Source organism: Danio rerio, chromosome 23 (genome assembly GCF_052040795.2).
Source record: "Danio rerio strain M-AB ecotype USA chromosome 23, GRCz13ab, whole genome shotgun sequence".
In the NCBI taxonomy this organism is placed as follows: Eukaryota; Metazoa; Chordata; class Actinopteri; order Cypriniformes; family Danionidae; genus Danio; species Danio rerio.
The window spans coordinates 9,032,501-9,092,500 of NC_141043.1; the positions used below are offsets into that span (position 1 = coordinate 9,032,501).

The 60,000-nt window shown below is 36.5% G+C and overlaps 1 protein-coding gene and 1 non-coding gene across 5 annotated transcripts; both read left to right on the forward strand.

The window, feature by feature from the left end:
• The first annotated feature begins 19,031 nt into the window (after positions 1-19,031).
• LOC141380641 (uncharacterized) lies at positions 19,032-43,910 on the forward strand. Of its 4 annotated transcripts, XR_015523201.1 has the most exons (7): positions 19,032-20,166; positions 20,236-20,445; positions 26,316-26,469; positions 38,444-38,541; positions 39,490-39,531; positions 41,731-41,790; positions 42,204-43,753. It is a non-coding gene; the product is annotated as an uncharacterized LOC141380641 (transcript). The 4 variants fall into 4 exon arrangements; XR_015523199.1 differs by lacking the exon at positions 39,490-39,531 and having other exon boundaries at positions 42,204-43,754; XR_015523200.1 differs by lacking the exons at positions 39,490-39,531; positions 41,731-41,790 and having other exon boundaries at positions 42,224-43,753.
• On the forward strand, positions 29,323-32,949 carry sox18 (SRY-box transcription factor 18). Its single transcript, XM_087306586.1, has 2 exons — positions 29,323-29,958; positions 31,165-32,949. The coding sequence occupies exons 1-2, from the start codon at positions 29,574-29,576 to the stop codon at positions 32,073-32,075; spliced, it is 1,296 nt and encodes a 431-aa protein (XP_087162712.1). The 5' UTR covers positions 29,323-29,573; the 3' UTR covers positions 32,076-32,949.
• Positions 43,911-60,000: the final 16,090 nt, after the last annotated feature.

Sequence of the window (60,000 nt, forward strand, 5' to 3'; positions counted from 1 at the left end):
CATCACATAAAGGCTCTTAAATACTGTTTATAAACCGTTACGACCAGGACTTGACATTAATACCCGCTAATACGCCAAATGCAGGTAGATTTCAGTTGTGGTGGGTTAGACAGCCGCTCCCACTAGCCTAGTTGGCTGGTTTGAAATCATTTTAAATTGTAGTTTGCTTAAAAGCAGGGTTCGACAATAAAGATGGCCCAATATTCATGCAAATGTAATCTTAGAATCGAGAAAGCCCCATGACTGACATAAATAACTGTGTTCGCGCAAGCAAAAGAAAGCAGGTAAATACCGAATGAGAGGATGAACGCCCGCGCTAGAAGAAACGTAACTGGTGCGATCTCTTTGAAATAAACTAAACAAACAGCAAAAATTGTACAGCCACAGCCCTGCAACTTTCAAGAGCTCAAGATATTAAAATGTCTAGCCTAAATGTATCCTTTTATAAGCAGCAGCGGTCACTGCTTTCATTTTAATTATTCTTTAAACAGATTATTAACAGACCTAACATTAACCGTGTGTGCGTGATCATCCTTACATTACTGTATCACACACTATATGTTTTTTACCTGCTTTCTTTTCCTTAAAGTTATTTTTGTTATAATAGTTTCATTTTATATTTTTTATCAATAACATTGCTTTAATATGAGATTACCTCCCTGTTTATGTGTAGTTAACTGGTGATCTCTATATTTTAGACAGTAGTTAGTTTTTAAATGTCAGTTTTTTATAGAAAAGTTTTGTTAAATTAAAAAATGCACATGTACAGGTATATTTTGGTTGTTTTGACACATTTAAAAGAAACATTTTTATTTTTTTATTTTTGGTGTGGTCAGAAATAAATTTTGTAAATCCTTAATTTTGAGCCCTGAAAGTCATGTGAATTAAAAACTAATTGCAACGCAACAACTACTTTACTCATGAACATTGAGCAAGCAAAAAACACACAAAAAGTGAAATGACTGAGGAGGCATGTGGACATAACACAACATCTATAGCAAGTAATTTTATCATGTCAAAACCTAATTTATGCATATGAAATATATTTTCCCAAAAACAAAATTGTGGCTAGTTAAAATGGCGAGTGGCTAGTAATGTTGGAAATCTACTAGCCACAGTGGTTGGTGATCAAAAAAGTTAATGTCAAGCCCTGGTTACGACCATATTTATGCTGATTCATTTTAAAGCTTAAGGTCTCACTCACTTCTGTTAACTTACAATAAGGGGCCAGAAAATAGTTCCAAAATTAATTTTTGTGCTCTTTAGCAGAAAGTCCTGCAGGTTTGGATTAACACGAGGGTGTCCAAACCATGACTGAATATTCAGAGCGGTGTGAGTTATTCCTTTCATGCACAGACAACAAACATTATCTCATAAGATGAAGGAGTTTGCTTGCATCCAATCCTCAGCAACATTCATCACTCATATCCACACACTCCCGAGTCAAGTTGAGAAATCCCCTCCCTCACGTATTTAACATTTTCCAAATAGCTGTGCAAACCACAGAATAGTTCCCCTCGTTTTGTGGCAAACATAAACATTGGAGACTCTCTCCCCTCGAAGATGGCCGCCGCATCACATAAAGAGTTTCCAGCGGCCAAGTGCAGCTCTACTTTCTCATTTTGGGGGACTGACAATTATATAGCATGGACACCGCATCGTCTAACAAAGTATTATCTAGAAGTCGCAGAGTCTAGTATGTCTCACTTCAGAATGTAATATCATTAAGTCTAGAAACTTAAATCAAAGCTCGTTCTTCCCAAAGATAAACAGCACTCAAAATAACAGCAACCGAAAAAGCCACAGTCGTCTCAGTGAAAACTGACCCACACTGCCAAATTCTATATGTCTGTCTGATGCATGTAAAGAATCTTAAAAGACAAAGATGTTGGTGGAATGATTGAATGGTCCAAAATACATCACATTTTTTTTAAAGCCATGCCTGCTTGTGGATACATTTTGTTGGCATTATTGGAAAATGTTATTCTAATACTAACATCTAACATACAGTGTTATGCTACTCTGACTAACAGCTTATTAGTGTATGCTGAATTTTTTTTATTTATTTTATTTATTTGTTTATTTTTTGTGGAGAGGAGCATGTCAGACATTTTGGTAACACTTTATAATAACTACACACTATAAATCATTTATTAAGCATTAGCAAATATTCCCTATTGCATTATTTACAAACCAGCTGTATTTAAGAGTAGTTGAGGGTTTTTAGGATCATCAGTTAGTAAATGATTAATTAACTATTGAAATTAACGTTTATATGTCTTATTATTCAGGCATATATTAATGGTAACTATGTATGTTAATAAATGCTTTATTAACTCAGCTTCACCTTGTTTTGTGACCTAATCTAAAGTGAGGACTATTCATGCTTTATAAATCCTTTATAAATGACAAATAAAGGCTTAGTTAAATTCTAAACAGGAAAATTGACATTATTCATTCCTATTCAATTAAAGATACACAAATGAAACTGTACTTCAAATAAAAAATAAATTTTTGCAACCTGATCTAAAATAAAATCACTTTAGAGTTTAAACATTACATTTTATTACGTTGTTTAATTATTATATTGTTGTTTTATCCAGTTTTGTTGTATTATGACGCTCCAGTTATTCAGCAATGTTTAAACTTTACAGTAATTTTACATTTTAGAAAAGATTGCAAATATTATAGTTCATTTTGAGCCTTTATTTGTCATTTATAAGGGATTTATAAAGCATAAATAGTCCTCACTTTAGATTAGGTCACAAAACTGCATGAAGTTGAGCTAATAAAGCATTTATTAACATATTAGTTGACTATTAGTATATGCCTGAATAATAAAGATATATAAACGTTGATTTCAATAGTTAATTATTAATTATTTACTAACTCATTCTGAATGATCCTAAAAACCCTCAACTACTCTTAAATACAACTGGTTTGTAAATAATGCGATACTTAGTCTCCACTACACTTCCTAATCTGCAATTGCCTCTCTGAATATCACACTAACTGTACCAAAAAAAAAATATATATATATACTAATACTACTAATACTTCCCTTCTTAGACTTTACAGACCTGAAACTTGCCTATAGCACTTATTCATTGTTGCTCTTGGTTGGGTAAATTGCTTCCTTGTCCTCATTTGTAAGTCGCTTTGGATAAAAGCGTCTGCTAAATGACTAAATGTAAATGTAAATGTACTTAATTTAGTAATGAAAAATAAATAATTTAAAATACAATTATTAAGCACATTTTAAATGTGGTTATGTCAAGAGAACAGCATTTGTAGCTGCAGTTATAAACTGCTTACTAACGTTTATTAATGTAGAGTTAATGCTTAACGGATAATGAATTCACTATTTGCTAATGCTTAATAAATGAATCATAGTGTGTATGAAAAGAAGTATAAAATGACTTTAAAATGACTTTTAAAGTTAGGTCACACTTTTTAATTTAATGCACAATTCACAATATTAACTAATATATATATATATATATATATATATATATATATATATATATATATATATATATATATATATATATATATATATATATATATATATATATAATATTAACTAATAATACAGTATATAAACTAACAATTAAAATTTTAGCTCAATAAGCCAGTGGTTCCCAAAGTGGTGGTCGGCACCTCCTTTGGGCTCGCCGGACAATAAGGGGGAGTGGGGGGGGGATGGGGGGGAGCAGCTTATTATTTTATCCATAAGCTGCAGAAGAAAAAAAATAGTAGTTAGTAGGAACATAAAAAAAAAAACATACAAATAAAAAGCCATCAACCTTTCGATTTCTTTTTGTGACCCCTGGGGTGATTACATCATATTAAAAACACAGCAATAGCGTCAAATGCAGCACATTTATAGAACCAAGTTAAAGTTTCTGACACCTTTATGGCTCTCACATACATTAAAAATAAATACAGGCCACAACTGATCATGGATGTTCCCTCAGTGGCGTTCTTTAAAATCAAACGATGACTTGTGTGTGTGCTGTTGTGTGCAACGTTTATAGGTGTATAACTATCTCAGATAATAAGTCACTGGCATTGTTGTTTTGGGGGTCGCGGGCTGAAAAGTTAGGGACCTTTGCAATAAGTTATTATTGGCTGGTTATTAATAGTTAAGGCAGTAGTTGGATTTAGGTTTTGGGTAGGTGAATAGATGTAAAATAAGACCATACTTTATAAGCTCTATTAAACCGTTAATATCTTAATAATAGGCATGTAATAAGTCAGTAATAAAAAGTGTGAAATGTTACTTAAACTAAAGTGTCACCAAAAATTTATATAGCCTGTTATTCTTTGGTTGATTTGTTACCAAGGTATGAGGAAATTTGGTCACGCTTTACGCTATTAACAAACCTGTAACTAAGACTATTAGTTAAAAATAAGCTGCTTATTAGTTAGTAAACTTGTAGTTGGATTTAGCAATTGGGTAGGATTATGGAGGTAGAATAAGGCCCAATCCCAATCCTATTTTTGTGTCCCCCTACCTCTTCCTCTTCCCCTTGGCCCTTGAAACAGAGTGTGAAGGGGAAGGGCTTTAAAATTTACTCCTAAGAATTGGGACACCATTACATCTTCTGCACACGTCATCATATGTCATCGCAATTTCTTGCTTTATTTGAGATCAGATGATCGCGACTGCTGTAGTTATTTCAGTTGCGTTATGTTTTGGTATTTATCATCAGAGAATCACCGAAGGCAACAATAAATTTTATCAAACCGATATAATGTGGCAATAAGTTCGTAACTGTACTGTGCATTTACATCCTGGTCATATTCATCTATGCAAACAAACAAAAAACAACATTAACATTATAACAGACACTGTAAAAAGCTCATTCCCAGCCACTAGACTTTTCTGACAAGATATTTGAGTGTCATTGCGTGAGAGAATGTTGTGGGACTGCTATACAGGAGTTATTATTATAGATATATAGATAGCAAAATTTTGCGGTTTTTATTTTAGCTTTCTTTTTTTTTTTTTTTTTTAAAGCATGACAGTAAAACACGGAGGCCTGCTTGTTGTAAAAATTTGTAATAGTGACAAAAAAATTCTAATTAATATGCAACCATGCTGCCATTTGCTGGTGTATTCTAGGAAAATTTTATACCCCTTGATTTTTAGTGTGTTGCTGAATAATCTCAGTTTCAAGGGGTATCTAGCCCTTCCCCTTCGCCCTGTTACACCTTCAAGCTAAAGAGAATTTGGAAAACCTTACCTCTTCATGTAAATGCACAAAATGAGGGGAAGTACTAAGGGTTATAAGGATTGGGCCTAAGATCATACATTATAATGCAAGCACTAAAAAACAAACAAACACTCCACTTAAAAAAAAAAAGTAAAAAAATGCGACCACCTACCAGGGACTATTTTCAAGTGCTGAGTAAAATGATGGCAGCTATGGTACAGCAGCAAAGTTCCTTGATTATTGTGCCAGAATTAGACCAAATCAATAAAGGCAATAGCAACTATTTATTTTCCACCCGACTCAGGACACAGCGGAACTACAAATGAGTCAAGCTTTAAATAGGAAAATTATCCAAATTGCTTGGTCATTTTTGTGCAAGATGTTTATGGTCTAAACCAGGGATCACCAAACTTGTTCCTGAAGGTCCGGTGACCTGCAGATTTTAGATCCAACCCTAATCAAACACACCTGAACAAGCTAATCAAGGTCTTGGGTATACTTGAAACACACAGGCAGGTGTGTTGAGGCAAGTTGGAACTAAACCCTGCAGGGCACCGGACCTCCAGGAATGAGATTGGTGACCCCTAGTCTAAACCAATACAATGATCTATGCCAAGCCAAACTAAAAGTGCTTCCGACAGACCTGAAGATCGACTAAATGGTTTCATAAATGAAAAAAACTAAACTGTTAACTCTAGAGAACTTGTAAAATAAGACTGTTTCCAAAAAAGTGAAGTATTTTTTTTTATTTCTTAATGATATTACATATTGCAACCTGAAATTGCATAATATTAGGTAGTTAATAATGTTAAAGAGCCCATATTATGGGTTTTTGAAAATGCCCTTCTATGCAGTGTATAACACAGCTCTAAGTGAAGTGAAGTATCCAGCTAAGGCTTAAATCTGTAAGAGTACAGTGTTTAAAACGGTTGATTCATCTATAAAAGAGTTGACTCATAGTGCTTCAAACGAGTCGCCTTGATACCGAGTCATTAGGTGTTTCGCCATGACGTACTAACAAAACAAGTTATTCACGTGCATGCGCAAACCCGGGAGATTTGAAACCTGTGGCCCCGCCCTCTGACTCAGAAACCCAGACACACACACACACACACACACACACACACACAAACACACACACACACACACACACAAACATGCCGGTCGATTGAAGTCACACTGCAGATGGATATTATCGAGTCTCTACCCAAAGATGAAACCTCAGCATTATAACCAAGCAGTTGGAAACTACTGGAAACTTCTGGAAACTACATGCTACAAAGAATACTTCATCGGCGTTTGTAAAGGAAGGATCAGTAAAGAGTAACTTACTGATGGACGTCAGGATGGGTTTCTTCCTCCATTTCTCAAGTGTAAGTACGTGCGGTTAAAGTTGTTGCCTCGTTTACTCTAGCTTGCAAATGTATTTAGTTGTGATTTGTTACTTGTAACCGTGTGTACTGTATCAGGTTAACTCGCTATATTCTCTTATCGCGTGTAAAGTCACGTTAAAAACGCGACGCCTGCTGCTTTGTTTACGGAGCTCTGTGGAGGAGGGTAGTGTGTGCGTGCGTGTGTGTGTGTGCGCACGCTGTCGTCCGGAGGTATGTGTGTGTGTTTGTGTGTGCGCGCGTTGTCGTCCGGAGGTGTGTGTGTGTTTTTGTGTGTGTGTGCGCGCGCTCAAAGACGAGGGCAAGATGTGTGTGTGTGTGTGTGTGTGAAAAGAGCAGAGTGAGACAAGCCAGGAGATCTCCTCAACCGTTTTTGGAGTTTTTGCTCAATAAAATAGTTAGTCGTCTGTATTTTCAAGTCCATCGACTGTATTTACATTGACCCACTGGCAGCTAAAATCCACGCCTACACTATCGAGTGTGTATGTGATTACTTTTATATTGCTGATTAGCTGTTGGGCATTTCACTCTCTGACTGAAGGCAGTCGACCAATCGCAACAGACTGTCATTGGTCCAATCAACGCAAATTAGCTTTGCGCTAAGGAGGGGTTTGGGAACAAATGAATCACTGGACGATTCATACGGGAGTCGCTGGAATAATTAGGTAAAAATAAATGCAGATTATAAGACCATGAAAGTGTTTTTTGACCTTGCATGCATATTAGACTGTTGTTGGAGACCCTTACAACCAAGATATGACCCTATTTCATGTATAATATGGGCTCTTTAATTATAACAAACTAAAGTGTGTTAGTTTGTATCAATGCAATTCATGTCAAAATTATTCACCCCATTTATTTTTCCCCCATTTTCTATTCATCAGAGAGAAGACTGTTTTCAACACATTTCCAAACATAGTAGTTTTAATTACTTATTTCTAATAACTGATTTATTTTATCTTTGCCATGATGACATTAAACAATATTTGACTGGATATTTTTCAAGACACTTCTATACAGCTTAAAGTGACATTTAAAGGCTTAACTAGGTTAATAAGGTTAACTAGGCAGGTTAGGGTAATTATTATTGTAAACTGATGGTTTGTTCTGTAGACTATCAAAAAAAAAAACTTTTTTTAAAAAGTTTTTAAAACTGCTTTTTTTCTAGCCGAAATAAAACAAAAAAGTCTTTATCCAGAAGACAAAAATAATCACACATACTGTGAAAATGTCCTTGCTCTGTCGAACATCTTTTGATTGCATAATAATAATTCATTAATAATTCTGACTTCAGCTGTATATTTCTATAGCGCTTTTACAATGTAGATTTTGTCAAAGCAGCTTAACATACTGTAGAAGTTCTAGTAAATTGAAACTGTGTCTGTCCAGTTTTCACAGTTGAAGTTCAGTTTAGCTTATGTTATGTTATGTTATGTTATGTTATGTTATGTTATGTTATGTTATGTTATGTTATGTTGTTATGATATGATATGTTATGTTATGTTATGTTATGTTATCTTATGTTATGTTATGTTATGTTGTTACGTTACGCTACGCTACGCTACGTTACGTTACGCTATGTTATGTTATCTTATGTCATGTTGTTAACAATCATGCACGCATTTCACTTTGAGTGTCTGAAGGTTCAAACCCCAGATCTTACTAAGCGAGACCTCATTGAGACCTCTTTTAAAGTTAATCAATACGTTAAATTTAAATAACCAACATTTATTTGCCACTGCATATTTTCACACAACGTCCTCATTTACTATGTGTGTGTGGAGAGCCATTAGATGATATTGAGTCATAAAAGCTCATATTATATTTTGTATATATTGTCACTTTTTAATGCATAAATATATTTAATGGACATATTAAGTCTCTTATTTGCACACAACATTAAAACTATGCCCCACTTTTTTTGGCTCTGTTGAAACGGTCCAACTTTTTAATTTAATTAATTAATTAATTTATTTATTTATTTATTTATTACATTGATGGTGTTAGCTATTTAATTCTAGCATATCTAGCGGCATGCACAAAACATGAACTCCTGTTAGAAGTCAAAAACAGTTGCAAAGTGCAGTCGCTTTCGACTGAGTGTTTGAGTGAGCCTCTTCTGACCTGTAGGTCAAGCCTGACCACGCAAACTCTTTTGCTGATAGAAGGTCAGCTGACGTCCTGTGGAGCTCTGCTTTGTTGCAATCTGCGATCACTGCGTTCATGAGTTTGGGCCAAGTCCCTGTGTGTCCGGCGCTGATAGCATTGACCTAAGAAATCACCACATCTGATTTACGCTCCCACAGTGGAATTACAAAAGCAGGCTGGTTATCTGCACCCAGCTCGTCTTATTGAATTAAACAAGCCTCCCTCGCTTTTTTTTACACTCCCAAGCACATAGATGGAAATGAGAGATTGGTTCCGGAAACATGCAAGAGTCTGAGTTTAAGAGTTTACAGCGTTTAATGAGAAATGAAAGCCAGAAAAACACGGCAGACAAAACAGCCCCAGATCTGTTTGTTGTGTAGAGCAGGAATACGTGAAACTTTGCAAGATTCCTCCCAAAAGTCGGGTCTTATCGTAAAACTGCATCGTAAATCGTGCCACCCTCAGCTTTTATCCAAAAATCTGTGTATTGTTCCTATTTCGGCTGCTACTTAACTAGCACACAGAGATAAAATGCTAGAAAATATTGGGAGAATTAATTTTCAGGGTTGACCGTCAGTTCATTAAACCCACTTGAACTTGTGGTTGAATATATGTTGATATAGTAAACGTGATCATCGTTTTGAAATACTGATTGATTGGTTTGGTGTCATATGAAGTGAACAGCTGTCAAGTTTTTGAAGGTGTGGTTCACATTCTTACTGTATATATGGCAGCATTATGTGTGGCTTGCAAGATGTGGTTAACATTAAACCCATAAACCTCCCTCTGCTTCCTAGACAAGTGGGTGATATAGCAAAATATATATTGGAGCTTACATATACAGTTGAAGTTTGAATTATTAGCCGACCCCCCCCCCCCCCCTTTAATTTCTGTTTAACGAAGAGAAGATTTTCTAAACACATTTTTAAACATAATATATATATATATATATATATATATATATTAGGGATGTAACGGTATCAGAATTTCACGATACGGTAATACCTCGGTATGAATGTCACGGTACGGTATTTATTGAATCATTTACAGGAAAAAACAAAACTTATGAAAATACTCCAAAAAAGTGCCAAAAGTGTCAATGACATACAAATTAGCCATCTATCTGTAAGCTTTGAAACAGGAACTTCAATTTTAATAACAAAAAATGATTAAACCATGTAAAAAAATAAAGTTTCAATTTAATCACTCACTCACTTAGATAGAGATGGGTTTAAAGGAAAATGATCATATAAATATAATCTGGTAAAAGCTGGTATCTCTGGGTATTTACAATGTCCCCTGCAACAGAAAAAAACCCTCTCATTTGGGACTGAGGTTTCTGGGACAAGAGAGCTATGACTTGGCCCAGGTTGACAGCAGTGGGTAACGTTGTGCATTGTCTTTCCCCCACTTGAGAGGACAAACCATGAGTGAGATAGAGGTCTCATGTCTGCATCAATCTGAACAGTGTGCTGTGTTTCTGCAGTCCCCATGACTGATTATTAGTCGTATTCCCCAACTTGCAGGCACGTGCACACACAGGGCTCAACCTGTGCAGTGCACATGCCCTTTTTAGTCTTGGATAGAAAGTTCCCTTCCAAAATGATCAAAAGTGCCCCCGCGACGCGACACACCCTCCGTCCCGCTTTACAGTACGCGCGCGACAACACAGCTGATCAGAACGCGCGCAACAACACAGCTGATCAGAACGCGCGCAACAACACAGCTGATCAGAACGCGCGCGACAACACAGCTGATAAGAACTCGCACGACAACACAGCTGATAAGAACTCGCACGACAACACAGCTGATAAGAACTCGCGCGACAACACCGCTATTCAGTACGCGCGCGGCGACAACACCCGCTTTAGGGTTTTCCAGCTCTTTTTCGTCCCCGCTTCTAGCAGCACACTCCATTTCCGCATTACTGGATCTGTAGCGACAACAGACCGCAAGGGATTATGGCCAAGCCTGGGCTGATGGGAATTGTAGTTTCCGGTACCTCCCGTTCGCTTCATTCGCCTGAGCAAATTTTCTCAGAAGACCTATAGTTTTACCGAGTCATGCGACTACGGTAATATCGAAAAAAATTAATATTGCGGTATGACGGTATTTACAATACCGTTACATCCCTAATATATATATATATACATAAAGAAAATTCAAAGCGTGGTTTATAATTCTGACTCTAACTGTACATAATATATAACAGAATTAGCAAATCAAGCACTTGTCGAGGTTGCTTCTTTCTCAAGTGTTCCCTTGGCTACTGCAGCTGGGCAATTTTTGAGATCCACCTGACCTCAAGCTCCCCTCTTGCTCTGTGAACAAGAGTGAACCCTGGGCTCGAGGATCCCCTTAGCTCATCATATTCAACACTGATAAACCTGGCAGGGGCCCAGCCTTCAGTTTTGCACAATGCCACTGCTCTAAATATGGGACCATATGTGCATCATATCACCAATTACTGCTCTGAAATGCACATTACAATCTGCAATTTATGCAGATTCATGTGAACAGGTAAAACTGTTCAAAATCATGAAGAAAAAACAGCATTTTTTCCACATCACGTCACGTGAACGTAGCCTTAGTTCCACTCTTACAGTTTGTCATTTAGCGTGGTTTGAACCCACAGTTCAGGGTTCTAATCACACACATACACATAACGTCTATGGTTTAGCCTCCCCGAGCCGTTTCCATCCTCTCTGTCTCTGTGAAACAGCCACAGCTCCGAATTCACTGCACTTCCGTCTGCCTTTTCCTGCACCACAACTGCACTGTCAGCGAGTAGATATTCTTAGCCCCAGACCAGTGCTAATCAGCCTTGCTAGCTTAGCATTGTTTATCTGCGTGAGATGACTTTGATTCCTCGCTCGAGATTTATTTAAATAAATAGCGCTGACTTCCTTTGTCTCAAGCCAAGTCACTATCATAACATGACCGGTCAGAGGGCCAGAGGAAGGTAACAGGGAGACGGAGCGCGGCTGCAAGCTGCAGATAGAAGAGGTGTACCCTGGGAAAGTGACCTACGCACTGCCACACCTCATAACTCGCTAAGACACTCGTAGGGGATTATTAAACATAAGGGAAAGAGAGCGAGACTGACAGGCAAGGCTTAATTTAGTCACTTCCTAAAGCGAGGGCTCCAGCAGTTTTGTCCTCAGATTACTCAGATGGGATCATCACACAGGAATGTGATATGGAGGACAGACCGAGAGAGACAGAAAAGTGATGTGATGTCTGTAGAAGCTTTAAAAATAGTTCTACTTGGGGAAATAAAATGACATGTCTCAAATAAGACAAATTAAATCAGATTGCAGATTTTAATCAGAGTTTACTGAGGCCATCTGGATGTGCTAATTTACTCTTCACACCATTGTTGCTTATAAGGTGCTCACTCCAAATGGTTTATCGCATTGCATTGCACACAGTTGAAGTCATAATTATTAGCCCTCCTGAATTATTAGCCCCCCTGTTTATTTTTTTTACCTTAATTGCTGTTTAATGGAGAGAAGATTTTTTTTAACACATTTCTAAACATAATAGTTTTAATGACTAATAATAACTGATTTATTTCATCTTTGCCATGATGGCAGTAAATAATAATTTACTAGATATTTTAAGACACTTCTATACAGCTTAAAGTGACATTTAAAGGCTTAACTAGGTTAATTAGGTTAATAAGGCAGGTTAGGGTAATTAGGTAAGTTTTTGTATAAATATGGTTTGTTCTGTAGACTATCAAAAAAAAAAAGTAGCTTAAAGGGGCTAATAATTTTGTCCTTAAAATGGGTTTAAAAAATAAAAACTGCTTTTATTATAGCCAAAATAAAACAAATAAGACTTTCTCCAGAAGAAAAAAACATTATCAGACATACTGTGAAAATTTTCTTGCTCTGTTAAACATCATCAAACATCAGGGGTATGGATAGCTGAGTTTGAATTTGAAAAAGATCAGATCAATGGTGAAGCCACGAGGAGTTTAAAAAAAAAAAAAGTGATGGAAAGTAAGTTCTGCCCATGACAGTGGACGATTTAGGCATGGGCAATATGGGCGATCGCCCAGGGGTGCGTTAGCCAACTAAGGTTGCAAGTTCCTTCGTTACTTCGTTTGTTGATTTGACATTTCCCAAATCCATCATTCTAACGAACATTTGCAAACTGCGTCGCAAATTTGTATGCTTGCAATTAAACCTCTGGAGCTGTTGTTAGAAACATAGTGCCTGGCTGTGTTCCATTTCCAGTTATCCCCCCTATGCCATATTCATTTAGAAAGTTCTAACGTTTAAACTTGAAATTATAAAACAAAGAAATTGTAAAAAAAAAAAAAAAAAAAAACATTAAGGTCATCTCTCTTCAGAAAGTGTCATTTGCTTTTAAAGTGTTTTTGAAGTATAAGCGAGATTGACAATTGCTCCCTTCGCAATGCACTTTGAAATCATTGATGTAATTTTGAACACAGCCGTGGCTCATGACGAAAGCTATAGGTGACCTACTTTTTAAAAGCGGAACTGATGTTACGTCTCCAAAGCTTGTGAAAACAAAAAAATGTAGCATACGTTAATACGCTTTTAATTTATAGTGGGTAATTTATTAAGTATCTGTACTGTATATGACATAGGCCTGCTGGCCAGAACATTTCTGCAGTGGTTTGCATGTGTAGACTTGAAGTAGACTTCAAAAATAAACAATATCCTACTTAATAATAATGATGATGATGATAATAATAATAATCATCATGATCATCATCATCATTAATGTTATTTATATTATTATTAAAGAAGGATTTTTATATTACATTTAATTTCTTAATAAATAAAATATTTATTTATATAGGGATTTATATATAATTTTTTTAATATATGATTTATTTATGGTGCTTTTGTAAGTGATTTCATGTTTTAGAATATAATATATAATTTTCTCAATAACATCTGTGAAGGAAACATATAGACCCTATATGTGCCATTTACATGTATTTCAATTATAATGGAAAGCGAGTGCATGTTTTTAGCAAAACTAATGTTGGATTTTTTTTAAATGCGTGTTTGTGTAAAACAATATAATTTGCACAAAGAAATTATGGGATTCTTTTCTAAAGAAGTTGTTTCTCCACCATGTTAAGAGCGTCATTATGGGCATTTTACGTCATAACTAACATGTTTTAAACAACGCATCTGCGACAGAGAAACTACGGGTTTCGAGAAACACTCATCACTACATCACTTTTCCCAAACGATGCATCGTACTGTGATAGTTCAGCCGCAAGTTACGTCTTGTTTGGGAAACGCACCCCAGGGCGGCATCTTGCTGGGGGTGGTATGTGCCCCAGTAAAAAATAATCTGTGCCCCATTAAGCTTTGTAAGATACAATTAACATTATGCAAATGTATTAATCGAGAGTGGTAATCCCAGAATAAATACGTTAGGGGCTATTCACATTTGGCCTCTTTTGTACGTGCAAGTTTGTTATTCTCTGTGCAACCAAAACAACGCTGGTAAAAGCAAACTGACGCATGCTCACAGAAAACCATTCCCGTGCGCCTTGTTTACATGCACATCGATAAAATATGCACCTCCCATGCGCTTTGAAACCGGAGTAAAGGACTTTTCTGCTATTTTTATGACACAAGGTGTCGACACGCACTCGACAACACTGAAGCCTATAATATGATGATGATCTTGTTTTGACTAAGCATGGCTATGAAGCAGAAAGACGGGATAAAGTCAGGGAAGTAAGATGTAATAGCGTTAATACTCGGCCTTGAGTCAGGTCTAAGATGAATAGATCATTCTATTAAAACATGTATTTTTTTGTATTCTATAGAATTGTTATAATTATTCATGCTAATTTTTTTTTTTTGTGATCTTAGCATATCAGTCCAGTTTTGTTTCTACGTTGTTTTCCAGTTACATTTAGGATTGTTTTCTGTTAATTATTTAGAAATTGTATAAGAATAATATTAATAATATTTTTATTTATTTATTCATTTTCTTGTCGGCTTAGTCCCTTTATTAATCCGGGGTCGCCACAGCGGAATGAACCGCCAACTTATCCAGCAAGTTTTTACGCAGCGGATGCCCTTCCAGCTGCAACCCATCTCATCACACACACATTCACACACACTCATACACTACAGACAATTTAGCCTACCCAATTACAAGGTTCGAACCAGCGACCCAGCGACCTTCTTGCTGTGAGGCGACAGCACTACCTACTGCGCCACTGACTCGCCCCTACGGACAATTTAGCCTACCCAATTCACCTGTACCAAATGTCTTTGGACTGTGGGGGAAACCGGAGCATCCGGAGGAAACCCACGCAAATGCAGGGAGAACATGCAAACTCCACACAGAAACGCCAACTGAGCCAAGGTTCGACCCAGCAACCTTCTTGCTATGAGGCGACAGCACTACCTACTGCGCCACTGCCTCGCCCCTAATTTTATTTATAGTAAATATAAAGATTTTGTATAATCCCAATTCTGGTTTTGTCCATGTTTTACCCAAAGTTGGTTTAAAAGACTTTTTTTTTTAATGTACATGTTTACTTGGGGGTGGTTGGGAGTGATTCGCCCAGATTGCCATCTAAGCTAGAACTGCCACTGGCTTATGATGTGGTAATGCTCTCTGACTCATCATGATCCAAGGAATACATCAAATCCACTTTCATGACAATAAGCAACACAATTTAAAGAACGTTTTTACATGCCAATTCATAACTTTTTGATTGATTGATTCATTCATTCATTTTCTTTTCGGCTTAGTCCCTTTATTAATCTGGGATCGCCACAGCAGAATTATCCGCCAACTTATCCAGCATATGTTTTTACGCAGCGGATGCCCTTCCAACTGCAACCTACACCGGGAAACATCCACACACACTCATTCACAAACATGCACTACGGACAATTTTAGCTTATCCAATTTACCTGCACCGCAAATCTTTAGACTTGTGGGGAAATCTGGAGCACAGAAATACCAACTGACCCAGCCGGGGCTCGAACCAATGACCTTCTTGCTGTGAGTTGCTACCCACTGCACCATCATGCTGCCCACTCACAGTTTATTTCTTTATATTTCAACTTTGTAAACTATAAAATCAAGTGTCTCCTCACGGTTTGTGTCTAATTTTGTGAGCCAACTAACAACAGTTGTATGCTCCACTCTTTTTCCCCTGCCGGCCACGCCCACTCTTCCCTCTGCTCTCAGAGCTCCATGCCCATCATAAAGAATTTACGAAAAAATTCTGAGGTAGACTTGAACTGAATAAAGGGGATTTCTTGGTCCTTTAATGCTTAATTTGGGTTACTAGACAAGTTATGTTATTATACATTTTAGACTACATTTTATGTAAAATTGTATATATAGTAAATTTTCTTTTTCTTAAAACTCTACTTTTTATATCAATATTAAATGTTAGGCACCTATAGGGTCTGAGGGTGCTTTCACAACTTTGAATAGATTCAGTTGTTCCGAAACAGGGATTAAAATTGATACATTGTTGCTCTTTGTTCTTGGTGCGGTTCGCTTTCACACGGCAAAGTTTCTAAACGGACCAAAAGAGCAAAAACAAGTCACGTTTAAGTTAATTCTCCTTAAATTGGTCAGAGTTTCATGGTTTATTTTGCAGAGCTCAGCCGTTAAGTGTCCTTATTTTAACTTATGGCGATGAGCAATAAGACATTATAAGCAAAAGCTGCGCTTTAATTTTGAATGGTGACGCCCACAGACATCATCACCAAATATAAATTAGAGGTAAGACTCTCTCATACAGAGCCCTTGGCTTGACTGCAGTTCGCTCAATGTTCCTAACGTATAAACAGCTCTTGTTAATAGTTAACATGCTTTCTTTTTCGTATTTAACATGAAACGCACATTTACCGGTAGGAATGACATCCCGCCCTACTCATAATTATCTCTTCATATAGCCATATATGCCTATAACATATCCATAATCAGCGCTTGAAATTAACCTTTTTGCTTGGTAGCACCGGTGCTCCTAACTTAAAAAATTTAGGCGCATCAGCCAAAATTTAGTCGCACCCACCAATTATGAGCTCCAATTCTACAAGGTTTATACAAAGATATTTATTGTATTTGAAATCAACACTAATCAAACTAACAAGCAATAAAAAATCATATATAACGTTATATGCAAGCGTGAGGAAAATATGTCTCAACAAAATCCCGTTATCACAAGAAAATACATTTTTATAACATAACTGACTGACCAAAGCATACACAGACTCACTGGCCCTGCACACACTGCTTGAATTAATGTGTTAACGGTATAACTGTGCTGTTCTCACAAGTGCTGTCTAATATTGCGCTGATGCTTTTGACACATACTGTACCTTATTATATGTATACATGTTAATAGCAATACCGGTCTTTTTAGGAGTAGCGATGTTAGTTTACTCAGTGTAAGCCCGTTTGCGATGGTGTGTACGTGTTGTTAAATTTGATATATAGCTGCCCCTTGCACGGCGGACAGCATCTGGCAATTATATGAAGGATTAAACAGAAGCTCTTGTGTTATATATGGCAAACAGTTACCTGAAAATTTCATCCCACAGACTTTTCATTGCGGACTTGAAACCAATGGAAGTCTTCTACTCTTAGAAAAGTGTAGATGGTGGATTAACATTCAGCACATGATCACTAGTAAGATGTGTCATTATTTGTAACTGTAGATGCCATGGTTTCTAAAACAAAATCTGTCAGTGTTATGTTGTCTTCATTCTCATCTTCAGCGCTTTACAATTTTTCACGCTAGTAGCTCTCTGTCATCCGAAGCCAGAAGGCACTGAGTGATTGACAGCTGATATTAACCAATCATTCGAGTTCAGTGCTAGAGCAGTGGTGGGCCAATAAGAAGAGCGTGAAGGCGGGGCAAGCATTACGTACTTGGATTTGTTTACTGCAGCAAGTTGACATGACAACTGTTTTAAACCATTCCTGAGCGCTGCGTTTCACCAAATAGCTTAGAATGACCTGATAATACACTGTGATAAAGCTGGGCTTGGATCGTTTTAATTTCTCACTACAATCGATCCGCTCCAGAGTTTGCTTCAATCGAGCTGAGACCACCTTATTCAGGCGATCTCGGACTAATTGATTTGGCGCGGATCCGAGCACAGTTGCTCATTTTACATATGCCAAACAAACCGCGCTTTTGAGACAGATTCCGAAACAAAAGTCTAGGGCCTCTATTTTGAAGATCATGCGCAAAGTGCTAAGTGCAGGGCGCAAAAGCATTAAGGGCGTGTCAGAATCCACTTTTACTATTTCAAGGAAGGAAAAATCTGCTTTGCGCCGTGGCGCATGGTCTTAAAGGGTTGAGCTTATTTTTTTAATGAGTTATAGGTGTGTTTTGAGATCCATCAGAGTCTCATCTCCCATTCTCTTTAAGAGTTGCATCATGCCATAGCGCATTTACTATTTACATGATGGACTTTGTAAGTGGAAAAACTGAACCCTTCACTCGCGAGAAAACAGTTAAACAGAGCGTCTGCGGCGAGAAAATGAGAGATGAGCCTCTTCATTATTTACTTTCACTTTTACTCTCATGGATAGGGAAACTTCTTGTACTCACAGACATCCATTAGTCTATAAAAAATTTATTTTGTTTGTTAAGCGCAAATATTTGTTTCAAAACTATTTCTAAATTCAGTTCTAATTTCCAGCAAATAAATAATTGAACAATAATAATGAAGTGTGCTCAAAAAACTGAGTTATTTCCAAAAACACATGCTATGCCCCATATGGTGTAAAACCTGACAGGTGGAAAAATCTAAGCTTGTTTTTAATAAAACAAATATAAATATGCATAAAATAAGTAATACTGCTAATAGTAATAACATTATACGAAAGCAAATTGTTATGAATAAACAGAAAAGGCTGTTAGATGAAGAAGGCATGAAAGTATGGTTTTTATATTTAAGTAGGTTAGAAAATAATATGTTTTGTAATATTTTAATCCTTTATATTCATATCCTATAATATCCTTATTATATCCTATATATATATATATCCTTAATATTTTAATTCTTTTTCATTTGTAAAGATATTTGCGTGTTGCTGTACACCCTGTGTGTATTAATCAATGTGTAAGCGAGGCGCACAACTAACGCGCTCTGCGCTGGACTTTAGACCTGCTTTGTTCTGGTCTATTGAACAGTCTATTATAGATTCTCAAAATAGCAATGAGCCAGCAATGCGCCTCAACACGCCTCCTTTTTTAGACCAGAACGCCTATGGGTGCACATATGAGCACAAATGCATTTGCTATTTAAACAGCGTGCTGCAAAACATCAACGACTCTTGCCCCAAGCTAGAACTAGCAGAAAACAATTGCGCCGCAAGGTGCATGATGGGGCCCTAGATGTGAAAGCACCCTGAGAGTAACGTAATTTTGATTCTCTATATGTCCTGTACATGTGGCTGAATTGACACAATTGATTTTGACTTTGAGCTAGAGTAATTAGGCAAGTCATTGTGTAACAAAGATTTATGTACAGTAGCCAGTTGAGAAAAAAAAGAAGCTCAACGGGACTAATAATTCTGTCCTTAAAATGCTTATTAAAAAATTCTAAACCTCTTTCATTCTAGCCAAAATAAAACAAAAAAAAACTTTCTCCAGAAGAAAAAATATTATAGGAAATACTGTGAAAAATTCCTTGCTCTGTAATTTGGGAAATATTTGAAAAAGAAAAAAAAAAATCACAGGAGGGCTAACAATTTTGATTTCATCTGTACATCCAGTTTGGCTTCACATCAGCATTAAAATCAGCATAATTAACAGACTACAGGATGGTCTAACTTTACACTATGTGAAGTCAACCTGCAAGTGTCTATTGTGCAGCTATCAATTGTTTTCACCGTGCACATATGTGTGTGTGTGAGAGAGAAGATTGTTAAGAAGGGGGGGATTCCCAAACACACTCGCTTCCATCCATCAGCACAAACTTCCCTTCATCAAGCAGCAGAAAATAGAGCAGTGCATGAATATTTCATAAAACCTTCGCCTCCGACACACACCCTCATCAATTTGGAGGTACTTCAACACATTCTTCAGCAAACACAGACTCATTACTGTGTGTGTGTGGGCGGGTGTGTGGTATTGTGTGTCTATGTGTGTGTCTATTTGTGTGTGGGTGTGCGTGTACAGTAAATAGAGAAATAAAAGATGAGAGAGTGTTGTGAAGTTCTCCTTCTCCAGCCGCTCAGTCTGGAGCCTTGGCCAGATTTCCGCTGTGGTGTAGGTGTGGTGCCCCGTGTCCCGCTCTTTCACAGAGACACACCGAGACAGCGCTGTCGCTCGGCCCCGGGCACCAATCCAGCGAAAGCCACGCCAAACCTCGGGCACCTCCAGAAGGGCACCCTAGGGGTCGGGCGGGTCAAAGGTCAGCTCTCTTTCTTTTCCCTCAGCTCTCCCTCTCTTTCTGTCCCAACATATCTCTCGATCTTATCAGGTCCCGTCACGGCGGCCCGCAGGAACATCCCTGTCTTCCTGTTTCTGGAGGTGAACACACACACATACACACACACAGACTGTGAGAATGTCCAGTGGGGAATGTGGAGCAGACAGCCAGGCGAAGACCACTGTCACGTAGCCAACTTTCACCATCTAGAAGAGGGAGAGACTGAGCTTCCCGTCCAAATGGCCCACGCAACATTTACCGGTAAACCACTGACGCTGCATGAGTGTGAGATTTACATTTAGGTTTATCACTGACATGGCTGATGACAGATTTAATCGGCAGGGTGAATGTGTTAAGTTTCTTTAAAGTTGTGGAGGGATATTCAAGGACATATGAAACTTGAGGCTGTGTTTTAAGCTGACTATAAAGAAATTATCCTTATTAAATTAGCAATATTAAGATTAAGGATTATTTTAGTGGTCACCTGACCACTAGTAATTTTCAATTATATGTTCTTTAACTTTTATTTGTGTGTTAGTAGACTGCTTGTTGTAAGGTAAAATAGGTATAGTAGGTGAACTAAAATCAAATCATATACATTTTACTTTGTATAACCAAAGACTAAAATTAACATCATTCAGTAACATTTTTATCTTAATAAACGATTTTAATAATTTTTTTTTAAATAATGATGATGATAAAATAATGAAAATAATATTAACAATAAATAAAAAATAAGGATAGTAATAATAATGATAATCATAAAAATAATAATGACAGTATTAATAATAATAATCATAAATAATGATGATAATAATCATAAAAATCATAATGGTAGAAAATAATAAATGATATTAAATAATAATGATGATAATTAAAAAGACAATAATGACAATGATTATAATAATGATGATAATAATGATAATAATAAGAATAATAACGATAATAATAATAATAGTATAATAATAAATAATGATAATAAAAATGGTAATAATAATAATCATAATGATACAAATAATAAACAATAATAATAAATAATGATGAGGATGATAATAAAAAAGATAATAATGATAATGATAATAATAATTATAATAATAATGATATTAATAATGATAATAATAATAATAATGATAATAATAATAATAACAATATTAATATAAATAATAATATTACATTGAATAATACTGTTGCTACTACTACTACTACTACTAATAATAATAATAATGATAATGATTATAAAATTAAATAAATAAATAATAATAATAAATACTGCTACTACTACTAATAATAATAATGACAATAATAATGATGATAATAACAATTGACAAAAATAAATAATATTAATATTGCTTATACTAAATTTAATAATACTGCTACTACTACTACTACTACTACTACTACTACTACTAATAATAATAATAACAATGATTATGATGATTATAATAATTATAAAAATATACAACAACAAAAACAACAACAACAACAACAATAATAATAATAATAATAATAATAATAATAAATGCTACCACTATTACTAATATTTATAATAGTGTTAATAATAATAATGATGATGATAATAATTATAAAAATAAATAATAATAATAATAATAATAATAATAATAATAATAATAATAATAATAATAATAATAAATACTACCACTACTACCACTACTAATAATAATAATGATAATAGTGATGATGATGATGATTATAATAATTATAAAATAAATAACAACAACAACAATAATAATAATAATAATGATAATAATAAATGCTACTACTACAACTAATATTATTAATGATAATAAGGATTATGATGGTAATAATTATTTTTAAAACATTATTATTATTATTATTATTATTATTATTAATAATAATAATAACAATAATAATAATAATAATAATAATAATAATAATAATAATAATAATAATAAACAATAAAATTAGGTAAGATAAAATAGTTATTTATAAAATGTAAGCTTATTTTCAATTTAAGTTACTTAAATATGGGGTTGGACAATAAAACTGAAACTCCTGGTTTCAGACCACAATAATTCATTAACATGGTCTCCTTTTGCGGTCAATACAGCATCAGTTTGTCTTGAGAATGACAGATACACACTGGCCAGAGAGATTTTGAGCCATTCTTCTTGCAGAATAGTTTGCAGATCACTATATGATGCTGGTGAAGGAAGAAGTTTCCTGACCCACTTCTCCAAAACGCTCCAAAGTGGCTTAATAATATTTAAATCGGGTGACTGTGCAGGCCATGGGATGTTCAACTTCACTTTCATGTCTATCAAACCACTCTGTCACCAGTCTTGCTGTGTGTATTGATGCATTATCATCCTACTACATATCCTTCAGAATACAATGTTTGAAACATTGGGTGCACATTGCCAATAAAGATTGGCCACCATGCTGGTCAAATATAGCCATGAAACCTTTGTTTCAGTTTCATTGTGCAACCATTTAATTTTTTTTTATGACTGCAGAATTTACAGTACATTTCTTCATAATAATTATCGTAGACATTTTTAAACAATTTTACATCTCGTCTTAAAATTATATAAATGTATAACATCATATCTAATGTTAACAAGCACAATTAAGGAATTTAAAAATGCATTAAATGTTGAACTATGATAAAGTATTCTTCCTTCTCACTTCATATTAGTAAGTACATTAACTAAAATTAACTAAGAAAACAACCAAAAACAAACTCCCAAAAGTAACAGCTGCACATTTCCCTTTTCCCATCACACTTTCTGCATAACAGCTCTTTCTTCTTCCCAAAGGCAAATGCCAGCGTCAGTATATTTCAGAAAACCATGACAAGTTATCATAGATTAACAATAAAAAGCCTCCGGTGGCCTTTTGCAGACTGTTCCCCAATTGCCTACTGTACTAATGGAGTTAAATCCGCATCACATACCGTACACATTTACCTCCATTTCCCTCTCCAGCCTCACCTTGAATTTATTCATCAATACAGTGGAGAATATTGATGTAGTGCTCAATGGGGGAGAAATTGGCTCAGTGCAGCTGTCTAAGCCTGGATGAATTGCATAGGTGTGGAGACAAGAATCCACAGGACTAATTTGTGGTTTTTACATTTGAGAAAAGTTTAACTGCGGTTACTTCACAATCTTTAAAGTTAAATCTAGTTCAGGCAATATTACAGGTTTTTAAAAAGGACATGTTTAAATATCCAAATTAATTAATAAATTGCTCAATTAAATATGGCTTCATTTGGATACAAATCAAGCATAAAAGTTGCTGTTTCTTTTTTTTTTGACAGATTAGAGTCAAAAGTTTTGTTCAGAGGGTTTTTAAACTCTTTATATTACTTTGTAATTCAAAAAAGTGCAAAAATATGTATTTTTACGTTTTGTTTTGGAATAATATGTTGAATTTATTTAGGAGATTTATGTATGAACCTCGGTGTAAATCTTCAGAATACAGATTTTAATAAAATCGGACATTTTATGTATCTAATACAACTGAGGTAAAGATTTACACTTTCCGGCCACTTTATTAGGTACACCTACCCAATTGCTCAATAACACAAATTTCTAATTAGCCAATCTCATGGCAGGAACTCAATACATGGTCAATACAATCTGCTACACTTCAAACCAAGCATTAGAATGGGGAAGAAAGGTGATTTAAGTGACTTTGAATGTGGCATGATTGTTGGTGCCAGATGGGCTTTTCTGAGTATTTCAGAAACTGCTGATCTACTGAGATTTTCACGCACAACCATCTCTACAGAGAATGTACCGAAAAAGAGAAAATATCCAGTAATCAGCAGTTCTGTGGGTCCAAATGCCTTGTTGATGCCAGAGGTCAGAGGAGAATGGACAGACTGGTTCGAGTTGATTGAAAGGCAACAGTAACTCAAATAACCACTTGAATACTTTACAACCGAGGCATCTCTTAATGCACAACACAACGAACCTTTAGGCAGATGGGCTACAGCAGCAGAAGACAACACTGGGTGCCACTCTTGTCATCTAACAACAGTAAACTGAGGCTACAGTTTGCACAGACTCCCCAAAATTTAACAATAGAATATTGGAAAAATGTTGCCTGGTCTGGTGAGTCTCCATTTCTGCTTTGACAGAAAGCTAGTAGGGTAAGAATTTGGCATCAACAACATAATGCATGAATCCACCCTAACTTGCATCAATGATTCAGGCTGGTGGTGGTGGTGGTGTAATTGTGTGGGGGATATTTTCTTTGCACACTTTGGGCCCATTAGTACCAATTGAGCATTGTGTCAGCACCACAGCCTACCTGAGTATTGTTGCTGACCATGTCCATCCCTTTATGACCACAGCGTACATGATAATGAGTTAACTGCACTTAAATGGCCTCCACAGTCAACTGAACTTAATCCAATAGAGCACCTTTGGGATGTGGTGGAATGGGAGATTCGCATCATGGATGTGCACCCGACAAATCTGCAGCAACTATGTGATGCTATCATGTCAATATGGACCTAAATCTCTTATAAATATTTATGGTACCTTGTTGAATCTATGCCACAACGAATTAAGGCAGTTCTGAGGGCAAAAGGGGGTCTAACCCGGAACTAGTAAGGTGTACATAATAAAATGGCCGGTCAGTGTATGTCTCATTACAGAAGAAAAAAGTAACTTTGAGCCTTTAAAAACATGTATTGGAAATGAAATCTCCAAATATAAATTTATAAAGGGATAAAACACACACACACACACACACACACACACACACACACACACACACACACACACACACACACACACACACACACACACACACAAACTCACCATCCTTTGGTTTAGTCCCTAATCTATCAAGGGTCGCCACAGTGAAATGAACCACCAATTTCAAAGAAATCCGTAAATGTTTATTTTGGATGTTTTCTTTACATTAAAACTGAAGAAGCCCAAAGAGCCTAAAAGCCCAAAGTAAAAAAAGAGTCAAATTAAACTGCATTGACATACTAGTGCATAGTATCATAATGATTTGCAGATATTCATTTTGTGTTGGATGTAGTTGTTGGATCTTGGATGGCCTGAGGGTAAATAAATGACAGAACATTTGAATTTTTGCATGAACTCTCCCTTTGAGAGTAATGGTCTTTAACTTTGACATACTCTTGAGTTAGATGAGGTTAAACGATTGTGTCGAAGTGTTGTTAACCATGACCCTTCACCGAAGAAAGAGGCAGACCGACATCCCATCTCATTAAGAGGTCGCCCTCTTTAACCCGAACAGCATTTCTTCTATTTTTATAAAATCAGGAGCGATGGGGACTTCACTAGGAAGCTTTACTATTTTTACATTCTCTTTTTTACTTGCATGAAGTTAATGAAGCTCATTTTGAAGTGTTAAGTTCATTGTAACTGCAGTTGTTTAATGACTCGACTCCTATTCTGCATTTCTCACTAACAGCCGTGTAATAAAGAGCTCGGCTGTGATTTCAGCTCATTAGACTATATCAATTATGTGTGGATGAGCAATAAAATGGCTTTATGTTTGCATACAAAACCAAGCGGAATAAATCCTGCTTATTTTTGAATAATTTTAGAGATTAAAATGTTATTTTAAAAATAAGAGACCACTAGAAAATGTTCAGTTTTTAAAACTAATTAATAAATTAATTAATGTATTGATTTATTTACGCATTTATTTATTTTTTTCTTTATTTACTTATTTATTTATTTTTTTTAATTTATTTATTTTTTTTTGTCTTCTCAATTTACAATTTCATTTGTTGTTTGAGTAAAACATATTTTTTTACTGATATAATATATATATATATATATATATATATATATATATATATATATATATATATATATATATATATATATTTACTGGTTTATACAACAATTCTGTCTGGGTTGTCGAATCTGATCTGCAACATCAGATCTTGCACAGCCTCCTCATACTTCTGTATTACTCCTCCAACATAGAGTGACAGCAGATCAATAAACACTGCCATTTGACAAGTATTGCAGCTGTTGGACAACATAATGTACTTTTTTTTTTAGTCGAGAATGTAGTTGTTTAGATTGCATCTATGCAGTTTGTTTATAAGGTTAGTGCATATTTTAAATATTTATAATTTTTGTATACAGCGCGTCGGCCTCTATCAGACTGTTATGGAGCAAAGGAAAGATTGTTGAATTTGTTCATCCACAAGATGGCAAAAGAGACCACATAATAAACCCCTAGAGGAGGAAAAGCCCAGCATAATTTTAAACTACAGTTTATTAAATCATTATTAAACAGGTAAGTGATTTTCTAAGTCTGTCTCTCTCTTTTGTATGTTCTAGTGTTGTATTTATACCAAAGTAATTGTAGTGTATTAAGTGTGAGATTCACGTATCAGGAATGTATGTATTTTGTGTTAGCCACTCTTTATATTACCCTGAGTTACTTTTTGGTTGGTCATCTGTTTGTTTCTAATGAGTCCCCGGTTTACGGTAATGCAAACTAGTTAAGCAAAAGAAAAGAAAGAAGAAATGCCCACAAGTGTTTTGCATTTTTCGCAAAAAAATCTGGTAGTGATTGCATTGTTTTGTTTTTTCAGGGTTAATTATTGTGATCTCCCGATTTAAATACTGGGAAATGTCTCATTTCATGCTGTATAGCCTTTTAATCTTTAAATATGAGGCTGTTTTGTCATCACTTTAGATTTTATGCTAGAGAATAATTTAAATAGCTTTAAAATGGCGTTAGTGAATTAGTAACAGCTTCTGCTGTTCTCACGTCAGTTGCAGACTCTCAAATTTGATTTTCCTTTTATACACACGATTATTATGTTGTATGAACGCAATTTCATACTCATAGTAGTGAGATATGACCGTATATCATCACTGTAGGGGACACTAAGGCACTCAGCTTGTTGCTTTTTTTGCACACCTCCCACTATAGTGCCGATTTACAGCTGTATCGCACTCATGTGATGTTGCTCTTTATATATATATATATATATATATATATATATATATATATATATATATATATATATATATATATATATTTTTTTTTTTTTTCCTAAATTGATTTTTAACAGACCATTTTTTTTTTTTTTTTTTTTTTACAGTATGTCTGATGATATTTTTTTTCGTCTGGAGAAAGTTTTATTTGTTTTTTATTTTTTATTTTTGGCTAGAATAAAAGCGGCTTTTAATATTTTAAAAATAATTTTTGGGTCAAAATTATTAGTCCCTTTAAGAAATATATATTTTTTGATTGTCTACAGAACAAAGCATCATTATACAATAACTTGCCTAATTACTCTCACCTGCCTAGTTAACCTGATTAACCTATTTAAACCAGAAAATGTCACTTTAAGCTGTATAGAAGTGTCTTGAAAAATATATAGTAAAATATTATTTACTGTCATTATGGCAAAGATGAAAAAAAATCAGTTATTATAGATGAGTTATTAAAACTATTATGTTTAGAAATGTGTTGTAAAAATCTTCTGTCCGTTAAACAGAAATTGGGGAAAAAATAAACAGGAGGTTAATGATTGATGGGGGCTAATAATTTTGACTCCAACTGTATGTGTATATATATATATATATATATATATATATATATATATATATATATATATATATATATATATATATATATATATATATATATTTTTTTTTTATAATTATATACTATAGTATATGTATTTTATAGTTGAATTATATACTATATATAGTATTATAATTATATAGTATATGGTCAAGTCAATGGTTTGGGTAGAGCAATACAAATTATTTTATAATAATAATAATAATAATAATAATAATAATAATAATAATAATAATAATAATAATAATAATAATAATAAAACAAGTCAAATATAATGAGTATTTATAAAAAGTATTTATTGAACAATATTATTTTTATATTACAAGGACATAAGATGCTATTACAAAATAGATGTGTATTTTTATTTAACACCCGTGTTATTGTATAAGTCACACATTTGCGCTTTGTATTTTCCCATTAATTTTGCATTGCATGTAAAGAATTGGCAATTAAAAAAATATTTGCATTTGTGGGCTTTGACATTACCATTTTTTTTTACAAAAAAAAAACAACAACAAAAAACAAGAAAATATTTATATTTTATGTTGTTTTTTTCCTTTTACCTAATTTGTTAGCACAAATATAATATAACATATACATTTTTATTTAATTTAATAAGTGCATGTCAAAATAAGGATATTTTCAAGTTTTTACAAATAAACTACATTTACAATATATTTACAATATATTTACTTACATTCAATATGCTTTCTGTGTATACAAAATCTAATTTGATGCTTTTTAATAATTTAAATATAATTAAAAAAAAAAAATTTAAATTATCTGCGTTTGCCACCCAAAATAAATAAGCTACACTGTAATAAAAAAAATAGCACACTACCTAAATATTCTTATAAATGATCTGGTTTTGTCCAAGTCATAATATCAGTTTATTGTTTAATATGCCTAAATCAGCCTGTCTGTATTGGGTTACACCAATGAAAGTATTCTTTAGGGTTCACATATGACAGAGCTAATTTTTTAGGGCAAAAACTGCATGTTACAGTGTCTTTTTAAATAAATTATGGGTTGACCACAAATATTTAGCTGTGAAAACTGTCTATAAATCACTTTAAGTATAGTTATTTCATGCTACCAAGAAACCAGAGCACAGGGTTTGCTTTATATTCAGGGCAAAGGTTGAAGGCAGCCAAAATGGTTATATTACTGTACTGTATGTGTGTGTGTAAGTGTTTATGTGTGTTTTCTTTGTGTTGACTCCCATATCTTTACATTTACACTCATTGTTACGAGTAGTTAACACTCAAGTGCGTAGCTTTCTTTGTGGTCCCGACCCCCCCAACACAAATAGGTTTTGTATGTGTGTGCGTGAGTGTGTTATGATTTAGTGTATATGTGCCCTATATGAGTGTGTGTACAGCAGGCCTAAAACAATGGCCCTCTCAGATTACATCTCTCTGTCTGTGGAGGCTGTGAAGGGGGGCAGGAGAACACCCACTGGCTCCCCGTCCCGCCTCTCCTGTCCAGTCCGGTTCTCTGATTGGCTCAGGCCACGTATATATTTACAGCATGGGTTCATCAAAACTCACTACAACTTTCAAAGACTGGGAGTCTGGGAGCCAGGAGTTACAAAACACATCTGTGGGATTTTATACTTCTGAAACATCCAAAACAAAGCCTTTTCGTAGCTCTTTCTTTCTTTTTATGATTGGTTTTGTTTTAGTTACTGACTGACCAGTTTGAAGTTATAGGTTCAAAAAGTAGCATACAGACGTCCTGGTGTTAATTTCCTTTACTCAAAGACAACAGCTTGCTTTAATCGTGTTGGTCTTGCTGGAATGAATATATCTGAGTCTAGTTGCTGTCAAGAGGCCAGTTCTCAGCCCAGCCAGGTTGCGGAGCGCGGGACATGGGGTGCCTCCTCCAGCACTCCGGGGCCTGAGCGGGGACATGGTTTTGACCGCAGCCGGACCACAGAGCTGGCACCAGTGCCTGGGTCTGGAACACGGACGGTGTCTCGAACAGCAGCGGAGGCCAGGACGGGAAGCCCGGACTCTACCCGCCCTGGAGCTTTGACCCTGGGCTCCAGCGAGGGGAAATCAGGGGGGGAGTCGAGGATCAGGAGGCCCATGAACGCCTTTATGGTGTGGGCAAAAGATGAGCGCAAACGACTGGCCATCCAGAACCCAGACCTGCACAACGCTGTGCTCAGTAAAATGCTGGGTAAGACACTCACTTTTGCATCATGGGGGTTAAAATTGGATCATTCTAGTAGGTCGGCGGGGTCACAGACTTGGCATATTCAAAAATGGGTAGTTGGGAAGAGTCAGCATATATTATTTTGACTTTTTTGCTAGAATAAATATGTTCATGAATAACCTTTAAAGTAATAATGTTTGTTAATATGGTTTATAGAGGATTAGTTGTACTTCTGTTTTTGGTTTTAGATATTTTTTTGCTGCTAAATACTGATATTAAATTGGGTCACGTAAACATGAACATTTAAATCTTTTCAACAAGGTCCATAACATAAAGGTTATTGTGAATATAAAAGTATTGGTTATGGTCATTTATAGTTTTATTTATTGTAAAATAATAACAATAATAATAATAATAATAATAATTATATAAAATTAATGATTATCATAATAATAATAATAATAATAATAATAATAATAATAATAATAATAATAATAGTTATAGTAATCATGTCCATATTTGTATCCTGCTACTTTCTCTACCATCAAGCTGTCATTTAATCAAACTATTAAATATTATAATCATGTATAGTGTGCATTTACATACCCCACTTTATTAATATTACAAAAAAAAAAAAAAAAACTTAGTATGCAACTCTTATTTGTAGATGAGCAAACCAGCCTCGGGCACACATGAAATGGAAATCATTTAAAAAGTTTGTGAATCTTGCACAATATTTGCATTTGGCAGTTTCTCAAGGAGACATTTTGATGTCCTTTACTTTTTTTTTTTTTTTTTGTTAAATATAACAAGGCTGTGGCAGACACACAAGCTGCCGATTGTCTGCAACCGTTGACCCATTAATAATTTAAATACTACAACCCGACCCCTGTGTGCCGAGCACCAGTTACATGTAATGATTCGCTCATGTCAAACACGTTTGTCAGCGATTGCCTTACGTGCATCTGTTTTCACCAAAAGCAAACGTAATAAATGTGACAGCTCATTTAAAAATCATTTGTGCATGATTATATTTGTATATTTATTCCAGAGAACTAAATGAAATACATTTTAAAACTAACCCAAAGAATATGACTCAGTGCTCTGGCACTAGATTGCATTTAGATGATGTTGTCCTGATAAAAATCATATTTATAAACCACTAAAGCAAAACCAGTGGACTCAAAGAGTAGCCCAAATACAATGACACTGATTGGATGCTGTTTTTAGGTCAGTCCTGGAAGGCGCTGAGCACACTCGACAAGCGTCCGTTTGTGGAGGAAGCCGAGCGGCTCCGCTTGCAGCACCTCCAGGATCACCCCAACTACAAATACCGCCCTCGGAGGAAGAAACAACCCAAGAAGATGAAGCGAGTGGAGCCGGGTCTCCTTCTCCAAGGCTTGGCCCATGGAGGACCGGGAGACGCCTACTCACCACACCGCCATGCCCATCATCTGCTGCCTCCTCTGGGACACTTCCGAGACCTCCACCCCTCTGGAGCTCCAGAGCTGGAGAGTTTCGGCCTGCCGACGCCAGAAATGTCCCCGCTAGACGTGCTTGAGGAGGGAGGCGGGGATTCAGTGTTTTTCCCCCCTCACATGCAGGAAGATGTGGGTCTGTCTTCATGGATAAACTACCACCAGCATCCAAACCATCAACCCGGCCACCACCCTCACCACAACTCCCATAACCTCCAGCATTCCCACCCACACCTCAACCAGAAGTCTCCACTAGCCTGCCTCCCGCTTCAGGAGAAATGCCTGGTTGTGGAGTCCCCGAATCCTGGCGGTCTCTACCCCAACATGACCCTCCCGGAGTCCTCCAAAGCAGGTTATTACGGTCAGATATACGGGAGCAGTCAACCCCAACCCGCCTTCACCTCTCATCTAGGCCAGCTGTCTCCTCCACCCGAGACCTCAGCCGTGGCTCAGGTCGCTCCCCCTTCCTTGGACGCTGTGGACCAACTGGGACCCTCAGCCGAGTTTTGGGGCGAGGTGGACAGGATTGAGTTTGACCAATACCTGAGTGCAAGCAGGACTCGAGTGAGCAGAAGCGCCCCTTGCGAGGAAAGCAGCGCTTTGATATCAGCCCTGTCCGACGCCAGCAGCGCCGTCTATTACAGCGCCTGCATTACAGGATAAAACTGCTTCTGCCATGCATCTCCAGAAGTCTGGTGCACATATGGAGTCTCAGATCTGTTTGATTTATTCGAGTTACCTTCTTCAGGGAATCGTCACTCCCCGGTTTCACGAATCACTGGAGGTTACTGGACTCAGTTCTCACAGTATAGACTTCACTAAATTGCATTTCACAGTATGACTAGTCATTTCTGGTCTTGATAACCTGTACTTTCTGAGACTGTGGTCGAATTTAACCGATCATTTTGCTGACTCCATCCAGCTACTGTATGCTTACGGTCTCAAATGAGGGTACTGGGACGTGGAAGTCAAGAATGTGAATATTTTTTTTGCAATATACATATATATATATTTGTCTTTATTTGCTTTTTATATTGTTTATTTCTATTTTTATAGACTTTTTTTATATGAAAATATGTTTTGCACTGGGTATGTGAAAACCACTCAAGACTCTTTTATACTGCACTTAATCTCTTTCAAATACACAAGTTCAGTATTTTGATCTATTGGCGACTAATTTATATTCCATTCTTTGTGGCTGAATATGTTTGAAATGGGCATTTCATGTGGACATGAAGTTGTGTAATCCTCTTAGCACTTGAGGAACTTGTTGAGTTGGTAATAACTCTCCCCCTTTTGGTAATAATTATCTTCAAATAAAAAGAGTTTGCAATAAAAAATGTCTCAGCGCTATTAAATCAAAGCAATTAAATTGAAAACACACAATTGTACATAGTATTTCACTAACACACTTTCCCACACCACAGAGTGCATGTGCTTTTCTAGATGTCTGTTTGTCTTTCTTCCTAAAACAGTCAAAAAGTGTATATGATAAAATGTATCCATGCCTATTTTGCCAAATAAAGTTGTCACGAAATATTGGGTACTTGTCAAAATCATTACACTCGCATTAGCTACATATTTTGCTTGATTTATGGTAAAATGGTGATGTGGCTGCGATTGTTGTTGCCTTTTGAGAGAAACAGAGAGCAGAGCAGGGCCGCAATGTTTAAGTTGTAATCCAGTCTTGTCTCTCTGATTCCCTCCTCCAAGATTTTTGATCAGCCACAAAATGAGTTTGGCTCTTTAAGCTATTTTTTCCCCTAAAACCACGGACAAAAAGAAAACAGTTTCGACTGAGGAGAACAAAACTGAAACTGTCTTCTCTTATGTCTTCATACAAAAAAGGCAGCTCTGAGATTAAAGAAATGCTCCCTCGTGTTGATTCATTCAATACCAGGGAACAAAAAGATTGATATAAGAGTGCGTTTCAAGAGGGGAACGCAGTCTTTCCAAAGCATTTACATCTAAGGCTGGATGCCTAGTGAGTGTGCGTGTTATTCTTTACATCAAATGATACACGTTTCTTGTGTGCTTTTCCTCGGTATCACGCTGACTAAATTCGGATGTCTGTTGAATGACACACCGCAGATTCTCCTGCCAAGGCGTTAAGTGGGCTCACTTAGGTCCAGGTCAGCTGCCGTGCGGTAAAGTTTCATCCCGCCAATTAATTAGCCATAAAATTAGCAGGAATGTCAAAACAGAGGAAGATCCTGGGGAAACTGGGGATGTTGGGATAGCTGTTGGAGAATATCTGCCAGCGTGTGCTGCAGGGGGAAGGATGTTAAAGGGAAGAGGAGCTTTTTTTTCACCCCTGACCGACTCCCTAAATGGAAAGAACAACACTGACCGATCATGCAGGTCCAGTAATTCTGAAGTCCGATGTGCAGGTCAGCAGAACGACGTGTATTTTGAGCTGTAAGCTGTTTTGTGTGTGACAGAAAGAGCGCTAGAAGGGATAAGCTTGTGGTTGTCGGTGCTATTTCGCCATTTCGTTCACAGTTTACGCTTTATTGCCCATCTGTGGCTTCATGAACTCATGAACAGAGTTTTCACGACATGCTCCCCTGCTGATTTTTTTCTCTCTCTTTTTTTTTCTTCTTTGGAAAGATGAATAATGAAAAGTCAGCACTACAGCCTTCAGTAATCTTAAATTTGAAACAATGTATCGACTTTGGCTAATGTGTTTCTTAATTCTTTGTATCTTATAATCAGTTGACTAACCAATGCTGGATTCCAGTGAAATGAGTTTGAGCCTAAAAATAACGTAGTTCAAAGAATTTTCATTGCCTTTGAACATTTTTGCTACAATTTTTGCTTACACAGTTTCCATAGTTCTGGTATATGAGGAAAAATGACATTAAAGGGGATGGTTCACCCACAACATCTTATTTAATCACTCTCATGTGATTTATAAGCCATCTTGAGCATTTTTGTTCTTCTGTTGACCACAAAAGAAGAAAGCTGATAACATGTCACTATTGACTATAGTATAAACAAATACTATGGAAGACAATGGTTACAGGCAGTGTTATGCTGTGTTCACACTAGATGCGAAACGTGCGGATAAATCGCACTATTCGCGCGTAAATAGCTGCGTTAACATTTGATTTTACTCGCTTCATTCGCACCTCAAACCCTGCTTCATTCGCGCATGAAATCCGCTTCATTCGCGTGTCAAATTCACTTCAGAACAGACGCCGATTCGCGTGATGGGCAGGGCTTCTGTCTGCCCGGTGACTCTAGCTTCATAGCTAAATGGCTAACATGGATTTTATAAAGAAAATGAGAGTGTTTATGTGCTTTACGAAGAAAAACAGCGTAGATACGTTTAGGGTCCTGTCTGAGTCCACTACATCCTTTCAGAGGTGCATCAAGCTCAGTGAGCTCATAAACTCCTCCAGAAACTGAACCTAGATGACGGAGACTTTCAGCGGTGCTTCTGACTGAGCCAAGCCCAGTTTGATGACTTGTTGTCGATGTCGCCAGGAGGATTTTCCCCGGGACACCATCAACAGGTTCTACGTCACAATCAAGCCCCCACAAAAGCAAGTTTCTGATTGGTTAACGTGGCGTGAATGTCGGCTGAAGTTTAGATTTTCGAACTCAATTGATTCACGCGTCAAATGCACAAAAACGCTCAATTCGCACCACGCCATTCGCGCATATTGCGCCATGCGCACCGCGCCATTCGCACAATTCTCGTCATTCGCGCCATGCCATTCGCGTGTATCGCGCCGCAGGATGTCTATTCGCGCGTTTGTATTGACTTAACATGTAAATCACTCAATCTGGTGTGAACGCAGCATTGGAGGTAACGCGTTATAAGTAACGCGCATTAGATAATAATCTTACTATTCCAAAGTTACGAGTAATATAACACAATTTTTAAAAAAAAGTAATATTATTTGAGTTACTACTGCGGTGGCGCAGTAAGTAGTGCTGCATTACAGCAAAAATGTCACTGGTTCGAGCCTCGGCTGGGTCAGTTGACGTTTCTGTGTGGAGTTTGCATGTTCTCCTTGTGTTCCCGTTGAGTGCTCCAGTTTCCCCTATAGTCCAAAGACATAAGCTGTGTCCCAATCCGCATACTATTCTTCCTAAATTGTAAAAAAAAAAAAAATTGAATTAGTATGTCCCAAACCATAGTATGTAGAAAAGAGAATGCCACAGGTTACCGGATGGTTTGCTATTTCCATGGAAAAATGTAAGTGTGGAAGCATCTATACTCTAACTGCTGATATTTCCCACAATACACTGCGCATTGGACGCAAATTCCGAATTCGATTGGAGAACTACAAACACGTGTGAAAAGTATAAATAAAGTACAAACAGGATGGACGCGCAAGACCAACCGTCAAGTAGAAAGGCTTCAGTAAAGATGTTTAAACGTCTGTTAGTCAATATCTAGCCCACTGGAAAATATTTAAATTGCATACCTGTTATATTTCATCTGCAACAACAATATTGAATTTATATAAAGATGCGTTTGAATGTCTGAATGCATAATTACCCAAAGCCCTGAGGAGATTTCTCTGCATGAAAGACCCGTGAATGGGAGATCAACCTTCTGCTGCTTTTCCAATAAGGTCGGAAATTAAATATGATAGAAATGTGGATGCTGTGTTGATGATTGACATGGGGCATAACTAAGCAACACAACGATCAGTTAAAGAGGTAGTAGTATGTCCCAAAGCTTGCATACTCTTCTGTTGCACATTCAAAAAGGATAAACGTTTTCTTCACACAAAAAAGTACATACTTTTAGGGCGTAGTATAAGTATGCGAATTGGAATGCAGCAATGCAGTGCAGGTGAATTGGGTAGGCTAAATTGTCTGTAGTGTATGCGTGTGAATGAGTGTGTATGGATGTTTCCCAGTGATGGATTGCAGCTGGAAGGGCATCCGCTGTGTAAAACATATGCTGGATAAGTTGGCTAATTCCGCTCAGGCATTAATAAAGAGACTAAGCCGAAAAAGAAAATGAATGGAACAAGGAAACAATGGCAAGAATGCTAATTTTTGGTTGAACTACTACTTTAAAACTAAGCAAACTATAGCTCCCTCTATCATGACTTTGACTACTTGTCCAAACTCCTGTACTTATTTATAATGAGTTGAATCAACAATTCTTGAGGGTTTTTGTGGGATAACGTAATTGTTTTAAGTTTAATCAACATACATTTGTAAAAACCATTAAATTAACTTAATCAATTTGCGTTGAGACAACATGACGAAATTGTGTGGAACCCTGCATTTTTTTTACAGTGTATATGCCAATAAGTGTAAAATGACCTCTTTAGTCAACTCAATAATGGATATACTAATTTAGTAATCCTTATTCAAAATGTTAAATTGCTTTTGGCCGCTATATTGAAAAAAGAACCACTTCATACGAGTATTTTATTTTTATGAATCCCAATTTATGTTTGGACTGTAAAAAACAGATGGACAACACTTTCTTCTGCTGATGTAAACCAAAACCAAGCCATTTTTTAATCTACTTTTTTTTTTTATGTTTTTTTTTTTTTTAAAGGGGGTGGGGGTTAATTTTGAGTCTTTGTGTTCTCGCTTTATGTCATCATTAACCAACAAACTACAATTCCATTACTCAACACATGTATGGAGGGCTCATGTGAAAGTGGCTGAATGGGTTCTGGATACCGAGGAAGCACTTAATGTAGATTTATTGAATGCAGATTCTTTTGATGACACATTAAAAGACACTGTTGCAAAATATTCATAGTAGTGAGCTTTTATTTTCAGAAATTGAGAAATTGTCAGAATAACAAAGGATTTTCTATGCATTCTTGCCCGCTGTCATCTAGTGCTGGTTACTTCATTTGAGAGCCACACATACAGTTGAAGTCAGAATTATTATCCCCCTGAATTATTCTCCCCCCTGTTTGTATTGTTCTCCAATTTCTGTTTAACGAAGAGAAGATTTTTTCAATGCATTTCTAAACATATTAGTTTTAATAACTCATTTATAACAACTGATTTATTTTATCTTTCTTATGATGACAGTAAATAATATTTTACAAGATATTTTTCAAGACACTTTTATACAGCTTAAAGTGACATTTAAAGGCTTAACTAGTTTTATTAGGTTAACTAGGCAGGTTAGGGTAATTGGTTATTGTTTAACCATGGTTTGTTCTGTAAACTATCAAAATAATATATAGCTTAAAGGGGCTAATAATGTTGAACTTAAAATGGCTTTTAAAAATGTAAAACTGCTTTTACTTTAGCCAAAATAAAGCAAATAAGACTTAAATAAGACTTTCTCCAGAAGAAAAAATATTATCAGACATACTGTGACAATTTCTTTGCTCTGTAAAACATAATTTGGGAAATATTTAAAAAAGAAAAAAAATTCAAGGGGGGCTATTAATTCTGACTTTAACTGTACATAAACAATGTCCTGGTAACCATCTTAAATGCTTTAACGTCAAATTTTAACATCAAACCTTTAAAATGTTTCCTTATATTATGAGAAATACTGTTAAAAATCTTGGTTTCCACACGGTTCCTTTATGTTATTTTAAAACAAATTGATTAAGTTAACTTCTTTTTTTTGTACAAGTTTAAGTGAATTGAACATACAGAAAAAATATTAAGTTGTAACTTCAAAAGAATTGTTTTGTTTCAACTCATTTTAAATAACAAATATAATAAGTAGTTCAAACAAGCAGCAAAAGTAAATTTTGAGTGCTGTCAATACACACTGTTCACACACATAACATTGTGTCGCAGTGTGTTTTATGCATTTGCGCGTGTAGGAGTGTTACTGATTTCATGTGTCAGTAAGAAAGAAGGAGAAAAGATCTTGACCTTTGTAAGTGTTTTATTATTGCAGCTGAAGTGTGCACGTGTGTGTATATGTGTGTGTGTGTGTGTGTGTGTTTCTTCACACACTTGCTTCAGCTTTTCCATCAGGCAGGCCGGAGTACGGACTCTCCCCAAAACCCCGTCCAGCAAACCTACGGCATGATGTCATCTGTGTATTTTCTGTTTCTTCTTCTTAACAGGAAGTGTGGCCCCTACTATACCCCTACTCTTCCTCTGCTGGACAGGAAGTAGCGCTGCCTCCTCTTCCTGTGTAAGAAGCAGGACGCGGCTCATATGTGTGAGTGGACAAACATGCATGTACCCGTAAATGCGTAGAGGAACCACGTATCTATTACGGGACACATTGGAGCTGTTTACACCTGACAGATGTGTGATGTAATATTTTTCTAAAATGTGTCTTGGATAGATAACAAGACAAGGGAGGGGGTGAGGGTGGGCTTTAATTTTATGATTCTTTTTTTTTTCGTCTTGTCTGTCAGCCATTTTATGGTGATTTACTACAGATGTCCACTAAAATGTCAATGTTTAGTGCAGGGATTCTCCAGCCTGATCTCCTGAGAAAACGTAAGTATTTAACGTTTCGTCAGTTTAGTGGCTAATTTGTACGAATCCGTATGAGTTCAGTTGAACGGAATTGTACAATTTAAAAAAAGGAGGCGTGGCACCTAAACCCAACCGTCATCGGGGGATGAGCAAATCGTACTAAATTGTACAAATTAGATTGTACGAATTCATACGAATTAGCAGCTAAATCAAAAACTTACGAATTGCCGCGAGATTGCGTTGAATTCTAATGGGCCTCAGCGATCCTGCAGGTGGGCAGCGAGATTAAATTACCTTAAATATTATACTATAATTATTTGATTTCATTATTAAATATGTCATATTAAAATTATGGTAATAATGGCATTATTTCGTTTTTTTGTGATTGAACAGGCTAAATCTGACTGTGCAAAAGCAGCCTCACTGTTAATTACAGACATAACTGTGGCTTAAATTTCCAACTGCTGCACGTCAATTAGGTCTACTTTCTCAGTTATATAAAGCAAACAGTCACGCAAATGTAAAGGTAACGATGATTAGAGTTATAATAACCAGCTAGCGAGTGCCTCGCGTATAATTAGTCTCACAAGTCCAATGATTCACAAACTATGCGTGTTCTCTTTGCATAGTTGTCCAAATTAACGTCTTGCGAGTGTTTTATAACTGACGCGCGTCCTTACAGGAGGATCTAGCGAGACTCGGCAGCCTGATCTCACGAGGAAATGTAAGTATTTTACGTTTTGTCAGTTTAGTGGCTAATTCATACGAATTCGTAAGAGTTCAGTCGTACGAAAATGTGTGATTTTAAAAAGGATGCGTGGGACCCAACCCAACCCCTTACCCCAAATGTCATTGGGTGATGAGCTTATCGTACTAAATTGTACGAATTAGAATGTATGAATTCATACGGATTAGCCACTAAATCAAAAAGTTACGAATTGCCGTGAGATTGCGTAGGATTCGGTGGTGTTTCAGTAGTGAACAGCTGTTCACTGTTCCTGTCAGTGAACTCCAATAATGTCCAGCTACAAACCAAACCGCTTTCAGATTGATGTGTTTCAACAGATTTAGAGGGTTTTTACTGTAGTTTACATTTAGGGTTAGGGTCAGGTTGTAGATTATAATGGATATAGATCAATAGATGAGTAGGGCTGTACTCACACTATGTACAGTTGTCTCGAACCGGGCCAAAGCACGATTGTTACCTCTCCTGTCTCCCTCGACGGCCCGCACTCACATTACAATCGGGCCTGGGCACGCTTACGTCATCGATGCTGTGCTGTTCAGTAAGTGCTCTCGCTCAGCAGTGGAGATTTCTCTAGTTATATTGTTTGGGATGCGGTGACATGCAGTCAAATATTTTGCCGAACAGATCTGCCATTTTTGGTGCTCATAAACAACCATAAAATCCTCATGCTGCAGGAATGAGGAGGTCTGCTGAAGGTTCGCAGCTGTCGTGCAGTAAGGGGTTTGCGTCTTTAATAATCTACGACAGTTTGCGTTCATTGAACAGTAAGAATGATTAATAAATCCATTTGAAACAGTCCCTTAAAAGTCACGTCTCGCTTTCAGTTTCGGGCTTTGGTGCGTTTTGCACTCACACACAAGCGTACCGCGCCAAAGCCCAAGTGAACCGCGTTCAGGCACACCTCTTCCAATCGGGCCAGGGCCGGCCAAGTGAACCGTGCCTGAGCCCGATTCAGAGCACTCACACTTCTCAAACAATCTGGGAAACGGGCCAGGGCACGGTTTGGATAGCATGGTGTGAGTACACCCTATATCTGTTGAAACACATTGATACAAGTCAGACTAATTCAAAGCAGCAGTCCTGTTTTTGCCATCTCTTGTAGTACTGTCAGGTTCCTTCACTGAAGGAACATTTGACATTTAAAGGCTTAACTAGGTTTATTAGGATAACTAGGCAGTTTAGGGTAATTAGACAAGGTATTGTATAATGATGGTTTGTTCTGCAGAAAAATACATAGCTTAAAGGGGCTAATAATTTTGTCCTTAAAATGTTTTTTAAAAAAAAAAAAATTTAAATAAAAATTAAAAAATTTTGTTCCCCGTTGCTTTGCGCTCATCCTGTCTTGTTGATATGATTATTTGCATTACTACGGAGACATGTTAATGCGCGGAGCTGTCAATCAATATTGGTGGGCGGGGGGACCGCACTCCTACGTCAAGTTGCGGTCGATCTGACAACTGCTCCAATTGGTCCACCGTTTTTATGTTGTTAAATTTGAAAAAAAAAAAAGGACTGGGTGTGTTTATTTCACCCCAATATGACAGTAAATACACTATATTTATAAACATGTATGTCCAAACGGCTTTAAAAGTAGTTTTTTTTAACCATAGGTGCCCTTTAATAACTAATTTTATAATAACTAGTTTCTTTTGTCCTTTCCAGGATCCCAGTATGTAATATTTTACTAGTTATGCAAGATATTACAATTCAGCCAATCAAAAAAAGAATAATTTCTTATGTGGCTGATATTACTGACCTTAAAATTTGTTTAAAAAATTAAAAACTTGACAAACTAAAAAGAATAAAAAATAAATGAAAAAAATATCCAAAAGAAAAAAATATTATATGAACGATTGTAAAATTTTCTTATTCTGTTAAACATCACTGTAAATATTTGAAAAAGAATAAACCTCCCTCGCTATATCCCTGGATGTGATTGTTCCCAGGTTTAACTGGAGTCAGTTGTAGGTCAGACTAGAGTTCAGAAGAAGAGCCCAACATTACAGTCACTCTCATTTACTTCTCCCTCTTTTACACAATAACATCTTGAGATCATTAAGAGCGGCTATATTTGACATTTTTTTGCAGTGAAAGTAAATGAAATGTTGCATTGAATTAATGTAACTTGATCCCAGTGAGTAGGTGTTTCTAATGGAATATTCTTTTTGCCCCCAGAAAAAGCGCTGGAAAACACAAAACTGCTGCTCTTCCTGTGTCCAGTCTTTATTGTTGAACGTAAGTCTTCTCTGACTTTCCCTTTCCTGAACTGTCTGTGTAATTTACGAGCATGGCTGTGCACAGGCCTAGTGGTTTGGTGGCCTTGGGTTTGTGTGACCATTGGGTTGTGGGTTCAAACCCCGGACAGGACGGTAACTGTGACCCAACAGAGTGGACACATGCAATTTCTTCTCTCGCTGTTGCAGTTTAAACAGCCTGCTGAAGACTTTAACTCTGTTAAAAACAGATTAAATATTTAGATTAATATATATATATATATATATATATATATATATATATATATATATATATATATATATATATAATTTTTTTTTTATTAAACGCAAAGTTGACCGAAACAAAAAAGGCTGAACAGAGCATACACTAACCTATGTATTATTCAGTCATACCATGGCAATTCCTGTGTCCAGTCTTATGTGTGTTGTGACAGAAGGACCAATCAAGACAATTATTGGGATGGATCTCGAACCACACACACCACCGCTGGAGCTTTCAGATCGGCTGCTGGCGCCTGAGCTTTCCAAGCGGCAGACATCGTCTGTACTTCCCGATCAGCCCCAGCAGCCTGAGCTTCCCGATTAGCCGCCGCCAGAATTCCCTGAAAGGCAGGTACCAGATCCTCCAAAATTCCTCAATGACAGGTGCCTGATCTCCTAGAAAACCCCACATGGCAAAAGCTGGATCTTTTGGAATTCCTTAAGTGACAGGCGGCAAAGTCTCCAGACCAGTACCATCTCCAGAGTGCCCCAAATGGCCAGTGCCGTCCAAAGATATCCCCAAACAGCTGGAGCCATCCCCCTAGTTTCCTAAATGGCCAGAGCTGTCCCCAGAGTTCCCCGAACAGCTGGAGCCATCCCCAAAGATCCCCAAACGGCCAGAGCCATCCCCTGAGTTCGCCAAACGGCTGGAGCTGACCCGAGAGTTCCCCAAACGGCTGGAGCTGACCCTGGAGTTCCCCAAACGGCTGGAGCTTTCTCTTGAGTTCTGCTAACAACCAGAGTCGTCTCTTGAGTACCCCTAACGGTTGGAGCTGTCTCTTGAGTTCCCTTAATGACAACAGCCGTCTTATCAGAGTGTCCTACCTCACATCAAAAAATGGAAAGCAAATTTTGATGACAAAACATGCTACCCCTCAGATTTTGCTACCAGTGTAAATTTTAATGTGGATAAGTGATTAATATTGCCCTAACCTACCTAATCCCTAACCCCAACCTCAAAACCATTCAAATACAGTGTTGGTAGCATAATCTGATGGGTAGGATAAAATGTCAGTTCACCACCTTGAGTTCCCCTAATGGCTGCAGCCGTGTCTTGAGTTCCGACCTTGAGTTACCCTAATGGCCGCAGCCATCTCTTGAGTTCCCCTAAAGGCTGGAGCTGTCTCTTGAGTTCCCCTAGCAGCTAGAGCCATCTTTTGAGTTCCCCAAATTAGTTCTATAGAACTAATACAGTGCCCCCACCTCCTGCAACCTACTATCAACTACACCATGTGAAGATAATCATGGAAGAACCCGGCACCAGGTTAGAGCATCAGGAGCCGCCTCCTGTAGGAGGGGATAATGTCACAGTCAGAAGCCAATCAGCCTCGCACCTGCACTTGCACTTCACACAGTTCACCTGATTTAGTATCAACACCTGCACACAGACACAGGTTAAAAAAGCATCTCCATTCACTCTGTCTATCCTGAAACTCACAACCCGAGTGTTCATCCAATCCATTTCCAGCGATTCTACTACTCCAGCATCTCAGTTTCTCCTTCCAGCATCTCCCCTACTACAGTGTCTGAGTATTACCTTCCACTGTTTCTCCTGCTCCAGCGTATCAGTGTTTCCTATGTTCTATGTTGAACTGGATTCCCTCAATGTGTGTAGTGTGTCTGCAACGAACTCGAACTTTTGCTCCACAAACTCAATTAAGAATATTATTACCTTTGTTGTAATAAACTGTGTTGATTTCCCCTATACCTTTGTCCAGTCCTATGCTGTGTTGTGACAATATATACTCTACTTATGTGAATATCTAATTTTGTTTTTAGTGTGAACCCAGCATATTATAATATATATATATATATGCTGTATTATAAATTCAACAAATTAAATTGTGCATATAAGATTGCAGTTTATCTCGGAAAATGTGATCAATGCTTTTTTTTTTTTTTTGCATTGAATATTTGGGATCTGATGCTTTGACACTGCATGTGAAATAAGTGCACCACGCTGTGCATTTCTTACAGTGCTAGTTTAATTTATTGCAATTAAATGATGAGGGTGTAATGAGACTTCGCAGTAAACAAGTCCAGGAAATGACTGTAATGTAGCAGCGCTGTGCTGTAGAATTACAGTGATTATGTGAGACTACATTATAGTAATCTCAACTACAGCGTTTAAGACCTCAGCATGTTCCCAGCATAAAAATGTATATATATATATATATATATATATATATATATATATATATATATATATATATATATATATATATATATATATATATATATATATATTATTGTTTTGCATTTGACATTTGCCGAAATATTTATTTTATTTATTTTCCATTTAATTTAATTTTTGTCATTAATTTGGTTTTTATATACTTACCAGTGTTTTACAAGGATTTTCTCTATTGTAATGTGAATTGCATATTAAAAAATATATTTTTTTGAATAAAATATAATAATTAAAAAAATTATAAATATATAATTTGATTCTCCAGATAAATTTGTGCATATGATTAATATATTTAAACCACTTTTTTTTTTTTTTTTTTGGCTATATTGTACTACCTTTTTCCCTTGTTTTAAACCATGTTCATTATGTTTACACCATAGTAACAAATACTTTATTTTTGGCCATCATATCTACTTTTTTGTCATGTACGTTTTGGTACATGTAGTGTACAGTAACCAGTGGCAGCGATTGACTGTTTGATATTCTAAAATCTAAACAACCAGTGAATCAACTGTGTTTTTGCTTGAGTGCTCCTCTTGATATTGGTAAAATTGTAATATTTAATCATATTCAGATATTTGTGATTCACGTAGTTATATAGGTCCGGATTACTCGTAACAGCAATTACTAGTCTCTCCTCCAGATTTAAAAGTCTCTGTAGTGATCTTGACAACACAAACCACGGAAACCACACCTTCGCTTTTATTTGATAGGAGAATGAAAAAAAGAAGTGACTAACACAGTTTCTTCAACTTAAGGTGCACATAAAGTAATGGCAAAAATGTAAGATACAGTGACAGGTCGTTCATGAATGATTCTTTCATCCGTGCGTGCGCACATTTGTACAGGTGGTATTGTTCTTTTCAAGTGTTTTGAGTTGTTCATCGCGGAAAGGCAGAAGCCAATCATATGCGTTTAGAGGCGGAAAGAGAATTGATCCATTCATCTCTCGAGTCCTCTATCGGGTCTGAGTCATTCGTTCATCACAGGCCAATCATATGTGTTTAGAGCCGGAAAAGAATTGATCCATTCAACTCTCGAGTCCTCTATTGGGTTTGAGTCATTCGTTCCTCAAAGGCCAATCATTCGTGTTTAGAGCCGGAAAAATAATTGAATTGAAAGGTGAACTAATTATCATGGCTCCTATCGACTCAGACTGTGTACATTGGTTAAGATTATATGTGACTGTCAGTGTAACGTGAATGAACCACTGACATTTGAAGATATGAAGAGGTGAGCTGAGCAAAAAAAAAAACAATACATTCATAGACAAAAGAGCAGGTAAACATTGAATTATTATTTTCTTCTTATTATAGTATTTTATTTATGACTTATTTGTTGCGTGATTAACCTTTTGGGCTACTTGTAGATGTGTTTGGAAGCAATTCGTAACATTTTAATAATATTTGGCTAATCCAACCAAATGAATGAAATGACTCGAAAAAAGATTCGTTTATCTCGATGAACGACACTCAAAGATCCGAGTCAGTAAAATGATCCAAACTTCCCAACACTGCAAGTGGTTAAAACGTGAGGCGCAAAGAATACATAAAACGCTTGCAGCCATTAGAAAACCATTCAAAAAGGCTTCTAAACTTAAAAAGCATGTTTGATGTGATAAAGGCCTTACAGCATGTTTTCACTACAGCAACAACATTTTTCTTTGTACTGCTGGCAACACTGCTAAACCCAAAAAGTTAAAGTAACTCAAACCATTTGAGGAAACCGATTGCAGCAAACCATCTAAGTTCAAAAACGAATCCCAATGAGTACTGTGAACTTAATCCTTTTGAGTAAATGAAGCAATTTGAGCACAGTAAACACAATAAATGATGAGAACTTAAACCAACTGAGTATTGTACAACCTAATAAGTTAAGGCAACTCAAATCATTTGAGGAAACCGATTGATACAAACCATTTGATTTACTAAAACGTTCGAGGTTACTAAAGTAACCCTTCGTTCCCCGAGGAGGGGAACGGAAGCACTATAAGTGGATTTGATGTTCTAAATCCACGTATGGGAGGATTCGGTTCAGAAGCCGCTCGTCTGAAAGAGTATTGAACGGGCCAATGAAAGCAATGAATTGGCAGCACAAGCTTGCGCAGGTGTGCTGCATCTCCAATTAACTGAGCATATAAGCATATATGAGTACTGTGAACTTACTCTATTTAAGTTGAAGTAATGAGGTATTTAATTAACTCACCTTCAACACTGAGTTCGAAACTCTTTTCAAACGTGAAGAATTAATTTTTAGTCATTTTTGAGTTAGCTACACTCATTTCGTTTGATAAAGTTCACTGTTGGGTTTTACAGTGTATGACGCCCCTTTTCTGGAGCATATAAAAAGTTCTTAGGTCTGCTGCTTTCGAGGCTTTCTTTGTGCCGCTTTCAATTCAATTAAATTCAATTCACCTTTATTTGTATAGCGCATTTACAATGTAGATTGTGCCAAAGCAGCTTCACATAGAAGATCATAGTAAATTGAAACAGTGTTGTTCAGTTTTCAGTGTTTAAGTTCAGTTTAGCTAGTTCAGTGTGGTTTAATAATCACTACTGAGAGTCCAAACACTGAAGAGCAGATCTATCGATGCGCAGCTTTACAGATCCTGATCTATGCAAGCAAGAGGCGACAGCGGGGAGAAAAAAACTTCACCAATTGGCGAAAGTAAAGGATTAAAAAACTCTGAGAGAAACCAGGCTCAGTTGGGCACGACCATTTCTCCACTGGCCAAACGTTTTGAGCAGAGCTGCAGTCTAGGCGCAGGAGTCAATCCAATGATAAACTGGACATAGACATTTATCGCTCTGCACTCCCAACTTGCCAGGCGATACGATCCTTTAGTCATCAAATCACTGAAATATTAAGGATCTAAATAACACTACAGAATATATTTTTTCTATAGCCAGAAATGAACATCTCTAAACACACACTCTTAAATAATAATTAAGGAGTATGTTCTTTTTTTTCTCATTTGTTTTTTTTAATAATTTTTTTTCTATTTTGTCTAATACTAAGTTCCTATTTATTGAAAGAACCATTGGATTCACAGAATCCTGAGGGACTGACAAATGTGCTGAAGGCTATGAAAGTTAGTCAATATGAGCAAAAAACTGAATCCAACAAATATGCTGAAAGAATTGATTAAAATAAATTATGCAGATTAACTGAGCATAAAAAGCAAAAGAAAACTATCAAAAATAAAAGATCAGAATTGATTCCCACAATTGGTTGTGGTGTGTTTTTAACAGCAGGAGTTGTTGACACAGAGCTGTGATTGTTAAAGCAGCAGTTGATTGTGTTCCTCCAGGATGATGGCTTTCTCCATGTCTTCCTGCAGTTTCCATGACAGTGCCATAATTGCGAGTGCAGCGTCAGTGAGACGGGTTTCTGACCCGGAGCGACGCCTCGCTAAAGATCGGGGAGCGAGCCAGCAGACTAAAACAGCCCTCATAAACGCGCGGTGCCTTTTTTTGGGGGGGTTGTTTTGGGTGTTTTTGATGTTTTTCTGTTTCGAGGTTATTTTTTCCTTTCACACAATTCCCCTTCTCAGGTTTCCATTTTCTCTTTTACAAACATATCATTGTGAGTCTCTGTCCCTGCAGAGTCAAGAACTTGGCCCTCAGTGCAGGCGTGTGTCTATGTGTGTGTGTTCACTCACAAGCTTACATCTTACTAAAGGGCCTCCTAAACATTAAAACAATATATATTTTCAAATATATTTTTTAATTGAAATAAAAAAATAAAAAACAATAAAATATATGTAGCTAATAATGAATTTCTAAAAAAGTTTATGTTGTAAAATACTGTATATTTACATTAAAAATTTACTTATAAAAATATATTTTCAAGATTTCAAAACATTTGATTTAACAGAAGCAGAACATCTGTAGCAAATAATTTTCTAGTGGTGTCTTACATTAATATCTATTGGTTCATGCATTAAAACGTAATGATTTTAAATGTGTTTTCTTAAGCCTTGAATATCTTTTTTTGTAATACATTTTGACATATTATGTTTATATATTATGTATTTTTGGTTTCTAAAATATATTTTATTGAGGCTCAAAGTTAGAAAATATTTTTAGGATATATTAAAAAATATATTTTACCCAGAAAAGTGTTTTTTTTTTTTTTCCTAAATGTGAAGTCACTGTCCTGACTAGGAGGTTTCGAGGGTAGTGTCTCCACTTGGTCTTTGACAGAGTAATTTCAATTGTTGACTCTCTCAGACACACACACACACACACACACACACACACACACACACACACACACACAGTAACTCACATCTCTTTCCCAGGACCCACAGTCTCTTAACCCGCTGGTGCCATGCGGCCGTTGTGTAACATCCACCCAGGCTCTGTGTGTTATTTTATTCCTTTCTCATCCTGCCTGTTATTTGCCGTCCATATAATTATAAAAAACAACTCAATGCCCTTGATGAGAGCTGTTTTTTCTTCTTCGGAGGCTCTGTGATGTAAAGACACTAGCACTTACTCACTGATTTATCTTCTCTGTGTTAAATGGCTGTTTCCGTACTGATGTGACAGGGCTCTGCAAACTGAGGACAAAATGCTTTTTTGTTTGCATTAAGTGGTTTTCTCTGGGAGAGAAGAAGACAGCGAGACCGCAAGTGCGGAGAGTGGAAAAGAGCCAAAGAGTGGAGGAGAGCAGGGGATAAATGAGGGTAGATGGCAGAAAGAAAGAGAGAAAAGGAAAGAAAAAAAAAAAGAGCAGCTAACAATCATATAAACAAACAATGTAACAGCCCCCTAGACTTAAAAAAAGAAGCAAACAAACAAGCAAAGTAATTAAACAAAACTAATTTTCAAAAAAAGGCCAAACAAACCAAAAAAAAAAAAAAAACATGAGGGTTGTACAGAAACAAACAAACTAAATAGAAACAAAAACCTAAAAAAAAACTAAAACCAGCGCGATGTTACAAAGAAACATAACTATTTTACGTTTTGTCAGTTTAGTGGCTAATTTGTACGAATTGGAACAAGTTCAGCCATACAAAAGTGTATGATTTTTTAAAAGGAGGCGTGGCACCCAAGCCCACCCCTAAACTCAACTGTCATTGGCACATTAGCAAATCCTACTGAATTGTACGAATGAGATCATGTTCATACGAATTAGCTACAAAGTCAAAAAGTTACGAATTTTAGTGAGATTGTGTTATAAAATCATACAAGCATAAAACAAATATATATATATATATATATATATATATATATATATATATATATATATATATATATATATATATATATATATACTGTACAACAGTTCTATCTGGTTCTTCAATCTGATAGGCTGATAGCCGTGCAATATTTTGCCAGTAACATCACACAAAGGCCTCTTCACCCTTCACCTCTGTGTATTACTCCGCCCACATACAGCCAGCAACAAGCAGAGACGCTACAGTTTGACAAATATTACTGTTGTAGGACAACAAAATGTACTTTTGAGGCTTTTTTAGTCGAGATTGTAGTTGCTTAGATTGCAACTATGCAGTTTATTTGTAAGAATAGTGCCTATTTTAAAATATCTACAATTTCTGAGAGAGCTCATCGGCCTGCATTAGGACTGCAAAATAAGCCTTTGCTTAGATTAAAACTGTTGTGTGTTTTCTTGAGCGTGAAGCTTAAAAACAGAAGCATCTCTTTTTTTAAGGTGGACCTGATAGGGTCAATAAGAAGCTGCGAATAAGAAACTGGATTAAGCCTCGTCCCTCCTTATCGCAAACCGACAGCAGTCTGGTAGTGACTGCGCTTTTTTTTTCTAGGTTAATTATTGTGATATTGTAATGGTAGCTTAATGTTTGATATGCATTGTGTATAAATGTCCCCTTTAAGAGGACTTATTCTGTGATTGTTTTACCTTTGAGATAAAGGCACGCATGAATGAGAACTCAGTTCAGTTCTGACGAGCTCTAAGAAGTCTGAAAAGTGGGACGCTAAGGCACTCAGCCTGTGGCCTTGTGCCAACACACACCTCCCACCAGTGCTGATATACAGCCATATCACACTGTTACTCAATAGTATATATATATATATATATATATATATATATATATATATATATATATATATATATATATATATATATATATATATATATATATATATATATACACTCAACAATGCAATCCAACAATAAGTACTACAAAAGAGAGACTACAATCAAGGAAAGAAATTACACAATTTAACAATTAAAAACTAAAACTAAACCAGTCAAACAATGATTTACAGACTCATAAAAACAAGCAAAACAACATGTCATAACTCATAATAACAACAAAAAGAAACACCAAATAATAGAAAAGAAAGAAACAGACAAAATCTATAAAAACAAAAGCTAAAACAAAACAAAATAGATAAATAAATGCGTAAAGAATAAAATACTGAATACATAAACAAACAAAAAACGTAAAGTAAATACTTCTAAATAAAAATCTGAATATATAAACAAAAGCTAAAACAAAATAACTAAAATAAATAAAACAAAAAAAAGTGCTCAATACACAAAACAGACTACAATTAAAAAACAAACAAACAAAAACATTAAGCAAAAAATAAAAATCTTCGGAAATCTGCCTAAAACAAACAAAGCAATTCAAAGAAAAAAACACTCAAAGAACAAAAGAGACTATAATCATGAAAATAGGACATGCAAACGAACAATGAGTTCCAAACTTAAAAAGCAATATTTAACTAATTTTGAAAAGAAATAAACTAAACAAAAAGAAGCTGCAAATAATGAGACAAACAAAGAAGCAAAATTAATATATAAACAAAAGCTAAAAAAAAAAAATGCTAAAAAATATGACAGCAATAAACGCAAACAAACAAAAAAACAAGGCAAAAACTAAAAATATTTAGAAATATACCTAAAACAAAGAAAAGAAAAGAAAAAGTAATCAAACAACCAAAGAGACAACAATCAATGAAAAAAAGGACATACAAACAAACAAAACAACTAGAATTATATGTATCAGACAAACAAAACAAACGAAACAAAAAGAAACAGCAAATACTTAGAAAAAACATACAAAGATAATGTATAAACAAAAGGTAATATAAAAAATTTATAAATGCTAAAAAACAGACAACAAAGGACATAAATAACACAAAACATAAGGCAAAACAAAAATATATAGAAATATATATAAAACAAACAAAGAATTTCAAAGAAAAAAGTGCTTAAACCACAAAAGTGACTAAAATCAAGGAAAAAGGACACACAAACAAATAAGCAAAATTTTAAATCAGACGATGAATTACAGAAGCAAACAAAAAAATTAAACAGAACAAAAAACAAAAACTCAAGAAAACAAACTACTATCATAAAAAAAAAACAAACACAAAAAAATAAAAAAAAACTAAGTGAAAATCAAACAAATACTTTAAAAAAAACTACGAAAAGAGAACATGTAATCAAAAAAAGAATAATCAAACAAATAATCATTCAAAGAATGAAAGGAAAAAGTGTACGAAACAAGTAAACATTTAAGGAATGGTAGCAAACATAAATATGTGAGGAATGTCAGGAAAAGTTGATTTAGCTTTGATCTCGCTCTTTGACTCTCAGGACAAAACACACATGCTCGCAGTTTGACTCTACACAGCTCTATATAAAGTTTTCTTTCCAGTTCTATATTCTGATTTTATTCTCACATGAAAAAGTTACTCGGCATCTTCCACTTATTTACTTTTAATTTACCCCCCAAAATACATCTGGAAAATTCCGCCCAATATCGGAAAAACACAGAATGAGGAAAGATGTTGCTTATGTGTCACTTGTGAGTCTCTGAAGCTAAAACCACCCACTCCAGCTCTACTCGGCACATCAAAACCAGCTAAAGTTTTTGATGGAAAGCCAAATATTTCCTATGCCTTTTTTATGGTCTCTGCAGCTCTCTCTGTGAGCAGCATGAAGGAAACATGAAGCAATACAGCGGTGATGTTTGTCCTAGGTAGATTTCTTTGTCTAGAAATACAGTATTCATATTCAGTTAAATATTCAACTTTGTGTTATTTGTGTCGTATTTCATGTTGCTTAAATATCCAAATAATTCTGAAAGCATATAAAACATATATAATTGTACAACAGTTCTGTCTGGTTCTTGAATCTGATTGGCTGATAGCATTGTGATATTCTGCAAATAACAGCACTCTTACAGCCTCTTCACCCTACGCCTTAGTGTATTACTCTCCTTACAGCAGGACACTATACAGTCTGACAAGAATTGCTGCTGTTGGACAACATAATTTACTTTTGAGGCTTTTTTTAGGCAAGAATGTAGTTGTTTAGATTACAACTATGTGGTTCATTTATAAGGATAGTACTTATTTTAAATATCTAGAATTTCAGAGCATCGGATTTAATACATCGGCTCATTCAGTTACAAGATGGCGACAGAGGCGCATAATAAGGGGAGAAAAACAGCATTTTTTTTACTGTACTGTAAATTTCAAACTACAGCTGAAAAAATCAATATAAATCAGGTCAGTGACATTATATGTTGATTTCTCTCTTTTTTATGTTGTAGTGCTGTATTTATACCACAGAAACTGGTAGTGTTTACTTTGCTCTGGCTTTTTTTGGGGTGTTTTTGTGATCTCCTGATTAAAACAGAGAGATGTTGGGAAATCTCTGTAGATTTTGTGCCATTCAGATTTATAAATCTTTAAATCACCAGCTATTTTTTTAATCATTTTAGACATTATGCTAGAGAATCATTCACGTCGAAGTGAAATTGGTGAGCTAGTAACGACTTCTGCTGTTCTGACGGTCAACTGAATGAGTGGCGGAAGAAAGTAGTTCCTCATACAAAAGGGTTTTTGAGACACATTGGCTGTTTCTTGATACCAAGTACGCAAAGTTCTGGTTTGCGTCCTTGGAAGTTCAGACTTGCTGAGTTCACTTTTGTACACAAGTTTAAAGTATAAGATGAGTAATAGGATATAAAGATAGCGTTAAGCAATTTGGTAAACAAAGACAAAACGTGTACAACACAGTAACATATTTAAAGACAACTTTAAAAAGGTAACAAAATAATACTGACAAAATAATACACCTGAGAACAAATTATAGATTTAAAAGACCAAAAACTTTCTTTTAGATATGCGCAAGATGTATTAAATATGTTTTAACTACAGTTGAGAGATGAGATCCAGCGGTACATTCGAGATGGACCGGCCAAATTAAAGCTGCTCTCGTGGGGGAGGTGATGACGAAGCTCCCGCGGGCATGCTGGGAGTCAAAGTCCGCATAAGCTGAGGCACATCGTCAAAGACGCAATATTTTTTGTGAATAAACTGCCGCTTCGAGTTAAAAAAAACTACATTCTTGTCTGAAAAACTGTTTAAACCAGGTGCGGGTTTTCTCCTTTGCCATTAGCTTTCACTGCAATGCATTCTAGGATACCTGAGCTTCGCAAGTTCGCACCTTGGCCATCCTTGGCCAAAGGGGCAGAACAAGTACACATCCGGGAATTTTATCTGTACTTGGCAAGATGTGAACTTTGAATTGAAACAGTACTTCGGTGACGGTTGATGACATTTCACGAGGACACAAGTACGCAAGTACAGATAAAAACGCATAATGAGAAACAGCCATGTTTGGTGTTTCGTGTTTGATTTTCTTTTTCATACACAAGATTATGCCGTTGAACTGTTGTATAAACATAATGTCCCACTGCTACTCATGTGGCATTGCTCATTTGTCATACTATTTAAAGATTTAAAGTTTAAATTTAAGTTATTTACATTCTTCTCTCTTCTGTTGAACACAAAATAAGATATTCTGAAGAATGATTGCATTATTAGTAAAAAGTACTATGCCAATATTTATCTAAATATCTTCTTTTGTCTTTAAGAGAAGAAAGAAACTTATACTGTTTTAAAGGGCCATAAAACCCCCTCGTTTCAGCAGGGTGTTTTCACTCCTTTACTTTGGAAAAAGCCAAAAAAGTGGGCGTGTCCAGCTCTGTTTAGGGGGGAGTGTCGGAGGAGCAAAAGAGGGTATGGTGTGGGAGTGTCTATTTGACCACGCGCTGAAGGCTGATTTATACCTCTGCGTCAAACACCAGCGTATGCTATGGCACTGACGCATAGCCCTTCGCCGTGGCTGTCAGCATCGCTGACGTGCACCTCTCAAAAAATGTAACTGCACGTTGCAACGACGCATAGCGCAAGCTCTGTGATTGGTTGGCTTGGAAGCGCTGACGAGTCTGGGCGGGACAGAGAGCGGCATGAATGGTGCGAGCCTGATGGAGCGATTGTTTACAAGTGTGGAGTCCAGTGAAGGAGCTCTGGATGGAAAGTTTTGTTTTGTGTTTACCTCATAGTTAAAGTTGTTGCACGTCTGCCGGTTCCTGCCTCAAAAATGAGCGAGTTTGAGCCACTTGTACATCCCGGAAGTGTTCAGGAAAAGCAAACAGCAGCGAAGAAACTCAACACAGAGGAACATTTACACCTCACTGCCAACTAGCGTTTCGGAAGTGTTAATGCAGACCAACAGAAACAGCGCGCAGAAGTATAAATGCACAGCTACGCGCGTTGCATGCGCTGTGGGTTACACCGGTCACTTGACGCAGAGTCAAAGAGTTTTCAGAGTCAAAACACACACACACAGACATACACATAGAGGGGAGAAAGTGACTGTGTTTTCATGGACATCTGTAATTGAATTATTTGGCAAATTATTAAATGGACTTTAACTGCAGTTTGGCTCTTTCATTCCAGGAATTCATTCATGCCCCTCTTGACAAACGTGATATTTGATTAGAGGAACTGCTCTAAGCGTGTATTTTTCATGCAATGTTTGATACCGCACGGCGAATGAGAGTAAAGAAAAAAAAAATGCATTTCTCTGTAACTTAGATGAACTCGGCAGGTAAGCTGTGTGTGTTATTCCGGTCACAAAATGCGGTAAAAATCCTACATGATGGTAATAATTTGGTTGTGGTGCTAACATGTTTACACTCGGTGCAATAGTTCGATACGAACAAACTGAATAAACAAAGAGCACTGGACGCTCACTTACCAAATCTGTAGAGACAGGACAATCCAAAGCAACTAGAACCGCATCTTTATTAAGAGGAGAAGAGAAGCGAATCCGGATCTCCATTTTGCAGAAGAGAAAAGGTATCGCGTTGTCGCGCCTCGGGTCGCATACACTGTAATCCACGTGTGATTCCAGCTGCGCTCTCACAGAGAGAAAATGAAAACAAAACTTCACTTTAGCAAATTAGTAAAGCAACACTTAACGCTTGTTTTGCCAACACAATGTGGCGTCTCTGCCGTGACACCGTCTACACTGTAAAATTAATGAATATTAATGAAGTTGCACAACAGAGCGCGCTGATTGGTTTGAACCAAGTCTTACCCATGCATTAATGCAGCACACTCGAAGACGTAATACGGTACACCCAGGTACAGTCACCCAGTCTACACACTGGAATACACGCTATGATCTCATGGCCGTGATGCAGCTTCAAAAATTTGTTTCAAACCGGAAGTACGAATTTGCTCGAAATAACGCAATAACTACCAATTTACACTTTTTAGTGAGATATATGTCATAATAGCCTTTTTAGTAGTGTGGGACACATACGACTGTCAACAGCTCAAACAATGTGTTTGGTGGTTCGTGACCCTTTAAAACAAGTAATGATGATAAGATTTTCGTTTGTGGGTGTACTATGGCTTTAAGGTTAGTCTCAGCTGCATCTGGTGGTATGTTTTGCAATCTGTCACCTGTAGCAATGTGTGTGTGTGTTTGTGTGGTCATTTGTAAAGCAGATGACTGTGTTTCCTCTCTTTTGTTATTCCAGTTTCTTCCTGTTTCACACACTTAAAGGGATAGTTCCACCAAAACTAAATATTCAGCCATCATTTACTCGGCCTACACTAGTCCAAAAACTTGATTTAATTTTTTTTTTTTCTGTTAAACACTGAATAAAGATATAAGAAAGGAAGCTCTTAACCATTGAATTCCGTAGTTTTTTGTTCCCCTACTATGGATGTCAGTGAATGGTCTCTAACATTCTTCAAAATATCTTCTTTTGTGTTATTCAGAACAAAATGTCACTCAAAATCATTTGCAACCACACTTGAGGGCGAATAAGTAATTTTTTTTTTTTGTGTGTGTGTGTGTGAAATATCTTTTTATTTTAAAAGTCAAAAATGCCTTTGAAATTGTATAGCAGATGTGTGATGGGCTTTTCTGTTAGCGCACCATTTCCTATTTCTCAGCCTGTTCCTTTTATTTCCCTCAGTTGGAGGATGTTTTTTCCTTTTCCTGGTCACGTATTACTCAACATTGCTGCTAACTCAAGGAGGTATTTCCCATTACTTTGTTAACCAACATGTTCATCAGTCGCATTGTGCTGTTGAAGCTATACAAGCAAACCTCGGGCTGCATCTCTATCTGCTGATTTCCTGCTAAACAGACTAGTTAAGTGACAAAAAAGTATTTAACAGTATTCATGTCACACTCTCCCAAATATTCATGGCTGGCTTTGATTATGTTGTGTGGGGTAAATGTTTTATGAAATGGATCAAGGATCACCACCAAGGCCATCCTGATGAATCATGTCTCTGCAGATGGAAACATCTCAAGACAGACAGTCCTATGGACACTACACATCACTGGGTTTCATGGATGCGGATCAAGGAGGATACCACATCCCAGAGAAGGCACACAAAAATCTGCTCGGCCTTGGCAAATGCATATCTGGGGGAAAAAAAAGGCCTCTGGTCATCTGTTTTATGGTCAAATGAAACAAAAATTTTATTGTTTGGCCACATTGACTGATAAAGGGAAAGCCTTTAACCCTAAGAACACCATCCCGTCCTACATGGTGGTGAAAACCCAATATTTTGAAGGGTCTTTTCAGTTGGTGAACTAGGGAACCTATTCCCAGTGAATGGCAGCATAAAAAAGAGCACTACATCAAAATTCTCAACAACAACATCAGGCAGTCTTCTGTTTGGCCATATGTAGCCTTCATTTGGAGTAAAAAAGAAGTGCATGGTGGTGGCAGCATCATGCTGTGGGGATGTTTTTCAGCAGCAGAAACTGTAAGACTAGCCAGGATAGAAGGAAAGATGAATGCAGCAAATGTACAGAGACATCTTGAATGTAAACCTGCTTCAGAGTGCTCTTGACCTCCAACTGGGGCGAGATTCATCTTCCACCAGGACAATGACCCAAAGCACACTGCCAAAACATCAATGAGGTGGCTTCACAACAACTCAGTAAATGTCCTTAAGTGGCCCAGCCACAGCCCAGACCTAAACCCTATTGAACATCTCTATAGAGATCCGAAGAACGCTGTACACTGTCGCTTCCTATCCAGCCTGAAGCCTGGTTTATACTTCTGCATCAAGTGACCGGCGTAACCCACGGCGCATGCAACGCGCGTAGCTGTGCATTTATACCTCTGCGCGCTGTCTCTGTTGGTCTGCATTAACACTTTCGAAACGCTAGTTGGCAGTGAGGTGTAAATGTTCCTCTGTGTTGAGTTTCTTCGCTGCTTTTTTGCTTTTCCTGAACACTTCCGGGATGTACAAGTGGCTCAAACTCGCTCATTTTGAGGCAGCAACCGGCGGACGTGCAACAACTTTAACTATGAGGTAAACACAAAACAAAACTTTCCATCCGGAGCTCCTTCACGGGACTCCACACTTGTAAACAATCGCTCCATCAGGCTCGGACCATTCACGCGGCTCTCGGTCCCGCCCAGACTCGTCAGCGCTACCAAGCCGACCAATCACAGAGCTTGCGCTATGCGTCGTTACGACGTGTAGTTACATTTTTTGAGAGGTGCACATCAGCGATGCTGACGGCCACGGCGAAAGGCTATGCATCAGCGCCGTAGCATACGCCGGCGTTTGACGCAGAAGTATAAATCAGCCTTATTAGAGCTTGAGAGGTACTGCAAAGAGGAAAGGGCATAAATTCCCAAAGACAGATGTGCCGAGCTTGTGGCATTATATTCAAAAAGACGAGGCTGTAATTGCTGCCAAAGGTGCATCAACAAAGTATTGAGCAAAGGGTGTGAATACTTAAGTACATGTGATTTTTCAGCTTATTTATTTATTTATTTATTTATTTATTTATTTATTTATTTATTTATTTATTTATTTATTTATTTATTTATTTATTTTTATTAAAATGTGCAACAGTTTTAGAAATCTTTTTTCCACATTGTCATTACGGGGTATTGTGTGTAGATTTGAGGAATGTACATGTTGAATGCACTATGAATACTTACCGGATGCACTGTATTACACAACACACACACACACATTATGTGAACACAAACTTTCGTTTTGGATTTTTTGGATTCATTAAATGAAATGTTGTGCATTGTGCAAAGGTTATGTAAACTCGTGTGCATTGCACTGTGATGATATATATAACTACAATTGCGAAAGGCTTTCCATTACAAATGTCTTTTTTTAAATTTCCCTTTCATGCAGGTAGCATATACTGTACATACTTCTGCATTTGACATGTCATATGCAATACATGCCTGGTAGGCTATAGATATATTCTATATTTGGTTTCAGCTGTGAAATGAGATGTTTGCTGGTGTTGGCTTATCAGAGAACACAGGGGAATGTTCTAGTATGCGATATTATGGGTACAGTTGCTGTGCTGGATCTCTGGGTGTTTACTGACCTGAAGAAAAGCCTTGACAACACTGCATCTATGAATGATTCAGACGTCAATAAAACCCTCTAGACTCATCGCTATTATTCTCACATAACTCCTGGTGGACTTTGCTTGAGTGTGTGTGTGTGTGTGTGTGTGTGTGTGTGTTTGTGAGTGTGAGGTTGCTTTGTTGGTCCTCAGAGACAGTTGCAAGTTTGTATGAAAAACAGGAAACAGTGCTCATGGTGATGCAAAGAAACAGGAGCTTGGGAAGACGGAGAGAGAGAGAGAGAGAGAGAGAGAGAGAGAGAGAGAGAGAGAGCTGAGGTAGGAAAAAAAGAAGTGTGTTTAACTCAAAACTGTCGTTCAAGGCACATCAACAATTGTTAAAATGAGAATGTAGTTGTGCAGTCATACACAGTGTAGGCCAGTGCTTCCCAGATTTGTTTTTCTTTTCTCGTTGTATGCAAGTCTTTGTCAGCGAAAACTGCATTTTAAATTGGTTTATTAATACATTTAAATATCCATATTACATCATACTTACATTGTTCTGCCTTCAGATGGCAACAAGAGACTGTGTAAGTGTTCTGGCAGCTTAGTTTTCATCTAAAAACTCTCACTGCGAGTCCACACTATCATTTTCAGTTGTTTTCCAAAAGTTATCCACACAACAAATAATAATGTTTTCGTAGCTGTACTGCCTGTGAGTTAAGTCATAAAATGCTTTGTCCTGCATCATTATTGACTGCTGTTTATGTACTTGGCAATGCTTTTAGAAGAGTTTTATGAATGGATCGAGGTGCAGCTGCAACAAACACAGGAGTAAGTTACTTAAAAAGTTGCAAAAGTGAGTCAGAATAATCCTGTCATTGAAAAAAAATAATAATTTAGAAATCCGGAGTATGCAGCATCTTTAACAATGCCATTAAAATGGAGAGCTTCCAAAACTACTGCTGTAAAATGTGTCCACCATTTTAGTGGATTTGGTCACATGACTAAAAATGTCATTGTATTCAAATTTTTATTGCAATTATAGAACATAGAACATACAAGGGCAATCGCATAAAACATAATTAACATACAATT

Bases quoted from the DNA above. Each gene is read 5' to 3' on its own strand.
- sox18 (XM_087306586.1), top strand. From the start codon at position 29,574: ATGAATATATCTGAGTCTAGTTGCTGTCAAGAGGCCAGTTCTCAGCCC. The intron at 29,959-31,164 runs GTAAGACACTCA...TGCTGTTTTTAG, and splicing joins TGTGCTCAGTAAAATGCTGG to GTCAGTCCTGGAAGGCGCTG.